Genomic DNA, 72,089 nt, shown 5'->3' with positions numbered 1-72,089 from the left:
GCTAGGTGTGAGGCAGGAGCACCGGCCCATAGGGGAGAACAGTATTCCATTGAGCTGCGGATGAAAGCCTTGTATGTGGTGAGGAGCTCAGGTGTGCCGAGGAAGGACTTCGCACGACGGAGGATGCCCAGTCGGCGACTGGCTTTGGAGGCCAGCTTGGAAATGTGGTTTTCCCAAGAAAGATCATGGCAGATAGTGAGACCCAAAATCTTGAGCGACAGAACTTCTTGGAGAGGATTGTTGAGAAAGTAGATGGGAGGGTTGTCCAGTCGATCTTTTCGGAGAGACATAGTAAGAGTGTGAGATTTGTCAGGATTGAAAGACATGTTCCACTTGTTTGACCAGTCTGTGATTTTGTCCAGGTCTTCAGAGAGTGAGGAGGCAGCAGACTGCCGATCTGAGGGAAGAGGAATGGAGCGGCAGAGAGTGGAGTCATCAGCAAAGAGATAGAGAGGATTTTCGAGAGAGTCAGAGAGATCATTGATGAAGACCAGAAAAAGCACGGGGCCCAGAACACTGCCTTGGGGAACTCCAGCCTGAACAGGAAGAGGAGATGAGAGAAACCCATTCAGGGCCACACGTTGACGACGACTAGAGAGGAAGTCCGCCAGCCATGCGTGGAGATTTCCATGGATACCAAAGGAGGAGAGTTTGGTGAGCAGAGCGGGGTGCCAGACCGTGTCGAAGGCACGTGATATGTCGAGGGAGACAGCTCTAATTTCCTGTTTGGCATTGAGGACCTCCATCCATTGTTGAGACAGCAGAAGCAGCATGTCCAGAGTAGAGTGACCTGGTCTGAAACCAAATTACTGATCAGAGATCAAGCCATTGGAGAAGAGGAAAGATTTCATATCCGAAGCAATGATGGATTCCATGACTTTGCTGATAATTGGGAGAAGGCTGATTGGTCTGTAGTTGCTAGGATCTGTTTTTGCACCTTTTTTGTGCAAAGCGGTGATGTTGGCTGATTTCCAAGCAGATGGCAGTTGACCTTGAGCAAAAGAGAGGGTGAAGAGAACAGAGAGAGGGTGAGATAGAGCAGCAGAGCAGGATTTTAGGACCCGTGGGCTGATGCCGTCGGGTCCAGTTGCAGAATCAGAGTCGAGGGTTGACAGAAACTTTTCCACCTTGTCAGGAGGAAAGGACACGGAGTCCAGGAGCAGCAGGGTACGACTGGGTATGGTGGGTACAGAGAGGGATGGGTTTGGGACACAAGATTTAGAGGCAAACACAGAGTTGAGGCATTCAGCTTTTTCACGTGCGGAGTCAGCTGTGTAGCCATTTGAGGTAAGGGAGGGGATGGAGGGGGAACAAACACCAGAAACGGATTTGACCAGACGCCACCAGGATTTGGAAGAGGGAGACAGATAAGAGAGTTCGGTCTTGAGAACGGAGAGATATTGTTTCCTGGCTCTCCTGAGGGTGGACACACACTTGTTTCGGGCTTTGTGAAAGGAAATGAGATTTCCTTCCGTTGGATTTGCTTTCCAGGAGACGAAGGCAAGTTGTTTCTGGGCAACAGCCTCACCACAAGATTCCGTGTACCATGGACGGGAGGAAGGGTATGACAACTGAAGACGAGATGGGTTAAATCTGTGCATGAGAGAGAGCAATTTACTTTGGAAGAATTCCCAGGATGAGTTGATGTCAGAGGTGGTAGAGATGGGAGACCAGTCCAGATGATTTATGGCTGCTTGAAGACCGTGCCAGTTGGCCTGAGTGAAATGCCAGACTCGTCGACGCTGAGCAGGCTCCCTGAGGATGGTCAGAGAGATGTCCACTTTAACAAGGACATGATCAGATGATCCGATCGGAGCAGAAGAAGAGCAGCAGACATTTTCAGGGAAGTTAGTCATAACCAAGTCCAGAAGAGAAGATGTTCCGTTGACTGAGATCCGGGTCGGGAAATTGACAGATTGTGTCAGTCCCAGTGAGTCGCAGAAGTCCTTTGCTGAGGAGCCATGGCTGGTGAGAGAGGTACCCACACCCAGCCAACTGGCATGATGACAGTTGAAATCACCACATATGAGGAAGAGAGAGTTGGGATGAGTAGATAGAAGTTGGTCCATATCATCAGACAGCGAGATGTAGATGGAGTCATCACTGTTTGGTGGACGGTACAACACACATATGAACAAGAGGTGGGAGCGAAGGGGAAGCCGTAGCCAGAGGTATTCCTGGGGGTGAGGTGGAGAGAGTGCAGTGCAGGGCGAGTGAGGAAGAGAGTTTTTGATAAAGATAGCAACCCCGCCTCCAGGACGAGGCTCAGGTCTATCATACCGGAGGAGGGAGTAGCCCGGGAGAGATACTATGGAATCAGAGACATCATAAAGGAGGAAAGTTTCTGTTAAGCAGATCACGTCTGGTTTGACAGAAGCAACCTGTATGGAGAGATCAGTTAGGTTTGAACGAAGGCCCCGGATGTTTGAGGTCCATACCGTTAATGAAGAGGAAGGGGGAGCATCAGATACAGAACAGGGGGGAGGAGGGGTAGGGTAAGATGTGGAAGAGGTGGAAGAGGTAGGGAGAGCTGTTGAAGGTGTGTCAGAGATTTCAGAATAGTTCGGAGAAAGGGAAGGATGGGGCGGACAAAAGGTTTGATGGTGATTGGGTGAGCCACAATGAGGTGTTATTTGAGGAGGGGGAAGAGCGAGGCAGAAGGTTGGGGGAGATGGAGGTGAGAGTTTGAAGGGGGAAGAAGCGGGGAGGACGCTTTGAGGAGGGGGAGTGAGAGGGGGGAAATTGAGAAGCAATGAGGGTGGGGAGATTTGAAGGGGAGGGGTGAGGGGGGAGTTTGGGAGGGAAGGGACAAGGGGAGGGATTTGAAAGGGATGGGATATGGGCAAGATTTGGAGGGGAGGGGTGAGGCAGGAGTCTAGGAGGGGAGGGGCGAGGGGGCGTCTTGGCGGGGAGGGGTGAGGGGGTAGTTTAGGAGGGAGGGGGCAAGGGGGGAGATTTGAAAGGGATGGGTGATGGGGAAGATTTGGAGGGGAGGGGTGATGGGGAAGATTTGGAGGGGAGGGGTTATGGGGAAGATTTGGAGGGGAGGGGTGAGATTGGATTTTTGAAAGTGTACGATTTATGGGAAACGAACATTTATTGCAAAATGAGTTTCTTGTGACCTTCGAGTTAAAAATACGTTTAAGGACGCTGGATGGAGGATGGAGTGCAGGAGAGTTTAGGGAATGTAGAAAAAAGGCACTATAGGCGATGGATATTTTTTTTGGGATGAATTGATTTGGTGAGCAAGTCGAAAGCAGCCTTTTAAAGAAGAAGAAGAAAAAGGTGTTATAAAATATGACGGAATACATAACTTGAGGGGAAAGTGTAAACATTGAAGGTTAATGAGTGAAAACTATCTGGGGAAATGGGGGAGAAACACGTGGTCGAAGAACGAACGAACGAATAAGAATGAATAAACGAATGAGAACAGAGAAGGAAATGTTTTTTTTTTTTGTTTTTTTTTTAGTTGAGATTTACACAAGGAAGTAGGCTATGGGTGAAAAGACTGGGAATACAGAGAACGAAAGTTATTGGATCACAAACGACGGACCGCTGAGAGAAAAACAAAGCCTCAAGGTTGTACAGTGCACACTGTACAAGGCCTCAAGACACGACACGAATTAACACGATTTTCAATACAGGTATGAAAGATTTGCACCGAAAAATCTTCGTCGGGACACAATATACGTACAACACCATAAATAAATACAGTTTTAACGAAAATACAAATGGGAACAATCACTTAACTTCGATTTCAAATCGTTCGCGACGCGGCAAAGGCCTTGCTCGCGACACGGCAAACAGACGATCAATTTATGAAAGATAAACACCGAGAAACAACCCAAGTTGCACACAATAACTTCACACACCGAAAGATAAATACAGTTTCGACAAAATACAATTGTGAACAGACTTAACTTCGAAAAACGTGGAGACCGTGTGGAGCTTCGAAAATCCCTCCCACCGTCTCCGAGATCTCGCGAGACCTCTAACCCTAACCCTAACAACCCTAACCCTAACCCTAACCCTAATAACAACGTATCTGAGATTTGATATTGTTTTGACTTTGTTATTGTTTTGTTTTTTCCCTATTGCAGATTTGACGTTATGGCTTCTGGAAGTAAAAAAGGAAAGTATCTTGACGAATACATAAAGCTTGGATTCATGTCCATTACCGTGTTTAGCCAAGAGAAACCACAATGTGTGCTGTATCACAAGGTTTTGAGTACTGAATCCATGAGGCCATCCAAGTTGAAGTTGAAATTTAAAGCGACAGAAGTTGGATGAGGGAGGAGCTTTTCAACAACAAAATGCAACAACTTTCCAGGCTTCTTAGGAAGTTTCTCTTGAAATTGCAAAGAAGAAAAAACCCCACTCGATTGGGGAGACACTCATCAAGCCTTGTACCCTCCTCATTGTCAAACGGGTTCTCGGCAAGGCAGAGGCTCGCAAAGTTGAACAGGTGTCTTTATCGAATAACACAGTGCAGCATCATATCCGTGACATGTCAGAAGATGTGAAACAACAGATCATCAATGAGATTAAGGCGGCGCCTTTCAGCTTGTTTTCTTTTCAACTTGATGAATCAACCGATGTTAGTTCCTGCTCAAAGCTACTGGCATTCGTTCGCTATGTCAAGGGAGATGATATCAAAGAAGAATTCTTGTTCTGCAGTGCCCTGGAAACAACGACAAAAGCTAACGACGTCATGGAAAAAATTAAGTTGTTCTTCGATGTGGGAGGAATTCAGTGGGAGAATGTATGAGGTGTCTGTACTGACGGTGCTCCTGCCATGCTTGGTTCCAAATCCGGATTCCAAGCAAAAGTGAAGATGCTGGCGCCACAAGTGAAAGGAACCCACTGTATGATTCATCGTTATGCCCTGGCTTGTAAGACTCTCCCTCTCTCATTGAAGAAAGTTCTTGAAGTCGTAATCAAGATTGTTAACTACATCAAGGCAGGGGCTCTCAACACCCGAATGTTCAATGAGCTTTGCAAAGACATGAACGCGGAACATGAAACGTTGCTGTACTATACTGCTGTCCACTGGCTTTCGAAAGGGAATGTTCTGAACCGCGTCTTTGAACTTCATGCGGAAGTCAAACATTTCTTGAATCTTCAAGGGAAACATGACCTCCTGCAGCATTACGACGAATAATTGTGGAACTAACGACTTGCTTATCTTGCTGACATTTTCAAGCAGCAGAACCAGCTGAACCTCTAGCTCCATGGAAGAGCGAGTAATATTATTCTTTTCCACGATCATCTCAGAGGATTTGTTTTGCCAAGCTCCAAAACTGGCGTCGGAAAGTGAACACAGGAAACATTGCTATGTTCGAAGGAATGTCTGAATTGCAAGACAGCATGGGAAAAGAGCTTGATTCCATACCGAAAAATGACATTCTTGAGCATCGGCCATCACTGGAGCTAGAATTTCATAAGTATTTTCCTGATTTAGATGACAATGAGGCAAAAATTGTGAGGAATCCTTTTTCCATCAACTTTTGTGTGGAGAGCATGCCGGAGGCAATGCAAGATGAATTCCTGGATCTCTGAAACGATTCATTTGCCAAAGGCACATTCGAAGAGAAGAGCTTGACGGAGTTTTGGGTAGGAATGGGTCGCTACCCTAATATCAGCCAGATAGCTATCCGGGTGCTTCTGCCATTCTCGTCCACCTATCTCTGCGAAGCGGGGTTTTCCACGCTGTTGAATATCAAATCGATACAGCATAATCGGCTCCACGTGGAAGATGACCTCCGCTGTGCTCTGACTGTGACTCAACCACGTATACCCCAATTGGTAGTTAAAATGCAATTTCAGCCATCCCACTGAGTTTTTAATTCACCTTTACGGCGCATGCACTGCATCCCTAGTTTTGATTACCTGAGTTGTTGTCAAATTGAGTTTCTTTTTGTGAGATTACAACAAACTGCGTTAAATACAGACACAACAGACATTTTTAGTTTTCACATATTCTTGACTTGGAACATTTTCATACTGTTTTCTTGTGTGACAGTTCTATTTTATGCTGCCCATAGTGTTGCTACTGATAATATTAAAATCTCATATCAAACATGCATCATTCGAGCGACGTTGCTTTGTTGGCTTCTTCCAAAAACGATGTAGTTGGGAGCCAGTAAGGAACAGAAAAAAACTATGGAATTAAATGCTCATGTTGGCTACTTGGAATTCCTCATTTTCTGTGTAATTTACCAATTCTCATACAAACAAAATAGCCAATTAAAGGAAAAAAACACCTCTCAGTCAGGGGGCAGGTTTGAGTGTGTGTGTTGAGTGTGGGGGAAGCTTTGAGTGGGTGGAGTGGGGTTGGATACTTCTCCGGATTCCAGATTCCTGACTTTGACAAACGGAGACAAACGGAGATAAAGAGGATTGGGATTGGAGATAAGATCCTTTGTTGAATGCACAGAGAAATGCTGTGCTGTACATTTGGGGGAAAGATTGGTGGACCAAGTGCCGAGTGGACTTTTGAAAGCCTGGAAAGCACCTGACGCCCTTGTGAAGGAGAAGAAGAAGAAGAAGAAGAAGAAGAGACGTCGTGGTGAAGAAGGAAAACACGTGTCACATTTCTAAAAAATATACAAGGGATGAAATTTATTTTCAAATAGATTGTAAATACTTTTACAGGAGGAAGGAGTGTAAATAGTTAATGTAGATTCAGTTTGGATATTTTGAGAAAACAGGAACAGAGAAAAATGTCAAACCAGAAGCAGAAGGAAATTCAAGTAGAAATGAGAATCGTTATGGAGTGAAAAGTAAAGTTTTTTTTTTGTTTGTTTATTTTGATTTATTTGAAGCAAAGAGAGGAAATAGGATAATGTTGAGGAGGAGTTTGGGAGTCTTTGGGAGAAGCTAGATTCCCAAGAATAAGAAAACAACTGAGAAACAGGGAGACAAATAATTTTCAGACTTTCTATTTGAGAAGAGGACTTGTCAGGCCTTGAACAATACGAAATCAAATGAATAGCAAAAAAACAAACAAATTGACATGAAATATAGTACGGGATACAATAGCAACACCTCGACAAGACACAATACAATAAAACACAACAAATCTGGTTTGAAAAACTCAGCTTTATAAGGTGGAAATGAGAAGTTCAGATTTTCACCACAGATGCAGAAAGCCCCCAAACCGGTAGATTTTCTGAATGGATCGGAAAGTCCTCCAAATCTTTCGTTGTGCAGAGGCACACCGCTTTCTCTCATGTACTTTTCTAAATATTTTCGGATTCTTTTTGAAGCTTTGTGAACAATTTTAGGTCACAATCCTTATTTGTTACATGTGAAATCTATGAGATATGCGTAAGATGTGTAATATAGTTCCCTGCCTCAATGACACATTGTTGCGAGAGGTTTCCGTGCATGCATGGCGACAAGTCTGGGGTGGATTGCGTCATTTCGAAACTCACGTATTTCAGAAGGTTGGACACATCTACCTTCAGTATTTCATAGTTACATCGGCTCTGTTCTGTATACTGTTATAAATTGCAATGTAAGCTTCCAAACAAGGCCCTCACAGGAGCTTTGCATGAAATATTACAATTTTGTACATGTATTGAGTAGAAGGGAATAAAACACAACTGTAAGTTGGAAAAAACTTATTTCGGCCATATAGGCATTCTGTGCTGCGTTTGCGTGCCATGACTTCTGCACAATGCATCATGGATTTCGATAGTACGCCATATGTAGGGATGGAATGGGAAAAACCTGACCAAAATTCAAATGTGTACAAAATGATACGTTTAAAAACGACTATAGAGTGATGTCATAAGTTTTTTAAAGCGATACCTTTTATTCTCGAACATTTTCATAACTAACTAGAATGGCACTCAGTAGAGCGCGTACCTCTGCCAGGCTGAACAGTTTATTGTTTCTATCCCAATGATAGGCTGGATCTGGATTCGGACCTGAACCAAAATCCAATCGGCCTGTTCTTATCACCTAACCAACTCGTCCACTAAGTTTTGTCATAACTCGTCCATAACTTTTTTTAATATGTTACGTATATATCGCTTTTTGCCCGATCTCTCAATGGTAAAGAATCACTTTAAAAAAATTAATAACCCTCACATCCGAATCCATATTCAGATCTTCACCAAAATCGCACCGATTCGTCCTTGTCACACACCCAATCTGTCCAACTAGTTTTGTCCAAATCCTCCCATGACCTTTTGAGACATCCTGCTATATATCGTTTTTGTCTCTATCTCTCAATGGTGAAGAATCACTTAAATTCTTCTATTCAGATCCAGATCTTCACCAAAATTGAATCTATTCTTCCTTGTCAAACAGACAACCTCTCCAAAAGGTTTTGTCCAAATCCGTCCACAACGTTTTGAGATATCCTGCTATATATATTTTTGGCTCTATCTCCCAATGGTGAAGAATCACTTAAAAAGATTAAATAATTCTCACATCCGAATCCATATTCAGATCTTCACCAACATCAAACCGAATCGTCCTTGTCACACACCCAATCAATCCACCAAGTTTCGTCCAAATCCGTCCATAACTTTTTGAGATATTGTGCTATATATCGGTTTGAGTCCAATCACTCAATGGTGAAGACTCACTTAGAAATTAAATAATTCTCATATCTGAATCCATATTCAGATCTTTACCAAAATCGCACCGATTCGTCCTTGTCACAAACACAACCGGTCCACCAGGTTTCGTCCGAATCCGTCCACAACTTTTTTGAGATATCGTGTTATATGTCGGTTTTGGCCCCCATCTCCCAATGGTGAAGAATGAATGAATGAATGATCGTTTTAAGGCCATTTTCCCTGCGAGAGCGGGGGTTAGCCTTGCAGGCCCAATGACAATCATGGTTCCCTGTTTGAGGCAATGTTTTTATGGCCGGATGCCCTTCCTGACGCCAACCCTTGGTCACGCTCTTATGATGCGCAGGGATACGGTGTACCTATTCTAAATCGGGGTACACACCGTGATCATTCATCCCAGCAAGCTGGTACTCAATTTGCCGACCTCGGAAGGATGACAGGCTGAGTCAATCCCCCTGGCGTTAATTCAGCGATCGACCGGGATTCGAACCCAGGATCCTAGGATCCCAAGCCAGCACCCTAACCGCTAAGCCAATGGTGAAGAATCACTTAAAAATTCGACTAGCCGGATCTGGGTCTGGATCTTCACCAAAATCTAATCATTTCATCCTTGTCACATACACTACATCTCCACAACATTTCGTCCAAATTCGTCCACAACTTTTTGAGATATCTTGTTCACAAACAAACAGACAGATAGACAAACAAAAATGAAACAAAACAAAAGTGGTGGAAGTAACAAAAACGAAAAATACACAAAAATACGTCGCTAAAGTACCAAATCAAGAGATCACAAAATCGCCGATTTGTTCATCCACAGATTTGTTGATAAATGTCATCATGCCGAGCACAATAATGGCTGAAGCAATTACATTTATTCCAAGGGAAGGAAGCGACATTCTCTCTAGGGTATTGCACCCATACCCTAATAATTTTAATTGGATTTAAAAAAGAATACACCACAAACGAGCAGCGAAGCGATGAAGTCACGGTTGCCATAACAATGCATGGCCTGTTTTTAAACTCGTAGAATATGGGCACCTAAGTTCTGTACAGTTGATACAGTGTTTCGTTTCAGATTGTAATCACCAATCGGAGAGTCATGCCTGCAGCTTTTATCACTTTCCGAAGAAGCCAAGTCTCTGGATTGAACAAATAAGATGATTTATCATTTTTATTCTTCGTCTTCCTCCTCCCTTTATAAGGGGTGAGGTCCAATGGTCCAAACTTCTGCCCTGCCTTGCCCACAATTGTCCTCCACTTCCCCCTGTCCAGAGCCAACTCTTCACTCTCCAAACACTCCCACCTTATTGATCTTGTTCCTCGCAATCTTTCAATATCAACCACAATCTACCTCATTTCCTCCTACCTTACTCCTTCAACCTATCCACTCTTTTCCATTCTATCTTCCTCCATCCACACAAAGTGACCAGCTGTTTCAACCAGATTTTTTTTTTTTTACCAATCTCTCTGTCAAGCTCATCTCCACCCCAATCTTCTCCCTCTTTTCATTCATTCTCCTTCTATCCACACTCTTCACTCCCGCAATCCACTTGGTCCAGTTGTTCTCGTACACCTGCAACCTTTGTTGTCTTTGTCAGTGTCACCATTTCGACACTGTAAATGTAGGCCAGAGTCACCCGAGTCACCAAAACCTCCCTTTCTATTATCTTTATATCTTTGGGCCTGCTAATTTTATTCTATCAAAACAAATTTAAAATCAGTGTGAGAAGTTTACATCGCAGAAGAAGCATACTCACCCTATCATTCTGTATATTAGGCCAAGGTAATCCCCAAGCTGTTGCCAAGAAAGAGAGTGGCGAATCACCCAGTATATCCCTTGCAAAGAAACTGCTTTGGCAGCACCAACACATCTGTGGAGTATAGTTCATCAAATCAAATCAATGTAGCTGGAAGGAGGTATTTATTCAAGTGCACTCAATTTCATACTCGTACTATAACTAGTTTGACTACCATTTGAAACACAAAATCATCGTAGGTAACCTGCTCACACATGCAATTTACAGTTCACCTCAGTGACTTTACTGACATTTCTGGTTAAATTAAGTCAGTAAAAACAAGTTAAGATATGGCCCTTTTTGGTAATGTACATGTAAATATGCAAAGCGGAAATTACATGGGCACACTTCCAATATGGCCATAAATACTGCCATAAAACAAGAAAGAGCAATCCTCGCCCTGACGTGTTTTTAGTGTTTTTGTTAAGGCTTTTGTGTTAAAACAAATATGGCGGCCGAACCAAGTGACCGATGACGTCATCATTATTTTTTTCCTCCACCAATTTATCCCTAGATGATGCTCAAGAAATTTCATCTTGAACGGATGAAGTTTTGTACTTGTCGAATTATGGCGTCATAATGGAGGCACATATGACATCATCATTAACATATGTTATTCCACATGGAGAGTTCTTTACAATGAGCCATGTCTCAAATTTTTGTTGTATGCAACGCTTTTGGAGATATAGAGGTGCAAAGGTTTTTCGGTTTTTCCAATATGGCAGCCGAACCACGTGACCGATGACATCATCATTAACATATGTTATTCCAACGATTGCAGAGAAAATCATTTTTTTTTGTGCGGACAAACAAACAAACAAACAGATGAAAAATCACTCACAGAGCGACACTTGGCAAAAGAGAACAAAGCAGAATGGCACTCAGTAGAGCATCCTTTTGACCTCTTATATAATTGGTGGTTGAATACAGTTAGCTGACATGAAAATCCAATTCAAATTTCAAGTCAATCGGATGAAAATTGAGGCATTTAGAAATTTGAAAAAAGTGGTTGACCTTTCGCCTATTTTGACCTTTTGGCCGATGCTGATCTCAAAAATAGTTGTTGGGTGAATTCAGTTAACTGATATGTAAATCCCATTCAAATTTCAAGTGAATCGAATGAAAATTGAGGATTTTAGAAATTTGAAATTGTTGTTGACCTTTGACCAATGGTGATCCCAAAAATAGTTGGTGGTTGATTTTAGTTTGCTGATATGTAAACGCCATTCAAATTTCAAGTGAATCGGATGAAAATTGAGGATTTTAGAAATTCAAAAAAAAGTGGTTGACCTTTGGCCTACGTTGACCTCTTGGCCGATGCTGATCTCAAAAATAGTTGGTGGTTGAATTCAGTTAGCTGACATGAAAATCCTATTCAAATTTCAAGTCAATCGGATGAAAATTAAGGATTTTAGAAACGAGAAAAAAGTGGTTGACCTTTGGCCTATGTTGACGTTTTGGCCTATGTTGATCTCAAAATAGTTGGTGGTTGAATTCAGTTCGCCAATATGTAAATCCTTTTCAAAGTTCAAGTCAAATCTAATGAAAATTGAGGATTTTAGAAATTCAAAATTGTTGTTGCCCTTTGGCCTATGTTGACCTTTTGGCCTACAGTGATATCAAAAATAGTTGGTGGTTGAATTCAGTAAGCCGATATGTAAATCCTATTCAAAATTCAAGTCTATCGGATGAAAATTTAGGATTTTAGAAATTTGAAAAAGTGGTTGACCTTGGCCTATGTTGACCTATTGGCCTAAGCTAATCTCAAAAATAGTTGGTGGTTGAATTCAGTTAGCCGATATGTAAATCCTATTCAAAATTCAAGTCTATCGGATGAAAATTGAGGATTTTAGAAATTTGAAAAAGTGGTTGACCTTGGCCTATGTTGACCTTTTGGCCTAAGCTAATCTCAAAAATAGTTGGTGGTTGAATTCAGTTAGCCGATATGTAAATCCTCTTCAAATTTCAAGTCAATCGGATGAAAATTGAGGATTTAAGAAATTCAAAAAAAGTGGTTGACCTTTGGCCTACCTTTCGGCCTACCTTTGGTCAACCTTTTGGCCCACGCTGATCTCAAAAATAGTTGGTGGTTAAATTCAGTAAGCCGACATGTATATCCTATTCAAATTTCAAGGTAATCGGATGAAAATTGAGGATTTTAGAAATTTGAAAAAAAGTGGTTGACCTTTGGCCTATGTTGACCTTTTGGCCTATGCTGATCTCAAAAATAGTTGGTGGTTGAATTCAGTTCGCCGATATGTAAATCCTATTGAAATTTCAAGTCAATCGGATGAAAATTGAGGATTTTAGAAATTTGAAATGGTTTTTGACCTTTGGCCTGTGTTGACCTTTTGGCCTATGCTGATCTCAAAAATAGTTGGTGGTTGAATTCAGTGTGCCGATATGTATATACTATTCAAATTTCAAGTCAATCGGATGAAAATTTAGGATTTTAGAAATTTGAAAAAAGTGGTTGACCTTTGGCCTATGTTGACCTTTTGACCTTTGACCCCAAAAATATAAAGGACTTTGTCGGACCACGAACTCTGTCATTTTGTAAAGTTTCGTGAAGATCAGTTTAAAAATGTGACCTGTAGGTAAGTATAAGTGAGCGGACAGACAAACACACACACACACACACACACACACACACACACACACACACACACACACACACACACACACACACACACACACACACACACACACACACACACACACACACACAAACCGGAGTGATCAACATACCTTGAATTATTTATTTTTTTGCCAACTAACAAATGGACTCAAATGCAATACCCTCTCCTTTGGCGGGGTTAATAAAAGATCAAACTAGAACGGGCACTCGGTAGAGCGCATACCTTCGCCGCAGCTACTGTTCTGTACTTGGCATGGGAGTGTAGGGAACAGAACAGTGAACAGTTTGGTGCTGATTTCATGCAAATCGGATAAGAATTGACCGAGTTATGACAAAAAACGCACATTTTGCAAGGTCGTGACCCCCCTGACCTTTGACCCCCAACCGCTAACAAGGGTAATGTCTTCACTGGGTCATGTCGTATATCACAAGATCGGGCATTGAATTCTGAACATTTTGGCATTAGTTGCATGCCAATTGGATAAAAATTGACCGCGCTATGGTAAAAATACGATTTTGACCTTTTCGTGACCTTGACCTTGACCTTTGACCCGATTGCTCCCAAAATCTAATCAAATGTGTCCCGTATAATAACCAATCATCCCACCAAATTTCATGCAATTCGGTTGAATACTTTTTGAGTTATGCGAATAACATACACACACACACACACACAGACATACAAATAAATACACAGCGATCAAAACATAACCTTCCGCTTTTGCGAAGGTAATGAAATGGTATCTTCTATCTATAATTCCAGTAATCTCTGTGTGTCTGTGTGTATGCGACCGCTGTTTCTCGACAACTACCGGTCCGATATACTTGAAACTTGCCAGGTATATTGCTGGGGACCTGAGGATGTGCCTTTTCAAGGTTTCATATTAATCGGACAAGTAGTTACCGAGCTATGTCCAAAAAACGATTCAACCAATCAGAGAGCAGCGAGCTATCACGTGTGCCGAACGTGGCGAACAGACTCTGCCTCGGACGGCACATTTGAGAGCGTATTCATTTATTTCACGTTGGCAAACTATGTTGCCGCTATGTTGGCGTTAAACTATGTTTTAAAACTAATTAAAACTAATTTGCGATTCTTTCGCTTTCCTGCGCGTTTGTGCACGCTATGGCGATTTCTTTACCAAACTCCGCAAGCCGTTCGCTTTGGACCAAACCATTTCATGTAAATAGAGGGGGGGGATTGTCACCGTACTCGCAAGCCGTTCGCTTTGGACCAAACCATTTCATGTAAATAGAGGGGGGGGGATTGTCACCGTACTCGCAAGCCGTTCGCTTTGGACCAAACCATTTCATGTAAATAGAGGGGGGGGGGGGGGGGGGATATAATTTTAGATATATATATAGTACGGGCATGCCCTAGTATCTTTAATTCCATGAAGTTATCTTTGGTGAATGTAATTTAATATCTTTAGAAGAATAAGAGCTGACATACCTGTAAATGTGGGGAGACATTATTACCCTGCGCTCGCGAAGCGAAAAGCGGGGTTTAACGATCCCCTGCGTTTGTCATACGTACGTGTGTGAATGCATTCTTAAAATTAATTTTCTCAGTAACCATTGGACCGATTGACACAAAATGTTTACCATAGGAGCGCTTCCTCCAATATACATTTGATAAATTGATACACGTGGGAAAATTACCTGCCCAGGCCAGAAATCGAACCCAGGTCCTCTGGAAAACCGTACCGGTGCTCTGCCATCTGAGCGATCTGGGCAACCCTTACCAAACATGCAACCTGTGTGGAGACACCGTGACGTGATACTCATTTCAGTGAGTTCCTTTATGTAAGAAATTTGTGTTAATTATGACGTCATACATCGCGTGGTACGGGCGCTATCTTGGTAAAGATTTGCACCTCTATATCTCCGAAACGTCTCCATAGAAAAAAATGAAACATTGCTCATTGTCAAGTACTCCCCATGTGGAATAAGACATGTTCATGTGATGTCATCGGTGCCTTCATTACGACGTCAAAATTCGACAAGTATAATGCTTGATCCGATAATTATGAATGTTTTTACCTCCGTCACCAAAGATGGATGGAGGTTATGTTTTCACCCCTGTCTGTCTGTCTGTCTGTCTGTTTGTTTGTTTTTGTCTGTCTGTGAACAAAATATCTCAAAGAGTTGTTGACGGATTCGGACGAAATATGGAAGAGATGTAGTGTATGTGACAGAGACGAAATGATTAGATTTGGGTGAAGATCTGGATTCGGATCCGGCTAGTAGAAATTTTTAAAGTGATTCTTCACCACCGGGAGATAGGGCCAAAAACGATACAAAGCAGGATATCTCAAAAAGTTGTGGGTGGATTTGGACGAAACTTGGTGAACCGGTTGTGTGTGTGACAAGGAAGAATCGATTCGATCTTGGTGAAGATCTGAATATGGATTCGGATATAATAATTATTTGATTTTTTAAGTGATTCTTCACCATTGGGAGATTGGGCCAAAAATGATACAAAGCAGGATATCTCAAAAAGTTGTGGACGGATTTGGACAAAACGTTTGGGAGAGGTTGTCTGTGTGACAAGGAAGAATCGATTCAATTTTGGTGAAGATCTGGATCTGGATAGGATAATTTACGTGATTCTTCAACATTGAGTGATAGGGACAAAAACGACATATTGCAGGATGTCTCAAAAAGTTATGGACGAGTTCTGACAAAACTAGTTTTCTCTGCAACTGTTGGTCCGATAGACACAACATTTTCACCATAGTTGTGCCTCCTCCTGTAGAATTTTAAAATAATTGTGACGTCATAAGTCACATGGTACAGGTACCATCATGGAAAAACAAAACAAAAAACTTTGCACCTCTATATCTCCGAAACCACTCCATGGAACATAGTTCATTGTCAAGTACTCCCCATGGGGAATAACATATGTTAATGATGATGTCATCAGTGCCTTCATTATGACATAATAATTCGATATGTACAATGCTTAATCCAATCCGTATGAAAAATTTTGAGGGTCATCTCAGGATAATTTGGTGAACAGAACGAAATTGCTGACATCATAGGTCTTGTTGGATTGAACAAAAACTTTAAAGATCTTCTTCTCCAGAACAGATGTCCAGATCAATGCGAAACTCCATGCACATGAACTACTAGCCTTGGGGAATATACAGTAGGGTGCCCCATTAATAATTCACACTTTACATGGTCTGGCAGCCATATTGGATTTAAAACCATTTAAAAAATCTGCTCCAGAATGGCTGGACAGATCGAGGGGAACCTTCAAACACATGTTCCTCAAGCCTTGGGGATACCATGTTGTTCACGAATAAATCATAGGTCATATGGTCTGGAAACCATGTAGGAGCAAAGAATTTTTTAAAATCTGAAACAGCTGAACATATCGAAGCGAAACTTTCCAAATATCATCGAACACCATTGCTGCATATCGTGTGGAAATGGTTATGTCATAGGTCACATTGTTTGGCAGCCATCTTGGATGAAAAAATGAACCTTATCCGATCAAAACAAAACTTCACACACCTTATCCCCTACCCAATTGGAGCTAGAGTGTAAACTTATGATGTTATTGGTCACGTGATTGGGCAGCCGTATTGGATCTAAGTGAAAATCTTTGAAAAGCTTCTTCTCTGAAACAGCTTAACTCCTCAATGCAAAACTTTACGTATTCGATCAACTACCCATGAGAAGTATAGTTTGATAAAAGTGACATAATCAGTCACTGGTCTGGCAACCATATTGGATTAAAGAAAAAAAACCATTAAAAAAAAAACCAGAAGAGTTGGTTCGCACAAAGTCCTTCAAAAGAATGCATGGGGTAAGTATTCTATGAATACTATGTAGTTACTTCAAGGAAAAATAATTACACTTCACATATCGTTTTGTGTGTACCGTATCCATGAAATAATAATAAATGAAGTACTGTATCTAATTTACAATCAAAGAAGCCAATGTGAGATTATTAATCTGTTGAATGTTGAAATCTCCTCTTTTCCCAACATGACTTTCCAAAACAGCCATAAGAGTGAATATATGGGACAACATTGTGCAAATCCACTTGTACAGAGTGAAAATGAATGAATTAATGATTGTTTTTAGGCCATTTTCCCTGCGAGAGCGGGGGTTAGCCTTGCGGGCCCCATGACAATCATGGTTCCCTGTTTGAGGCAATGTTTTTATGGCCGGATGCCCTTCCTGACGCCAACCCTTGGTCACGCTCTTAGGATGCACAGAGATGCGGTGTACCTATTCTAAATCGGGGTACACACCGTGATCATTCATCCCAGCAAGCTGGTACTCAATTTGCCGACCTCGGAAGGATGACAGGCTGAGTCAACCCCCCTGGCGTTAATTCAGCGATCGATCGGGATTCGAACCCAGGATCCTAGGATCCCAAGCCAGCACCCTAACCGCTAAGCCAACACCAGGCTTCAGAGTGTGAGATGAGATGATAACAGTACAGATACAGTACAGATAGATGTACAGAGTGTGAGATGATAACGAATTCTTAACCACAACTCCAACATTTCTCTTTCGTGTTGGCTTGGAAAATCTCCCTCATTGTCTCCTGGAAAATATGAAAGGTTTCCACATGATCTGATAATGATCATCTCCTCTTTGCAGAGGTTTTGGTTCATCTCAAAAGTAAGTCATGAGTGAGGTGATCGACACGGCAGCCATATTTAGCAATGCTGCAACACGCGAAGCGTGTTTCATCGAAGTGAGTGGGCTTCCAGGTTCTTTTGTTTAGAACCAGTCGAGCGTCGTCATGCCACCGTGACGTCATACTTCAGTGTTCTATACCCCACAACCTTTTGAACGCCATTTACGCATGCGCAGAGTGAGAAACTCTGCCGTAAAACTGACTCTTTCTGTAAAAGTCACACTCTGCTGTAAAGTCTCTGTCGTGGATTGCAAGGCCTTGTGGATGTATGACAAAATTGGTAACTTACGAAGAAAAGGTGCTCGAACGGTCTGCTGATGCTTTGGTTGAGGTTCACAGGGGTCATACCAGTTATTGAGAAGAGCATTTTAAATTCACCTTTCCATATATCGTATGGGTAATATTTTTCAAGCAGATCATGCAGAACCTCCTCCTTATGTAAACAGATGTTATCATGTGACCTCTTTATACTATACATTACACGTGCACAGGCTGGGTCGGGAAGAGACGGTAGGGAAGAAGTTGGAAATGCCAACATTGAGTAAAGGAACAGAAGGGAAGAGATTAGGATTAATGGAGGTATCTCTTTATTGTGAACGTATCGGTGGGGAGTAAATTGAGGAAAATAAGGAATATACGATGGTATGAGAAGGAAAGGAGGTGAGTGGAGTTTGGGATAGAAGGGAAGGAAGATTATCAGGATATAGGAGTATGGGTGTAGAATTGAAGGGAAGGAGCAGAGAAAGGAGAGAGGGTAAAAAAAATTCTGCCATGTTGGTGCACAAAATAAATAGATGACTCAAAAAGTGAAGGACAATAGGATAGCAGAATGTCTAGGTGGAGACAACGGAAGGGAATATTGGATGGGATATTAAGGGAGGTGGGACAGGGGCTTGTATGAGATATATCATTGTGGAGATGGTGTTGGAGGGGGTCTCCATATAAACGCCCATCAAAATAATTACCTCTGCCACCAAAGGTGGACGGAGGTTATGTTTTCACCCCTGTCTGCCCGTTTGTGACCAAAATATCTCAAAAAGTTTGGACAGATTCGGACGAAATTTGGCAGAGATGTAGGGTATGTGACACCGACGAAATTATTAGATTTTGGTGTAGATCAAGATCCGGATCCGGATACTAGAATTTTTAACGTGATTCTTCACCATTGGGCGATAGGGCAAAAACGATACATAGCAGGATATCTCAAAAAGTTGTGGATGGATTTGAACGAAACATGGTGGACAGTTTGGGTGTCTGACAAGGACAAACAGATTCGATTTTGGTGAAGATCTGAATATGGATTCGGATATGAGAATTATTTAATTTTTAAAGTGATTCTGCACCATTGGGAGATGGGGCCAAAACCAACATATAGCAGGATATCTCGAAAAGTTATGGACGGATTTGGGCGAAACTTGTTAGACAGGTTGTGTCTGTGACAAGGAAGAATCCTTTCAATTTTGGTGAAGATCCGGATCCGGATAGTAGAATTTTTAAAGTGTTTCTTCACTATTGAGTGATCGGGCCAAAAACGATACATAGCAGGATATCTCAAAAAGTTATGGACGGATTTGGACGAAACTTGGTGGAGCGGTTGGGGGTCTGACAAGGACGATTCGATTCAATTTTCGTGAAGATCCGGATCCAGTTAGTAGAATTTTTAAAGTGATTCTTCACTATTGAGTGATATGTCTAACCAGGCGGAGGTATGCTCTCTACTGAGTGCCGTTCTACTTTACTATATGATGACGTCATTGGTATCCAGATCAGGAAAAAGAGAGTTAAACAAGTCAGAGAAAACGTAAAAAAAAATTTAAAACTTGAAAAAAAAAAAGGCTGTTTTTAGGGATTCCATCCATCCATATTTTTCCATTTGTAAAATGTTTTTTTCTGTCTTGTATAGTATAGCAACTGTTTGTATTTGTATAGCGACTGCCGTGCATAGTTTTTGTCGTGATATTTTTTACTTGGAAGGCAGGGAAAGATCTGATGGTAAAGTCTGGACCTGACGAGTAAGCAAGTTGCCTCATCCGAATGGTGTGGACCTGACATGGTCCACAGTGGAGAATTGTATGCAAGGTCTTGCGGATTGTGTGACATGATGTGGTCCAGTGTACGTTCAGTACTCGATAAGAGGAAACAAAAATATTTGCTTGCAGTGGTGGGATTAATTATATGGTAACCAAACTCCAAACCATTAAAATCTGAACACTTCTGATCACCTTCCGCTATGGTGCATGTTCTACGATTATTCATAATCATCGATCTTTTCTGAATGATTTCGTCAGTCTTCAGAAACGGAGATATGTAACGTCTCATGTGTGTATGGTACATGCGACGCTGTAGCCATGACGATGCCTCCACCGTGCTCTTCTGCCTCGGTAACTGGACTGACCTGCTCCAAAACGTGACCCAGGTACTCAGAAATGAACCATTGATTTGTATTATTATCGATCAGGGTATGTAACTGGACAAGATCGATATCAAAAGTTTGGCAAAACCATTGTGTTTGTCCGGTATCAAAAACAGGTGGCAGTGGTGACCCAAGGCTGCGTACGAGGCAGGTGTTGTAGGTTGGCTGTGGGTGAGGGAAGGACAGGGGGTGTACGAGGTGTTTACCATCCGCAACCCTCCTCGCCCACCCCGCCCTTCTCCGTGCCAGCGCGCGAGGCGGTGCTTTTATATAAACCGCGCACCGCACGGCCAAACCGGCAAAGAGTGCTCGCTGTGATCACGCACAGAGCGGTATTTGGAACCGGCCATAAGATCAGGGAACTACAGGCAAGACGAGATCCGCACGGAGGAAGAAGATCCAAACCATGCGACACAGCGTGATGTCACCGGCGGATTAAAAGCATAAACCCAATCAAGGATCCAACGCTTGATTTTCCCTCGTGACATTTCCCGCTGGAGGGAACCAAAGTTTAAAGACGAAAGTGGACCTCAAGTGCGTCACTCGAAACCTGGACCCGAGGTTCGGTTCTCGGGATCTGCGGAGCGCGTCATGCGGGGCTCGCGCGTGCTCGTCGCCGTGCTCCTCGTGCTCGGCGCCGCGTTTCCATCGAGCGCCTGCGGCCCAGGGAGGCTCCACGGGCGGCGGCGTTCGCCCCGCCGGCTCACCCCGCTCGCCTTCAAGCAGTACCTGCCCAACGTGGCAGAGAAGACCCTCGGGGCGAGCGGGCGCGCCGAGGGCAAGATAGCACGGGGATCGGAGCACTTTAAGGATCTGACGCCCAACTACAACCCTGACATCATCTTCAAGGACGAGGAGAACACCGGTGCGGACAGACTCATGACGCAGGTGAAACGTCTGTCGGTCGCCGGGTGGGCATCGGCGTGCGGCAATACCTGGTTGTGCACGTGGTTGTGGTTGTGCATGATACGTGGTTGTGAGTGCGCGTGTGCATCACCATTCAGCTTGCAGCAATCGAGTCGGGAGATTGTGGAAATCCTCCCACCCAAATTCGTGAACACCGAAATTACCGACATATCATTTTGGGTAGACTGACAGTTCGGGTCGGGTGCACAATCTACATAAAACGTACATTGGCGCACCTTTCAGACAATTTGATTTTAAAAAACTACATACACTGCTCGAAAATTTTTTATCAGCAAACTATATTTAAAGTATGTCCCAAGACCATGTGAGCTCGTAATGACGAGTGATTTCGAGATGGTCGAATACTGGAGTCCATCGAGACAATTATCGGTATAATTAGAAACTATTATCTATTAGTGCTCGAAACACGAAATCGCAACATAAATCGATATATTAGTTCTTGAAACACAAAGTCAATATATAACTCGATATGTTGGTGCTTGAAACACGAACTCATGATATAACTAGATATATTAGTGCTTGAAACAGAAAGTCATGATATAACTCGATATGTTGGTGCTTGAAACACGAACTCATGATACAACTAGATATATTAGTGCGTGAAACAGAAAGTCATGATATAACTCGATATGTTGGTGCTTGAAACACGAACTCATGATATAACTAGATATATTAGTGCTTGAAACAGAAAGTCATGATATAACTCGATATGTTGGTGCTTGAAACACGAACTCATGATACAACTAGATATATTAGTGCTTGAAACAGAAAGTCATGATATAACTCGATATGTTGGTGCTTGAAACACGAACTCATGATATAACTAGATATATTAGTGCTTGAAACAGAAAGTCATGATATAACTCGATATGTTGGTGCTTGAAACACGAACTCATGATACAACTAGATATATTAGTGCTTGAAACAGAAAGTCATGATATAACTCGATATGTTGGTGCTTGAAACACGAACTCATGATATAACTCGATATATTAGTGCTTGAAACAGAAAGTCATGACACAACTCGATATGCTGGTGCTTGAAACACAAACTCATGATATAACTAGATATATTAGTGCTTGAAACACGAACTCATGATATAACTCGATATGCTGGTGCTTGAAACACGAACTCATGATATAACTAGATATATTAGTGCTTGAAACAGAAAGTCATGACACAACTCGATATGCTGGTGCTTGAAACACAAACTCATGATATAACTCGATATATTAGTGCTTGAAACACGAACTCATGATATAACTAGGTATATTAGTGCTTGAAACAGAAAGTCATGATATAACTCGATATGTTGGTGCTTGAAACACAAACTTATGATATAACTAGATATATTAGTGCTTGAAACAGAAAGTCATGATATAACTCGATATGTTGGTGCTTGAAACACGAACTCACGATATAACCAGACATATTAGTACTCGAAACACGAACTCACGATATAGCTCGATATATTAGTGCTCGAAACACGAACTCACGATATAACTCGATATATTAGTGCTCGAAACACGAACTCACGATATAGCTCGATATATTAGTGCTCGAAACACGAACTCACGATATAACTCGATATATTAGTGCTCAAAACACGAACTCACGATATAACTCGATATATTAGTGCTCGAAACACGAACTCACGATCAAACTCGATATATTAGTGCTTGAAACACAAACTCACGATAATACTCGATATATTAGTACTTGAAACACAAATACACGATATCACTCGATATATTAGTGCTCAAAACACGACATCACGATATACAGTGCATTCAGAAAGTATTCAGACCCCTTCACTTTTTTCACATTTTGTTATGTTGCAGCCTGATGCTGATATCGTTTAAATTCATTTTTTCCCTCATCAATCTACACTCAATACCCCATACTGACAAAGAGAAAACAGGATTTTAGAAAGTTTTGCCAATTTATTAAAAAGAAAAAACTAAAATATCACATTGACATAGTGTATTCATACCCTTTGCTATGACACTTGAAATTTAGCTCAGGTGCCTCCCATGTCTCTTGATCATCTTTAAGATGTTTCTGCACCTTGATTGGAGTCCACCTGTGGTAAATTCAATGGATTGGACATGATTTGGAAAGGCACACACCTGTCTATATAAGGTCTCACAGCTGACAATGCATATCAGAGCAAAAACCAAGCCATGAGGTCGAAGTAACTGCCCGCAGAGCTCAGAGACAGGATTGTGCTGAGGCACAGATCTGGGGAAGCCTACAAAAAAATCTCTGCTGCATTGAAGGTTCCCAAGAGCACAGTGGCCTCCATAATTCTTAAATGGAAGAAGTTTGGAACAACCAGGACTCTTCCTAGAGCTGGCTGCCCGGCCAAACTGAGCAATCAGGGGAGAAGGGCCTTGTTAAGAGAGGTGACCAAGAACCCGGTGGTCACTCTGGCTGAGCTCCAGAGATCCTGTGTGGAGATGGGAGAAACTTCCAGAAGGACAACCATCACTGCAACACTCCACCGATCTGGGCTTTATGGCAGTGAGCCCAGATCAGTGATGGTTGTCCTTCTGGAAGTTTCTCCCATCTCCACACAGGATCTCTAGAGCTCAGCCAGAGTGACCATCGGGTTCTTGGTCACCTCTCTGAACAAGGCCCTTCTCTCCTGATTGCTCAGTTTGGCCGGGCAGCCAGCTCTAGGAAGAGTCCTGGTTGTTCCAAACTTCTTCCATTTAAGAATTATGGAGGCCACTGTGCTCTTGGGAACCTTCAAGCAGCAGAATTTTTTTTCAGGCTTCCCCAGTTCTGGGCCACGACACAATCCTGTCTCTGAGCTCACAGGGAGTTCCTTCGACCTCATGGCTTGGTTTTTGCTCTGACATGCATTGTCAGCTGTGAGACCTTATACAGGCAGGTGTGTGGCTTTCCAAATCATGTCCAATCAATTGAATTTACCACAGGTGGACTCCAATCAAGGTGTAGACACATCTCAAAGATGGTCAAGAGAAATTGGAGGCACCTGAGCTAAATTTCAAGTGTCATAGCAAAGGGTATGATTACTTATGTCAATGTGGTATTTCAGTTTTTTCTTTTTAATAAATTTGCAACACTTTCTAAAATCTTGTTTTCTCTTTGTCATTATGGGGTATTGAGTGGAGTGTAATGATGCAAAAAATGCATTTAAACGATTTCAGCAGAAGGCTGCAACATAACAAAATGTGAAAAAAGTGAAGGGGTCTGAATACTTTCTGAATGCACTGTAACTCGATGTATTAGTGCTTGAAACACAAACTCTTGATCAAACTCGATATATTACTGCTGGAAACACGAACTCACGATATAACTCGATATATTAGTGCTCGAAACAACGAACTCACGATATAACTCGATATATTAGTGCTCGAAACAACGAACTCATGATATAACTAGTAATATTAATGCTCGAAAAATGAATTCACGATATAACTCGATATATTAGTGTTCAAAATACGAACTCACGATCTAACTCGACATATTATTATTGCTCGAAAACACGAACGCACGATATACCTCGATATATTAGTGCTCGAAACACGAACTCTCGATATAACTAGATATATTAATGCTCGAAACACGATCTCACTTGATATATTGGTGCTTAAAACACGAACTCACGATATAACTAGATATATTAGTGCTCGAAACACGAACTCACGATGTAACTCGATATATTAGTGCTCGAAACAAGAACTCATGATCTAACTCGATATATGAGTGCGCGAAACACGAACTCACAATATAACTCGATATATTAGTGCTCGAAACAACGAACTCATGATATAACTAGTAATATTAATGCTCGAAACACGAACTCACGATAAAACTCGACATATTAGTGCTCAAAACACAAACTCCTGATATAATTCGATATGTTAATGCTCGAAACACGAACTCGCAATATAACTCGATATATTAATGCTCAAAACACGAACTCACGATATAACGAGATATATTGGTGCTCTAAACACAGAACTCACGATATAACTAGATATATTAATGCTCGAAACACGAACTCACGATATAACTGGATATATCACTGCTCAAAACACGTACTCACGATATAACTCAATATATTAGTGCTCGAAAAACCGAACTCACGATATTAACTAGATATATTAGTGCTCGAAACAAGAACTCACGATATAACTCGATATGTTAGTGCTCGAAACACGAACTCATGATATAACTGGATACATTTGTCGTCGAAACATGAACTCACGATATAACTCGATACATTCGTGCTCGAAACACGAACTCACGATATAACTTGGTACATTTGTGCCCGAAACACGAACTCACGATATAACTCGATATATTATTGCTCGAAACAACGAACTCATGATATAACTAGTAATATTAATGCTCGAAACACGAACTCACGATATAACTCGATATATTAGTGCTCAAAACACAAACTCCCGATATAATTCGATATATTAATGCTCGAAACACGAACTCACAATATAACTCGATATATTAATGCTCAAAACAAAAACTCACGACATAACTCGATATATTAATGCTCGAAACATGAACTCACAATATTACTCGATATATTAATGCTCAAAACACGTACTCACGATATAACTCAATATATTAGTGCTCGAAACACGAAATAACGATCTAACTCGATATATTAGTGCTCAAAACACGAACTCATTATATAACTCGATATATTAGTGCTCAAAACACGAACTCACGATCTAACTCGATATATAAGTGCTGGAAACACGAAATCATGATCTAACTCGATATATTAGTGCGTGAAACACGAACTCACAATATAACTCGATATAGTAGTGCTCAAAACACAAACTCACAATATAACCTGATATATAGTGCTCGAAACACGAACTCACGATATAATTGGATACATTAGTGCTCAAAACAGGGACTCACGATATAACTTGATACATCCATGCTCGAAACACGAACTCATGATATAACTCGATATGTTAGTGCTCGAAATAATGAACTCACGATATAACTCGATATATTAGTGCTTGAAACATCAACTCACGATCTAACTTGATATATTAGTACTCGAAACACGAACTCATGATACAACTTGATATATTAGTGCTCGAAACACGAACTCACGATATAACTCAATATATTAGTGCTCAAAACACCAACTCACGATATAACTCAACATATTGGTGCTCGAAATACGAACTCACGATACAACTAGATATATTAGTGCTCAAAACATAAAACTCACGATATAACGAGATATATTAGTGCTCGAAACAACAAACTCACGATATAACTCGATATACTAATGCTCGAAACACAAACTCATGATATAACTAGATATATTAGTGCGCGAAACACAGAACTCATGATATAACTAGATATAATAATGCTCGAAACACGAACTCACAATATAACTCGATTTATTAGTGCTCGAAACACCAACTCACGATATAATGGGATATATCACTGCTCGAAACACAAACTCAGGATATAACTCGATATATTAGTGCTCGAAACACGAACTCATGATATAACTCTATATATTCGTCCTCGAAACATGAACTCACGATGTAACCCTATAAATTCGTGCTTGAAACATGAACTCACGATATAACTCGATATATTAGTGCTCGATACACAAACTCCCGATATATTTGGATATATTAATGCTCGAAACACGAACTCGCAATATAACTCGATATATTAATGCTCAAAACACGAACTCACCATATAACTCGATATATTTGTACTCAAAACACAGAACTCACGATATAACTAGATATATTAATGCTCGAAACATGAACTCACGATATACCTAGATATATCACTGCTCCAAACACACACTCATTATATAACTCAATATATTAGTGCTCAAATCACGAACTCACAATCTAACTCAATATATTAGTGGGCAAAACAAGAACTCACAATATCACTCGATATATTCGTGCTCAAAACACGAACTCATGATATAACTGGATCCATTAGTGCTCGAAACACGAACTCACGATATAACTCGATATGTTAGTGCTCGAAACAACGAACTCACGATACAACTCGATATATTAATGCTCGAAACACGAACTCACGATATAACTCGATATATTAGTGCTCGGAACAAGAACTCACGGTATAACTCGATATATTGGTGCTCGAAACACAAACTCATGATATAACAATACATTAGTGCTCAACACACGAACTCATGATATAACTCGATAGTTTTGTGCTCGAAACACGAACTCACGATATAACTCGATATGTTAGTGCTCGAAATAATGAACTCATGATATAACTCGATATATTAGTGCTCGAAACATTAACTCATGACCTAACTCGATATATTCGTGCTCAAAACACGAACTCACGATCTAACTCGATATATGAGTGCACGAAACACGAACTCACGATATAACTCGATATATTAGTGTTCAAAACACAAACTCACGATATAACTCGATATATTATTGCTTAAAACACGAACTCACGATATAACTCGATATATTATTGCTTAAAACACGAACTCACGATATAACTCGATATATTATTGCTTAAAACACGAACTCACGATATAACTCCAAATATTATTGCTTAAAACACGAACTCACGATATAACTCGATATATTATTGCTTAAAACACGAACTCACGATGTAACGCGATATATTAGTGTTCTACATACAAACTCATGATGTATTTCGATATTTTAGTGCTTGAAACATAAACTCATGATATATCTCAAATATATTCGTGCTCGACACACAAACTCATGATATAACTCGATATATTCGTGCACGACACACAAACTCATGAAAAAACTATATATATTCGTGCTCGAAACACATACTCACGACATAACTCGATCTATTTGTGCTAAAAACACAAACTCGCGATATAAATCGATATACTCGTATATTAGTGCTTGAAAGACAAACTCACGATATAACTCGATATATTCGACCTGAACCAAAATCGAATTGGATTGTTATTGTTGCCTAAGCAACTCATCCACCATGTTTTGTCATCACTCATCCATAACTTTTCAGATATCGTGCCATATATCGTTTTTTGCCCTACCTGAACTCAACGGTGAAGAATCATTAAAAAAAAACTTGTATCTGGATCCATATTCACACCTTCACCAAAGTCGAATCAATCCTTCCTTGTCACACACCCAACCTGTCCACCAAATTTCGCCCGAATCCGTCAACAACGTTTTGAGATATCGTGTTTACAAACAGACAGACAGTCAGACAGACAGTCAGACAGACAGACAGACAGACAGACTGACTGACTGGGGTGAAAAGATAACCTCCATCCACCTTGGTGGCGAAGGTAAAAATAGAACCTACACGATATTACCTGTATTGATTTGTCTACGTATGACATTATCACCCTTGTCCCTTCTCCCCGCTAATGGAAACCAACCTAAGTAGCCGCTACGAGGAGTGATGGCCTGACATAAAAAGTCCATTAACGAAATTGACGAAACTCTTGTTATTATATCGTTGTTTTATTAATGTTGTTATCGTTATTATTTCACGTAGTCGCAACAGTTTTAACAGAATTTTTCTGTAATTATTTTAAAAATAAATGTAAACCGTTCAAATGAGTAATAACTAATTTTACTTTTCACTTCTGTGTTAGGACACGTATTTACCGATCAAAGCTCCTATCCCTCTGGTGCTGCGATTGAGCCGTGCCTGCGAAAATGCGATGATGAGCAAACTGCGATCCTGGTCTGTCTAATTTATTGGTGCGGATCTCCTTATGCTGCTGCTGCTGCTACTGCGGCTGCTGTATATCATGCTGCTGCTGCTTATCATGCGGATAATCATGCTGCTGCTGCTGCTACTGCGGCTGCTGTATATCGTGCTGCTGCTGCTACTGCGGCTGCTGTATATCATGCTGCTGCTGTTACTTATCATGCTGCTGCTACTTATCATGCTGCTAATCATGCTGCTGCTGCTGTATATCATGCTGCTGCTGCTACTTATCAGGCTGCTGCTGCTGCTTATCATGAGGCGAATCATGCTGCTGCTGCTGCTTATCCTGCGTATCCTGCTGCTGCGTATCCTGCTGCTACTGCCTATTATGTTGCTGCGGCTGCTTATCATGTGATTATGATCGAACTGTGTTCCTAGTCTGTTTAGTTATTAGTCCGAATCTCCCTAGCATGCTGCTGCAGCCTCTTATCGTGTTAGTATTGCTGCTGCTGCTGCATCGACAAGTTAAGGCAACAATGCAGCCACAGCAACAGTAGCACTGTTGCCTTTACTTGTCTATATTGCCTTGAATTACACGATCATTTGCACACCAGACGATGCACTTGGAGTATGTAATAAACATCCACAATATGTAGAACTTACACAATGATTCACGAATGTAACCTGATATCGGTATATGATGGCTTGTCTTAAATGACATCCCTCATGCATTGGTCGTTTCTCTATTAGCGGTGCTCTGTATTTAAACTTGCTGATTTCATCACAGAAATTTCTGAGAGCTGCATCACATGAGCTGGTGTTTTGTCAACCCCGAGTACAAGCAAGCCATGCAAGCTTTTACATTACCGCTTGTATTCACATTAAATATTTATATTTCTTCCATTAACTCGATCTTTGAGGACTCCGGACTCCTTGTTTGTGTATGGAGGAATTTAAATCACATGACGGAAGAGGAAGCACATTGAGGGTCTATTATATATATATATATATATATATATATATATATATATATATATATATATATATATATAACTGTGAGAAATAGTAGAAACTCCACAGTACGAGCAGGGCGTCTCATTTGCATTGAATAAATAATCGGGAGATTGAATAAGACGCGGACGTAGCTTCAGGGCTTCGATCTTTAATTCGACAAGCTTTCGACCAACAAAGGTCTTCTTCTGACCGTTGAACTTGGGGCCGACTCAGAAGAAGACCTTTGTTGGTCGAAAGCTTGTCGAATTAAAGATCGAAGCCCTGAAGCTACGTCCGCGTCTTATTCAATCTCCCGATTATATATATATATATATATATATATATATATATATATATATATATATATATATATATATATATATATATATATATATATATATATATATACACACACAAGGTGTTTCAAAAAGAGTGATACAACTTTAAACGTATATTTACAAAGAAACAGAAACCTCAGGAACGTGAGCCAAACATTTATTGAAAGCTTATGACATGGTATTTTCTATCACTGATTGTTATTGCACTAAGTCACTGTAGACTAGACGGATTTCTGAGAAATGTGAATGTTAGGTGCATTTTTGAGTAAAAGTTGTGAACCTCACTTTTTAACATAAATGGGGTATGCTGAATTCAATTAACCCGGTTCACAAGCCGAATTTTGAGTTTGTGACCTTCTAATTAGCATAAACAAAATGGCTGACAAGTTGCCATTTTGGGGCAATTTCTTTGAACAAGCATTTATATATCATGTATATACTGTACATGCAGCTCTTTTACTATAACTTTACAACTTTTACCCCAAAATGCACCGAGAAGCTTAAACATCGCCTTTTTTTCATAAATCCGTCTAGTGTATATTATATTTGGCGACATATTGAAAGAAACATTCCAACTCATATTGAAATTTGACTCTATAAAATGGGAAATGGTTTTAATAAGACAATGTTTCATACAACCATTTATTCTAAAATTAAGTATACATGGCAATGAAGCACAAACATTCAGGAATGTCACACATATTGTTTTGCCAAACTACATCAAATTCATACAAGGGGTTTGATCATCATTCTGTTGCTGCCAGGCACACATTGATGTGCACCTCAACTCTGAATAGCGACATTTGCAGCGTCGAGTCTTGCATTGCTGCTGGCATGCACAACAAATCATCTCTTGGCAACTTTCTGGGATTGGAATCAGTGACATCAGAATAGGCTCTAGTCCTGAATCACCACGTTTCCATCCCATTTCCACAGGTGCAGGAAGGTCAGGTATGGCACAATGAGCATTTCTCCATACCATGGCTTGATAGTGTACTCACATCAAATGGAAATGAAGAGCATCACTTGTCGGTGACATTGCTTCTGGTTTACCAGTCTTGGAGAACAACATATGTCGTGCTGAATCAACAGAGGTTGTGCTGTGCACATTATATATTCTGCAGACGAACGCTCCTGCAGATTTGATTGTCTCCTTTGTGAGTTCACCAATGCCCAATTTCTTCAGCAGTTTATTCAAAACTCAAACAACAACAACTCAAAATTCGGCTTGGGAACCGGGTTAATCGAATTCAGCGTACCCCATTTATGTTAAAAAGTGAGGTTCACAACTTTTACTCAAACATGCACCTAGAAGCTTATGCACGGCCTTTTTCTATAATTCCATCTAGTCTTCTGCAAGAGTTAGTGAGAGACCAAGTTCTGAAATTGGCATTTACACAAAACCCTTGTAATTGACGTTCTCGATGTGTGCCCCTCCACGGTTCAGACAGGCATTGATCCTGACTCCAAAGTTGTGTCCAACTTTCCTGTGGGTCTCATGCGGCATTGCCTGGAGGTAGTCTGACACCTCCTGCTTCAGATCATCCAGTGTCGCAGGGCGGTTGAGGTAGACAGAGTGGTACCCACGGCAATGAGGCAGTTTCTGAAGATCTGCTGCAGGAAAGTGATGGTGCCATCAGCTGCGTGCGGGGGTGTACCATCCTGCATAAACCAGGTCATGCTGAGCTGGTTTGGGGAGACCCTTTTTGCTAGATCATTATGGAACTTCTGGAGAACGGCCCGGTAGTGCTCACCGTTGATCGTCACCGTCCTGCTGTTGTCATTCTCAAACCAGTAAGGCAATAGCATTCCCCATCTGGCATTGAAGGCACAGAAGCATGTGACCTTTAGCCCTTTCAGGTACCTCTCCGTGATCTCCTCAGGTGGTTCTGCCCCCCAGAAAATGTTTTTGTGGTCATTGATTTAGTCTCATACCACAGAGCCACAACTTTTGTCTTCTGCTCCACTGTCAATGGCATAGTTGAGCTACGGAGCTAGAAATCTCAGGGAACAAATACCACGATAACACCAAAACCTGAAAAGGAAAACTGTACAGGTCAAAAAACAACGAAATGGCAGGAGGCTCAATACGCTCGCCTCACCACGTGTCGTTAAAGAGGAACGGGCTTATTTTAGATGAGGATAATGACTGTTCCTGAGTTGCTGTTTTGTCATGATTTACACCAATCATAATACAAACAATTATTTTGCACAAATTTATTTGTAATGTTTGTGATATCACATTTTTATAAGAAATTTAGGTTGAAGATTTAGATTGAAAAAATTCAAAACAATAAAAAAAAAGAACCCCTCAGCACATGCATAGGTGCCGAGGGGTAGGTACAGACTGGAAGTTTGGGACGATTACACCTCACCAACACGTAATTCAAAACACCTCACCACCATGTAATTCAAAACACCTCACCACCACGTAATTCAAAACACCTCATCACCATGTAATTGAAAACCCCTCACCACCACAAAATTCAAAACACCTCACCACCATGTAATTCAAAACACCTCACCACCACGTATTTGAAAAACCCACACCACCACATAATTCAAAACACCTCACCACCACCTAATTCAAAACACTTCACCATCATGTAATTCAAAACACCTCAGCACCACATTATTAAAAACACCTCACAGCCACGTTATTAAACACACTTCACAACCACGGAAACAAAAGTTTGAGGGAGTAGTACAGTGACAACAGTATGACTGTAGCTGAGGTGCTGTTTTGTCATGGTTTACACCAATCATAATACAATTATTTTGTACAAATGTATATATAATATATGGGATATTACATTTTATAAACAATTGAAGTTTAAGATTTAAGTTGAAAAAGAATTCGAAAAACAAATTAAACATTTTCAAAAATACCCTTCGGACATACACACGGGAGAGATAGGTGCAAACCAGAAGTTTGATACGATTTCACAAATGATTGAGGGAGTAGTTCAGTAATAAGACAAGCCAGACACTGAACACACACACACACATATATATATATATATAATTATATATATATATATATATATATATATATATATATATATATATATATATATATATATATATATATATATATATATATATACGTATATATATATTTTTAAAAATGTATATATATATATATATATATATATATATATATATATATATATATATATATACATATATATATATATATATATTAATATATTATATATATATATATACATAAATAAATTATATGTATATATATTGTTACAGACACGACTTTGATGTTATGGTGGGCCGAGCGGAATGGCCGCCGTGTCCACACAAGTTACCCGATTATACTCGAACCTTGGCCGAGTCGCGCTACGCTAGATCAATGAAGGAAAAGGACACAACGGCTGGGATTAAAATGACACGACACCAGGGATACGGTTCTCAAGACCTCCGGAGGAGGTTATAATATGGCGGAAGGTTAGATTACAGGAATGAGAGGGACAGCATAGTAAGATAGGCACTTAATTACGGTCTTATAGTAGCCCCGACAGACGACAGATAAACAGGACAAAACTGACTCACACGGGGATTGATGGCAAGGAAAGCGGGTAGTCGATGGCTCAAGGTGCACCTTGGCTCAGGGGCAAAATCGACCCGGTCCGGCCCAAAGATGCGGGGAGGTCGCTCAGCGCTCGGAGGTCGTGACTTGTCTTTCCAAGCTGGGGGCGCATCTGATCTCACATCCGGTAAGTCGCTGCGCATATCCGGCGGGGAGTGACACGCCCTCGGCTCGTTAGCTCCGCCCCAGATGGAATCGGCCTGCCGCTTCTCACTGGCTGCGGGGGGTTACCGGGCTCCGCCCCTGACGAGGAGCTGACAGCCAGCCCCATCGTGGTAACCCCGTGGAGCGCATGGGCAATGGTGGCTAACCGAGCCGGAGTGAGGACGCACACTCCCCGCGCCGCGCCGCGCCCCTCTGTTGTTGTAGTTGTTGTTGTAGTTGTTGTTGTAGTTGTTGTGGTTGTTGTTGCATGGGGAAGATGGGAGGAGGTATGGGGAGGTCCTAAACTCACTACTGGTGCCATACAATCACATTCTGGTGCAACGAAGAGTCAGAATTAATGGAAACGAGTCCTTAACTAACATAGACTAAGAATAACTAGCAAGATGTCCGAAAGTTGTCTACGTGAGATGCGGTGGACCTGGGCACGACATTTAATGGGGGAAAAAGGGGAAGGTCGGTTCTACAGAGTGTTGTTTACAGACAATGGGACTAGGGAATGGGGGATTGGGGATAGTTGGGGAGTATTGGGGAAATAGGGGAATATTTACAAGCGGATATGGAGGCCAAATGCCATATCCGCAACATTGCACCCTTCTCTACCCTCGGGGCGTCCCGACCCGATAAATTTTTACCTATTTTAGTGTGGCACTCAGATGTAGTTCCCTCTACTATTAACTCTACCCTGAGTGCGACAGTTTTACAGATGTTCACAAATGAGTAAATATGTCCCCCTGCGACGTTGCACCCTTCTCCTCACAGAAGCACACCCACAGGATAACCGAATCGCGGAAAGAATTCGCAAACTAAACATACAGCCGGTAGGGAGCATTATTTACAAGACTACGCTGCTATTTACACTACGATCCAGGACCTGTTTTTGGAGGAACACATGCAGATGTTATGCATAGAGAGAGCACGCATGCCAGCATCGATACACCAACCCACGAGTGCTCTGTGGCCTTACGGCCTTTAATAATGTGCAGAGCACCCCTTCCAAGCACCAAAAGCACCACCCCATCACACAGTCAGCACCATCCGGTGCAGTCACCAATAAAATGTTTAATGATCATGGTGTGGTGTCGCAGCCGGCCGATGTTCTGCCGCTGGTCTTGCCTTCGTGTGGTGCACTTGGCCTTCGTACTTCTTTCAAAATAAAGAAAGGCGCCAACCGCGTCCATTTCTGTATTGTGGCCGTCAGGGGGCCAACTAAAAGTGGTTCACCTGTATGGCATAGGTGCCACGTTGACCCATAGGTCCATCCACGGGTGGTGCTTGGCCGCAAAAGAACTGCGGTCCATTGTGGGTGGCCACAACATTGCGGTCCATATGGTGTATCGATCCAGGCAGCAAGCAGCGAAAGTGCAGGCCCACAACTGCGGAGCCAGCACCTCTCTCTCCTCTCTCTCTGCCCCAAAACCAGATCCTCGGAGATGGGAGACAAAAGAAGCAGACAAGTGAGTAAGGTGGTAAGGGCGCAAAAGTGCACGCAATGCAAGGTGATGCACACTGGGGGCACATGGGAACCAGGTGAGACAGGTACGTTCCTACCGTACGCCCCCCCCCCCCCACCAGGTAACCTACATGGCCCCTCCCTTACCCCTTACTGTATCCACAAAACACAACACTACCCATAAACATCTACTTTACAAATCAACAAACGTCCCTACTGTCTTCCCCGTTCCTCCCATAAACCAAATTCGTCTTCTCTCCCCCCTAACCAATCAAATTTGCCATTTTCAACTCTCATCAAAATTTGCCATCTCCAACTCAACATCATAATTTGCTATCACCAATTCATCATCAGTCCCTCCTAGGGAGGGAGAGATGGAATCACCCCAATGTCTCATCCACATCGTGATGCGTCTCACAAATCCAACAGCAGTCCTTACTTCCTGCAACAGAACAAAGAAAACACAGGTGTGGAGTCATCATCATCACCTCAGGTAAGTGGCTGCGTATGGTGCGACAGGTTCATCAATCCTAACTATTTCCTAAATGACTTTAACAACTTTACACTACCCGGGGTCTTTCTCCGGCCAAACCATTGGCCCTCTTACACTATGGGTTCTAAAAACCAATTCCCATTGACCAAACTGTGGTGCTTTTCAATTTGGGGTCTCACTCCCCCGATTCATCTCCCGGTGCCCTCGCACAATTTCTGGGCCGCGACGTGTACCTCTCCCAGCGGGTCTACCCACCTGCACACCCCCACCACTGCAGTTGCCTCCGAGCTTACCTGCTCCTTACCCTAACCTAACTACCTGGGGAAGGCCCTCTGGTGCTCTCCCCACTCGGTGCCCACTCTGGCACTGGGCTGCCCGATCCACACCCGGGATCCTCAGGCACCCACTCACAACTACCGGCTCCCAGAGCCCACCTGCGGCCTCACCTGGCCGACATCCTCACAGTGGTGGAGTGCCCAACCAACTACACACACTAACAGGCTACACGCCCAGCCATTTCCACAACACTAATGCACCCATCCACAATACCATTCTGCAACCGCACCACAAATGCCAATATCCAACCACAATTTACCTATACCCTCTACCTAACACTTACACTACCCGCCCCGGGTACTCGTGAAAGGGGTCCACTCTTCCCCCATCCACACCTTCGCACCATGCACACCACTCCGTACCACTTACTCCAACTCTCTCCACACACCTGTACTTGCACACCTGTGCTCTCACACCTGGTGCCACCTGCACCCTTCTCTCCCCAAGCGCATTCGCGCTGATCCACACACTCACTACTCATACACTGCTCCACACTGCTCCACACACCTGTCCAGTTCTCACCCACACAGCATCATCTCAGCTAACTACTCCCCTCTGAAACTTGCGCTTCCCAGTCGTCCCTTTAAACTATTGCGCTCCCACGTCATTATCATCCACACTAATCTACCTGCGTCCCCACTACAGGTATCAGTCACTAACTAATCTTAACGTCACCTAATGTCCTCTTCGCTAGATCTCTAACAATATAACCTAACCCACCCGGGCTAGTTTTCACTGCCATACACCCCATAAGCTATAGCGCATTTGCCCCACTATATGGGAAGGGTGGCAGGGATGCCAGCCTTACCCACCGGGCCCATCGCTCACTACCAATTTTGCACATCAAATTTCAACAAATTAAAAATTTGCCAATCCTACTCATCATCTGCCAATCATTACTGCCAATCCTTTGCCAATCATCAAATTTTGTTTTTCTCTAATTTTGGGGCCAAAACACTATCCTCATAACCCGTCTACTTACTAATGCCTCTCGGTGCGCCAATTTACTTCTAAAGCTCGGCTTCGTACAGCCAAGCCATGAATGCGGGTTGTTCTGTGCCAGCGGCTGGATGCGTCCGGCACTCGGTGCAGGGACGGGGGCTTACCCGGGCCGAGATCCCACGCACCATCTCGGCGTGGAGCCATCCAATGTCCCGATCTCGACCTGCCGGACTGCCTCAACAAAAAGTGGTCGCCATGACGACCCTTTCTATCGGGCTGCCCGCTCCGCCTAGTGGAGCACGGACGCGGCCGTTCAAAGCGAGGCCCAGCACGCACCGAGGGCCCGATTCGGCTAAAAGTCGACCTAACCGCTGCTCCGTTTAACGTCGATGCTTCACCTGGACGCTTACACCCCGCAGCCCGTTCCTTGCTCACACATCCAGCCGTTTCCATGCTCCTCGTATCTTTCCTTACACACCCAGGTCCCCTCATTCCACTCACAGCCTTGGTCACACACCTGACCACCGAACACTTTGGCACACATTCGTTGGTAGCACACCTCACCAACACACCTCTTCGCGCCCCCTCCTCGGTCACCTCCTCTGTGACAATCACAGGTGTGCTCTCATTCGCACACCCAACCACGTGCCTCACCACCAACTCCAGCGTGCATTCCCACTCACGCTCTACCATTCCAGGTGTGCATCCTTCCATCCCAGGTGTACATCCTCGCTCACCTGTCACAACCAACTCACTCTCCTTGTCACTCTCACTACTCTCACCTCCATTCTTGACAGCGCACTCACCCTTACTCTTGACAGCGCACTCTTTCCTCATGCACCTGTCCGTCACACACCTTTCTCGCGCACACTCTCCCGTTACACCCTCTGTAACACTCACCACAGGTGTGCATTCTTCCTTGCCGTTGACAGCGCACTCTTTCCCCATGCACCTGTCCGTCACACACCTTTCTCGCGCACACTCTTGCGCACACTCTCCCATCACACCCTCTGTAACACTTACCACACCACGCTTCCATGTGCTCCCTCGCACACGCGCTACGACCGACTCACTCTTGCCAGCACCCTCACTCCTTGGCACACACTTTTTCCTCACACACCCCAGAGTCGGACTTTCTCGCACACCTCCTCTTTCGCACACCAGACCTGTCGCACACTTCACCAACGGCCTCTCACGAACACCCGGGTCTATCTCGACCCCCAAGCTTCTTAAATCACCTGGCGCATCATACGCACGACCATATTGGTCACCACTTACACCGGGTCCTCTTTCTCTTCGCTTCTCCTCCATCACCTGCGAATCCCTCATCCGGTTAATGAGCACATCATCACGATCCAGACACAGACTTTGGACCAATTCTTTTATCTCCTCTTTTATCTCTTTCTTATCCTCTCTCCGTCGCTTCTTAATTTCGCTCACCCCTTCTTCCACTTCTTCTAATTTCTGCTTCACCTCTTTTATTCCCCGGTACGTCTCCTCAAGCTCGTCCTCCAAGGCTACCTTGACCGTTTCCATGTGCGTCCTCACCTGCCGGTCCTTCGTCTCCATTACCTCTACCACCTCGTCCAACCTCGTTGTCAGTCCCTCACGTACCATCTGACATTCCCTCTTTGTCGCTACCAAGTCATCTTTTAGTTCTTTCTGTGTCGCTTTTAAACTTCCTAATACCGCAGTGTTCCTTTGAACCTGCTCCACTAACTCCGTCTGTCCCACCGTCAGCTGCTCCACCTCCTGCGTCAGGTCCTCTATGCCCCCTTGTAACTTTACAGTCCCCTTTCTCACCTCCTTCTCCATGCGCTCCTTACAGTGCCTCACCTCCTCGCGCACTCCTCTGACCTCCTCACTCACACCTCTTCTGATCTCCTCTCCCATCACTTGCATCTCCTGCCCAGATGCCACCCTCATCTGCTCCATTTCCTCCCTGTGAGCATCCAGTTTGGTTTCTACCCCCATTCTGACCCCCTCTATCTGCTGCCCCATTTGTTTAACTTCCCTTTCCGCTTGGTCCCTCATGTCCCTCAATTTGCCTTCCATACTGTTTTCTAACCCCTCTAACCCCTTTTGCATCCCTTCCATTTGATTCTCTTGAGCGGCCATTCTGTTTTCTACCCCCATTAACCCCTCCTGTATTTCCCCTAATCTATTGTCTAATTTCCCAAATTTCTTGTCTAATCCCTTAAAATTATTGTCTAATCCCTTAAAATTATTGTCTAATCCCTTAAAATTATTGTCTAATCCCTCACCAGTACCCCTCGCTTCGTCCCTCATTACCCCCATTTGGTTTCCCATTACCCCCAATTGCTCACTCTGAGCATCCATCCGGTTCCCCAACCGCTCACTATCAGCCCTCATTCCCACAATTTGGTCTCCCATTCGTTCCATAAGGGCCCTCATTTGCAACATAAAAAGGTTCGAATCCACCAGGGGCGCTGCCACGGTCGCGGGCGCGGTCGCCGTGACCAGCGAGGCGCCATTTTGCGCGCCCGCAACGTCGGGCGCAACGACGCTATTTTGTGCGTCTGCTACCCTCACTGCTTCGCTCTCCCCTTGTCCCTCATTTTGGTCCTGGATCGACCCTGCCTCACTCTCCTCTACCGGACCCCAGCCGACTTGGTCTGCCATAGCGCGACTTTCAAAATTCGGGTTTTTATATTTTGTAAAACAAAATCAAATTTCGCCGTTATAATTTCGAGCGCGGGAAACGCGCTCCGGATCGAATTCTACTTCCCAACACCAAAATGTTACCATAATGGTACACTTGGTGTTCTAAAATTTGGGCTAAATGAATTTAGTCCCAGGTCCGAATCCGACACTCCTGACACCAATTGTTACAGACACGACTTTGATGTTATGGTGGGCCGAGCGGAATGGCCGCCGTGTCCGCACAAGTTACCCGATTATACTCGAACCTTGGCCGAGTCGCGCTACGCTAGATCAATGAAGGAAAAGGACACAACGGCTGGGATTAAAATGACACGACACCAGGGATACGGTTCTCAAGACCTCCGGAGGAGGTTATAATATGGCGGAAGGTTAGATTACAGGAATGAGAGGGACAGCATAGTAAGATAGGCACTTAATTACGGTCTTATAGTAGCCCCGACAGACGACAGATAAACAGGACAAAACTGACTCACACGGGGATTGATGGCAAGGAAAGCGGGTAGTCGATGGCTCAAGGTGCACCTTGGCTCAGGGGCAAAATCGACCCGGTCCGGCCCAAAGATGCGGGGAGGTCGCTCAGCGCTCGGAGGTCGTGACTTGTCTTTCCAAGCTGGGGGCGCATCTGATCTCACATCCGGTAAGTCGCTGCGCATATCCGGCGGGGAGTGACACGCCCTCGGCTCGTTAGCTCCGCCCCAGATGGAATCGGCCCGCCGCTTCTCACTGGCTGCGGGGGGTTACCGGGCTCCGCCCCTGACGAGGAGCTGACAGCCAGCCCCTTCGTGGTAACCCCGTGGAGCGCATGGGCAATGGCGGCTAACCGAGCCGGAGTGAGGACGCACACTCCCCGCGCCGCGCCGCGCCCCTCTGTTGTTGTAGTTGTTGTTGTAGTTGTTGTTGTAGTTGTTGTGGTTGTTGTTGCATGGGGAAGATGGGAGGAGGTATGGGGAGGTCCTAAACTCACTACTGGTGCCATACAATCACATTCTGGTGCAACGAAGAGTCAGAATTAATGGAAACGAGTCCTTAACTAACATAGACTAAGAATAACTAGCAAGATGTCCGAAAGTTGTCTACGTGAGATGCGGTGGACCTGGGCACGACATTTAATGGGGGAAAAAGGGGAAGGTCGGTTCTACAGAGTGTTGTTTACAGACAATGGGACTAGGGAATGGGGGATTGGGGATAGTTGGGGAGTATTGGGGAAATAGGGGAATATTTACAAGCGGATATGGAGGCCAAATGCCATATCCGCAACAATATATACACATAAACGAGACAGACACTGCACAGAACAAGCCAAAATCCTTCTGCGAGAATGTCCTGTGGACAGATGAGACCAAATTAGAGCTTTTTGGGAAAGCACATCATCTCTATGTTTGCAGAAAACAAAATGAAGCCTTCAAAGAAAAGAACACATTCCCTGCAGTCAAACATGCAGGAGGTTCAGTGATGATTTGGGAGATGCTATGCCGCCTCTGGCACCAGGTGCCTTGAATGTGTGTATGGCATCATGAATTCAGGATATTACCAAGCCGTTTTAGAGCAAAATGTTGAACACAGTGTCAGAAAGCTTGGTCTCCGTCGAAGGTCATGGATCTTGCAGCAGGACAATGACCCCAAACACACTTCAAAAAGCACCCAGGAATAGTTCAAGACAAAATGCTGGACTGTTTTGAAGTGGCCAGCAATGAGTCCAGATCGACATCACATTGAACACCTGAAAACTGAAATATACAGTCACGTGAAAAAGTAAGTACACCCCATGTAAACTTTTGACTTTTTCAACATATTTCAACATACAGCTATTTGATCTTCATTTCAACAATATTGATAGACAAAGGTGATATAATCTATCTATAATTCCAGTAATCTCTGTGTGTATGTATGTATGTATGTATGTCTGTGACCGCTGTTTCTCGACAACCACGGGTCCGATATACTTGAAACTTGCCAGGTATATTGCTGGGGACCCGAGGATGTGCCTTTTCAAGGTTTCATATTAATCGGACAAGTAGTTACCGAGCTATGTCCAAAAAACGATTCAACCAATCAGAGAGCAGCGAGCTATCACGTGTGCCGAACGTGGCGAACAGACTCTGCCTCGGACGGCACATTTGAGAGCGTATTCATTTATTTCACGTTGGCAAACTATGTTGCCGCTATGTTGGCGTTAAACGATGTTTTAAAACTAATTAAAACTAATTTGCGATTCTTTCGCTTTCCTGCGCGTTTGTGCATGCTATGGCGATTTCTTTACCAAACTCCGCAAGCCGTTCGCTTTGGACCAAACCATTTCATGTAAATAGAGGGGGGGGGGGGGGATTGTCACCGTACTCGCAAGCCGTTCGCTTTGGACCAAACCATTTCATGTAAATAGAGGGGGGGGATATAATTTTAGATATAGATATAGTACGGGCATGCCCTAGTATAACAAATGTCATGAAACATTTACATTTTGTAGTTCATTGCATAATTTAAATAAACATAAATGCAAATTTCGCATGTCGAAAAAGTAAGTACACCCCTACATTTATCACGACTTCAAATACATAAAATTGGAATCAGGTGCACCATCTCAGGTGCAAATGATTAGAACATCGTTAGAGAGGATCTTGGAGGAACCTGTCTTATTTAAGGCCTTCAGAAAGAAGGTTATAGATGCCTACGAGTCTGGGAAGGGATTTAAAAAGACCTCCAAACAATTTGAAATCAATCATTCGACTGTCCGGAAGATCATCTACAAGTGCAGAAGAGTCCAAACAACTGCCAACTTGTTCAGGCCAAGCCGCCCCAGCAAGTTCAGCCCGAGAGCAGACTGCAAGATGCTGAAAGATGTCTCTAAGAACCCCAGAATGTCATCATGGGACCTACAGGTAGCTCTTGCCACTGTTGATGTCAAAGTGCACGAGTCTACCATTAGAAAGAGGCTGCACAAATTTGAACTACATGGGAGGTGTGCCAGGAGGAAACATTTGCTGTCCAGAAAGAACATCAGGGCAAGACTAAATTTTGCCAATGAACACCTAGGCAAAGACCAGCACTTGTAGAATAATGTGCTCTGGACAGATGAGTCAAAGGTAGAGCTATTTGGCCACAGTACCAGAAGACATGTTTGGCGAAAACCAAAGACAGCATTTGACCACAAGAAGCTGATACCAACTGTATAGCATGGTGGTGGAAATATTATGGTTTGAGGCAGCTTTGCTGCATCAGGGCCTGGGCAGGTCACCATCATAGAATCCACTATGAATTCTTCATTGTACCAGAGGGTGCTTGAGGATAATGTGAGGCCATCTGTCGGAAGTTGAAGCTCAACCAAAGGTGGACCTTGCAACATGACAATGACCCTAAACATACCAGTAAATCCACCAAGGTATGGCTGAAAATAAAGAAATGGAGGGTTCTGGAATGGTCAAGTCAAAGCCCGGATCTAAATCCCATCGAGATGTTGTGGGGGAATTTGAAACGAGCTGTAAATGCAAGAAACCCCTCAAACATCGCACAGCTGAAATAATTCTGCATGGAGGAGTGGGCAAAAATTTCTCCCAGTCGATGTCAGAGACTGGTAGACAGTTATAACAAACGCCTACTTGAGGTTGTTTCTGCCAAAGGGGGCAATACCACCTATTCGAGCCAAGGGTGTACTTACTTTTTCCACATGCGAAATTTGCATTTATGTTTACTTAAATTATACAATGGACTACAAAATGTAAATGTGTCATGATATTTGTTGTATTATATCACCTTTATCTATCAATATTTTTGAAATGAAGATCAAATAGCTGTATGTTGAAATATGTTGAAAAAGTCAAAACTTTACATGGGGTGTACTTACTTTTTCACATGACTGTACATACATATATGTATATATATATATATATATATATATATATATATATATATATATATATATATATATATATATAGATATATATTGTTACGGATCTCTACGTCGGCCTTCTTCCCCTTAAGAAGGGGGGATTAGTCCCCTTGTTCGTGACTGACCGACGTGAGTCCTGACGCTGCACAGCTCCCTCCGAAGAGGCAGGGGCGCAACCCCGTTCGTGACCGCAGACAGATGTTAATTGCCGAGCGGTTTAGCAACCGCGGCACGAACTATTAACAAGTAACTAGACCCGATTCTTGTACGTTGGCCAAATCGTGCCACAGGTTTTCAATGGGGAAATCACTAAAGCGACCAGACGAGCATGAAGAAGAAGGACAAAGGTAGGAAATACAAATATAATTTATTACCAATATTTACAAGTCAAAAGAAACCAAGGAAGGAGGAAGAATACGAAAATATAGACAGAAAGGAGTAAGGAGACACAGTGCAAATATTAACGTATACAGACTTACTTAATAAACCCCAAGACAACATGAAGGACGGACAAACGGGCAGACTCACACGATGGATGAAGGCAGGAACGAATGGCAGGAACGAATGGCAGGAGGTGGATGGCTGGACGGATGAGGTGGGATCTCCGGGCGGGAAGGATGCGGGTCCGGTCGGTGTGTGCGCGATGTGAGCAGCCGCCGTTAAAGCTCAACGCTGCGGCTTTCAAACTGCTGTGCTCCAAGCTCCGATCGTTCAAGCTGCTGTGCTCCAAGCTCCGATCGTTCAAGCTGCTGTATCCGACGCATCCCTCTCACCACCTCCCGTCGGGGCGTTGCGGGACGGATTATATAGGCCACACCCTCGAGCCTACGCGATCGTTCTCTCCACACCCTCTCAAAGCCAAACCCCTCGTTCTTGGTTGGTCGGCAAGGGCTCTCCAGGCTCCATCCTTCGATGACGAGGTGGAGACACGCCTTTCTTCCTCGACTCGACCGCGTGCTCAATGGAGGCAAATGCAGCAAACCTGCCACTTTGAAGGTGCCATGGGGGCGTCGGAGGGACCTATCTTATTTAATTGATGCAAAGCAATGAATTTAGTGGACCACAGAGCCTTATACTGACATATATTAAGGACATAACTACCGAGGGGAAATCTATGATTGGCTACGTGTGTGCGATGGATTAACTAAGGGCGACCTCTGATCTTTACAATTGGAGGGTGATATTTACAGGGAATATTTACAACACACAAAAGGGTATATTTTACAACAAATTACACACAGGATTCTCAAATCCTCAACAATATATATATATGTATATGTATATATATACATATATATATATATATATATATATATATATATATATATATATATATATGTATATATGTATATATGTATATGTATATATGTATATGTATATATGTATATATGTATATGTATATATGTATATATGTATATATATATATATATGTATATATATATATGTATGTATATATATATATATATATATATATATATATATATATATATATATATATAATACGTCCATTTTCCCTTTGGCTTCGGCGGCAGATCTGAAAACAGCAGTTGGGAGAAGGCTCCCTTCCTATCTGGGAGAACTGGAGCAGTTTTGCACAAGAAGAGTGGGTCAAACTGCCAGTCAGTCGAGAGGTGTAGGAAGCTGATTCATGGTTATAGGAAGCGCTGGATTGCAGTTATTTTGTCCAAAGATTGTGCTACCATATATTAAGTCTCAGGTGTTTATATTTTCAAAAATGCCATTTTTTTTATTTTCTGATTTAAAAGGATATATTAAGTTTTGAATCAAAAACAAATGTTCTGTAATATGAACAGTGAAATAAAGAATTGTGGAGACCAAATACTTTTGTCAAGTTCAACTTATTTTTCGAGAAAATTGTGAGGTATTTGAATAAAGCGCAAGGGTCCCAATATTTTTGGCCACGACTGTATGTATATATAAACTGAACATCAAAATAAACATCAGTTTCATTTTTTGAAATGTGCAGCTTTACAAACACATTTCTTCAACTGTAATGGCTGATTATGTAACGTGAACTTCACTGCAATCACCTGGTTGATCAACAATGGCATGCTTGAGTGGTTCTGTATAGGGATCTTTCCCTTTAAATAATGACCCTCATCATGAAATCCTTCAGTTCTCATGGTGAGACATTCATTTACTGCTGTCTATAGTGACTCTAGAGGCTTCTGACGGGGAAAACAACAAGAAAATTCAGATGCCACGCCTGACATCTGAACAAAGTTTAAGGGCAATTGGGATGCTTGAGGCCAGCGAACAATTGCCCAGTCTTGGTTGCTCACAGCCTGAAATTTCCAACCTGGCCAGGCGTTATGGTGAAACTGGAACTGTGAATGATGGTCCACGAAGAGGAAGACCATGGGTAACCACCCCAAACCAAGACCGCTGGATTGTGCTGCAGCATCTTCGTGATCAATTCCGCCCTGCGACCCAAACAGCTGCAGTAGTACAGCGGATAAGCTCTCATATTTTAACAAATTGTGCATTTTTTGAGAAAAGCATGAAATTTCTAGCATAGTTAGTATATACCATCAGGTTTATTTTCAGATGTGGAGGGAAGTCAGATTTGACCTCTGAGGACCGTGAGAGGTCAAATCCAAAATGGCCGCCAGTCCACCGGGTCTAATGTTCAAACGCGCTTATAGGTGTCATTTCCAACTAAATTGGGGATGCCCATTCATTTGGTGATACTTTTGAGATCGCCAGAACTCAATGACATTCATTTAGGTCACGGTCAAGGTCAAATTACGTTAAATATCTATTTTTATGATACTGCAGTTGGAACTGCTATTGGAAAAAGTTCATTTGAACTTTTAAAACTTAATTTTTTCAGGTACAGGGATAGGTACAGAACACCCAAAGACCAGAAATGATGAAAAAAAAGTGTTTACACTGCAAGGAATGATGCAATAATCTCTGAAAAAATAACTGTAGTTAACCAAGTATGTCCACCAAAGCTTACAATAAATCAAGTGCAATGATGAAAATTGGTAATGATCTAAATCTAACAGTCTCCAGAACAGAAGCACAGTGCAGTGCACTTGAATGCAGCTTTGGCACACTTGCAGCGTCCAGTGCACCCTTTCTTGCAGCCACAGTCGATCAATTCATGGCATGATTTTGATGCTTCAGGAAGAGTGGTCCAAAGAGGCTGCCACCCACTTGTCTCCTTTGTCCAGCCCCAGTCAGGTGGGTCTGGCATCTCTGGATCCATGACCAATGCCTGGTTACAACAGTTGGCCTGGTAGCAAGTGCGCTTGCTGTGCTGCTTGAGTGTTGCCTGGGTTAGAGGAATGTTCTCTAGAGTTCTACACTTCTGTGTGAAGAGCTGTTTCCTGGCATCATTCACTTCCATGCTCTCACTGCTTCTATCGTACATCAGCACCACAAATCGCTCTAGCAGTAACATTGAGCCTTCACTGACCTCACTTGGCATGCCTAGGAGTTCATTGAAAGCATCATTCACCTCTGGGCATCCCCAATTTAGTTGGAAATGACACCTATCATGTTTTTCTACACTATTTGGTTCCAAAATTAAGCGCGTTTGAACATTAGACTCGGTGGACTGGCGGCCATTTTGGATTTGACCTCTCACGGTTCTCAGAGGTCAAATCTGACTTCCCTCCGCATCTGAAAATAAACCTCATGGTATGCACCAACTTTGTAAAAAAATTCATGCTTTTCTCATAAAATGCACAATTTTTGTGTTTATCTGCTGCACTACAGTGACAAAAGGTCGCCACAACAACCGCATCAGTGCCTCTACTGTGCGATGGCGCTTGAGAAGTCGGGGCCAGGTGGCAATACGTCCTTGCAGAGGTCCAGGGTTGAACGCAGTGCATCGGCGGAACAGACCAAGATGGTTTCTGCAGCAGTGGACTGCAGTCTTGTTCAGCGATGAGTCCAGATTTTTCCTACATGCTGCTGATGGGTGTCAACGGATATGGCGCAGAGGTGGGGAAAGATATGCATCATGCTGTATTCGCCAGATCAATCGTTGGGGAGGACCCAGTGTGATGGTATGGGCTGGCATTTCCACAAATTTCAGGAGGCCTCTGGTCGTCATCAAAGGCAATCTCACGAGTCAGCGTTATGTCAATGAAGTTTTGAGACCTCATCTGCTGCCATTTCTCCAGGCTCATCCTGACATCGCAGTTTTCCAGCAGGACAACGCCCGACCCCATGCTGCTCGCTTGACCACCAACTTCCTCCAGGAACAGGGTGTTGAAGTGATGCCTTGGATGCCTTATTCCCCTGACCTCAATGCCATTGAGTATTTATGGGATGAGCATGGTCGACGTCTTGCATCGAGGAGATTAACGGCTGTCAATCAGCAAATGTTCATTCAAGACTTGCAGGAGGAGTGGGACAGACTTCCCCAGGACCGCATCAGACGCATGGTACAGAGAATGCCTCGGAGGGTGTACAGCCTGCATCACAGCTCAGGGAGGACACACACGATATTGCGGACTGCTGTCATTCTGTCCTTGACTGTTCGGAGTGTTGTGTCCATTCCTGTGTCATTTTGTTTTGACTGTATTCAGGTGCGTGCCTTTGTGTTGCAGTGCTGTGACTTTTGTTGCACCACTCCTTGTGATGTTCATGCTTTTTGCTTTTTTGTGATTGAGGCAACCTCTTGTTTATTGACATATGTTTAGTAAAGATAGCTGAACTTTACCTGTGTTCAAATATTTTTCATTTTTGCGTGGAGGATTTGAATGTGTCCTTCTAAAGATTTGATAAGTTTATTTTGATGTTGAATATATATATATATATATATATATATATATATGTATGTATATGTATATATATATATATATATATATATATATATATATATATACATATATATATATCCACGGCATCGAAGTTTGAGTGTTTTCCCATTCTTGTCTTTGTCAAATTTCCACTGGTTATTTTGCTGTGTACGTGTTATTGTGTGTTTCTAGTTGGTGTTGGTTTGTGGTTCGTGCAAACTTGTGTGTAGTTAATCGTTTTCTGAGTCGTACCTCGTGCGCGGCCTGGTAACTTGGGGCTTCCCTCCCCCCGTCGGTGTTTTGTCGGTTTGGGTTATTTCCTTCGCTGTATTGCTTGTTTCTTTTATTTTGTTTTCTCCCCCTCACCTCACCTCCCGAGACAAAGAATTATATATTGATTCTTTCTCTCCTCCCGGACACGTGCTTGTTCGCTCTCCTCCTCATCTCGGCTTGTGCCCCGCCCCCTGTATCTCGTTTTCTTCCGCCTCTGCTCCTTCCTTCTCAAATCCACGTTCTTGCTTGGAGACTTTTCCCGGATTGTTTTTTTTTTTCATGGTTCTGTTTGGATATTGTTGGAATATGTTTAAACCGCAGCCGTGATGCTGACGCCCCCCCCCCCCCCCGAATTTACATGTTTTAAACGTTTCCCAGTGTGTACCCTGGTCAGAATAGGTACACCGTATCCCTGCGTGTCGTAAGAGACGACTAAGAGGGTTGGCGTCAGGAAGGGCATCCGGCCATAAAAACATTGCCTCAAAAAAGAGAACCATGACAATCACAAGTACATATGGGCAGGGTACAGCCCGAAGTGGAGATCGGTTTCTGAGGTTTGGGACATGGAATGTAGGGACAATGACAGGGAGATCAGGAGAAGTGGTGGAAGTATTGGTCAGAAGAAGAGTGGACATATGTTGTGTGCAAGAGACGAGATGGAAGGAAAGTGGTGTGAGAATGGTGAAGGGTAGGCAGGGACAGAAATACAAGTTTGTGTGGCAAGGGTGCCCGGAGGGCGTGAATGGTGTTGGTGCCCTGTTTTCTGAGGAGTTTGTAGACAGTGTGGTGAGTGTGACTAGAGTGAGTGATAGGTTGATGATGGTGAAAATGATGATTGGAAAGCTCTTGGTGAACGTCATCTCGGGATATGCTCCTCAGGTTGGTCGAAGCGATGAAGAGAAGGACAAGTTCTGGTGTGCGATAGAGAAGCTGATGGAAAACGTGAAAGATGAGGAAGTTGTTGTGGTGGGAGGAGACCTAAATGGACATGTGGGAAGGAGTATGGACGGTTTTGAGGGAGTTCATGGGGGTTACGGATATGGTGTGAGAAATGGAGAAGGTGAAAGGATTTTGGAGTTTGCTGATGGAGCTGATTTGTTGATTTGTAATACTCAGTTCCAGAAAGAGGACAATAAGCTTGTTACATACACGTCAGGTGGGTCGACGACAACCGTTGACTACCTGATGGTGCGTAGGCGAGATAGGGGGCACCTCCGGGACACAAAGGTGATCCCGGGGGAGGAGGCTGTTTCACAGCACCACTTGGTTGTCTGCGACATAAGGGTGAAAGGTGCGAGGAGAGCTCGGCGGTGAAGTACCAACCGAGAATGAAGGTGTGGAGGTTGAAAGAGGTGACAGTAAGGGAGGCATTAAAAGAGAGGCTGAGTAGGGTAGAGGATGATGTGGTTGAGCTTGAAAGTGGTTGGATGTCAATGAAAGCTAGTCTGTTGGGAGCCGTTGGTGAGGTATGTGGATGGACAAAAGGACCACCGAGGCACTCGGAAACATGGTGGTGGGATGTTGAAGTTGGAAAGAGGATTGACGAGAAGAGGAAGAAGTTCAAAGAGTGGCAGAAGGCGAAGGGTACGGGAGCAGAAACAGCAGAGCATGAAAGTTATAAGGCAGCCAGGAAGGCTGCAAAGAAAGAGGTAGCAAAGGCGCAGGAGGCATGTAGGAAAATGTTCGGAGAACGCTTGGATTCGGAAGAGGGTCAGAAAGCAGTATTCAGGATTGCAAAGCACATAGCGAAAGAGAGGTGTGATGTGATGGGGGTGAGTTGCTTGAAGGATGAAGTGGGACAAATCGTTGTCGACCCAGATGGAATTAAAGGAAGATGGAAAAGATATATGGAAATGCTGTTGAATACAGCGAATGAATGGGATGGCAACATAGAGTGTAACCCAGTTTTAGGACCGGCAGAGAAGATAACTGAGAAGGAAGTTGAGGAAGCGATAAAAGCAATGAAGAGTGGAAAAGCGGGAGGGCCGACGGGAGTTGTGGGAGATATGTTGAAGGCAGCAGGAAGTTGGGGTGTGAAGAGAATGACAGAGATCTGTAATCTGGTGGTGAAAGAAGGCCGCATTCCAGTGGATTGGGAACTGAGTACCCTCGTCCCTCTATACAAGGGGAAAGGTGACCCTCTGGAGTGTGGCTCGTACCGAGCGATAAAGTTATTGGAGCATGGAATGAAGGTATTGGAAAGGGTGTTGGAAAGGAGGATAAGGAAGAAAGTGAAGATCGACGAAATGCAGTTTGGATTTATGCCAGGAAGAGGAACGACAGAAGCGCTTTTCATTGTGAGGCAGTTGCAGGAGAAGTACATGGATAAGAGGAAGAATTTGTTTTTTGGGTTTGTTGATCTGGAGAAAGCATTCGATAGGGTTCAACGCAAAGTATTGACATGAGCATTGAGGAAGTTAGGAGTGGAGGAATGGTTGATCAGAGTAGTGATGGCAATGTACAAAAGAGCACACACAGCTGTAAGGACGAAGGACGGGAACAGTGGTGAGTTTGAGGTGAAGGTGGGAGTGCATCAGGGGTCGGTACTAAGTCCACTACTATTTGTAGCTGTGATGGAGGTGCTGGCTCAGAACGTAAAGGAGGGTTTACCGTGGGAGTTGTTGTATGCAGATGATCTGGTGTTGATTGCGGAAAGTATGGATGGACTGAAGGAAAAGATGAACAAGTGGAAGGAATGTATGGAGACAAAAGGTCTGAAGGTGAATATCAGAAAGACAAAGGTGATGGCAAGTGGTAAAGCATGTGGTGAGGTGGAAAGAACTGGGAAGTGGCCGTGTGCTGTGTGCAGGAAGGGTGTCGGAGTGAACTCCATTCAGTGTACAATGTGCGCTGAGTGGGTTCATCAAAAATGTAGTGGTCTGAGAGGGTCATTAACCAGTGTGGCAGCTACATTCAAATGTAAGGTGTGCGCAGAGGGAGCTGCAGATGGAGGAAATGTTGAGTTGGATCTTGGAGATGGCGTGAAGCTGGAAGGTGTGAAAACATTTTGCTACCTCGGAGACATGCTGAATGGAGAAGGTGGATCAGACTCGGCAACGGTTGCTCGAGTGAGATGTGCATGGAAGAAGTTTCGGGAACTGAGTGGCGTGCTGATGAGGAGGAGAGTGTCGCTGAAGCTGAAGGGAAAGGTGTATGCTGCATGTGTGAGAAGTGTTATGATTTATGGGAGCGAGACATGGGTAATGAACGTAGAGCAGCAACGAAGGCTGGAAAGGGTGGAAATGCGAATGGTTCGATGGATGTGCGGAGTATCGTTGAGAGAGAGGAGGACAAATGATGAATTGCGAAAGATGATGGGAATATTGCCTGTGATTGATGCTGTGAAGCGGAACAGGTTGAGATGGTTTGGTCATGTATTGAGGAAGGATGAAAGTGACTGGTTGAGAAGAGTGATGGAAGTTAATGTAGAAGGAAGTAGAGGACGGGGAAGACCGAGAAAGACTTGGCTAAAGATGGTGGAAGAAGAAATGCGGGCAAGGGGGTTAACAAGGAGAGATGCAGAAAATAGGGCAAAATGGAGAAGATTGTCATGGGGACCGCAAGGCTAACCCCCGCTCTAGCAGGGAAAATTGCCTTAAAATGCATGTTGTTGTTGTTGTTGTATATATATATATATATATATATATATATATATATATATATATATATATATATATATATATATATTGTTGCGGATCTGCCGCCGGCCTTCTCCCCTTATCAAGGGGGGATTAGTCCACTTGTCTTTGACTGACCTGGCGTGACCCGGGACCTATTACGTCCCTTCCGGACAGCGCTAAATACGGTATCAGGACCAAATTCGCTGTTACCTAAGTACTAGCATTGCCCTGGAAGCGGGGAAATAAGCCCCGCACGAACCATGTGTATTGGTGATACGCCGAGCGGTTGCGTACACGTGATCCGCGCCGTTATTGATGGTGGAACCCGATTGGAGCGATCTTATTCATACCACACTTAGCCAATGGAGAAATCACATGTACAATCGAATCAGGAAAGAAAGAACACAGCTTTATTTACACTATACAATGGCAGAAGAAGCAGAGACACAGAGCAATCCTTAAAAACAGTCTTACACTTAATATCCCAGGACTACGGGCCGGTCTCACACACACACTTACACGGGGATCGCAGATGACAGGATGATGTTCAGCGCGTCCAGGGATGGCTCTCATGCAGCTTTCTCCGGTCCCCGGCACGTCCCGTGTAGATGGATGCAGGAGAAGGCAGGAGCGCGTAGCGCGTCGCCTGAACGGAACGGTTAACCTGGGCGAGCGATAGGGAGCGGACTTTGGGGTGGCTGGCTGCTATTCACTCGCCGCTATGGCAGCGCTTACTCGCGTGGCTGAAAAGCGCTATATGCGTTACCGGCGCGTCTGGCTGCGCCCGCGTACTTGTATGGTTCAACGCCTCTTCTTCTATCTCCTGGTGCGCACGTTCTAATGCGAGGTCAAATTTCAACAACGGCAAGTGATGCACGTTCTCTTCTCTCTCTCTCTCTCTCTCTCTCTCTCTCTCTCTCTCTCTCTCTCGATCTCTCTCGATCTCTCTCGATCTCTCTCGATCTCTCTCGATCTCTCTCGATCTCTCTCGATCTCTCTCGATCTCTCTCGATCTCTCTCTCTCTCTTACATTCGATCTCTCTCTCTCTTACATTCGATCTCTCTCTCTCTCTCTTACATTCGATCTCTCTCTCTCTCTTACATTCGATCTCTCTCTCTCTCTCTTACATTCGATCTCTCTCTCTCTCTCTTACATTCGATCTCTCTCTCTCTCTCTCTTACATTCGATCTCTCTCTCTCTCTCTCTCTTACATTCGATCTCTCTCTCTCTCTCTTACATTCGATCTCTCTCTCTCTCTCTCTCTTACATTCGATCTCTCTCTCTCTCTTACATTCGATCTCTCTCTCTCTCTCTTACATTCGATCTCTCTCTCTCTCTCTTACATTCGATCTCTCTCTCTCTCTTACATTCGATCTCTCTCTCTCTCTCTTACATTCGATCTCTCTCTCTCTCTCTCTCTTACATTCGATCTCTCTCTCTCTCTCTTACATTCGATCTCTCTCTCTCTCTTACATTCGATCTCTCTCTCTCTCTCTCTTACATTCGATCTCTCTCTCTCTCTCTCTCTTACATTCGATCTCTCTCTCTCTCTCTCTCTCTTACATTCGATCTCTCTCTCTCTCTCTCTCTTACATTCGATATCTCTCTCTCTCTCTCTCTTACATTTGATCTCTCTCTCTCTCTCTTAAATTCGATCTCTCTCTCTCTCTCTCTTACATTCGATCTCTCTCTCTCTCTCTCTCTTACATTCGATCTCACTCTCTCTCTCTCTTACATTCGATCTCTCTCTCTCTCTCTCTCTCTTACATTCAATCTCTCTCTCTCTCTCTTACATTCGATCTCTCTCTCTCTCTTACATTCGATCTCTCTCTCTCTCTCTCTCTCTTACATTCGATCTCTCTCTCTCTCTTACATTCGATCTCTCTCTCTCTCTTACATTCGATCTCTCTCTCTCTCTCTTACATTCGATCTCTCTCTCTCTCTCTTACATTCGATCTCTCTCTCTCTCTCTTACATTCGATCTCTCTCTCTCTCTCTTACATTCGATATCTCTCTCTCTCTCTCTCTCTCTCTCTCTCTCTCTCCAAGTTCTCAAACAAGTCCTTTTTACGAGCAGGTCCTTTGCCACTGCCGTATGCACGCGAGTCCTTTTATCAAGCTCCCTCTCTGGAAGTCCCTTTTTGTAAGTCCTTTTATCAAGCTCCCTCTCTGCAAGTCCTGCTTGTAAATCCTTTTATCAAGCTCCCTCTCTGCAAGTCCTTCAAGTCCTTTTCCACTGATGCAAGTCAATCCTTTCGAGGGCTTTTCATATGGGCTTATGTAGACCCACCCCGCGAACCTTCTGGAACTCACCAGACGCGCTTCACCACGCCCTCTCACGCCATTCCGCTCGAGCTCTGATTGGCTGGTGGCTCTTACCGTCATCGCGTCTGCCGCTCCCGACCTCAACGCCGCCCCCACCTTTTTAGGCCTTCCTCGTGTTACTCGACTTGTGGGCAGCCAAATGGGGCGTGGGATGGATTACGCCCATAGAGGTAGAATTGGAGGGTGGATGCAAAATGAATGGGATGGCCTACTCTCCGGTCTTTACGCAACGCAGGTTCTAAGAGGGGAAATGGCCTATTCTTACACATACTAAGACATAACGATACTACAAATGGGCCTATATGTTGCTCGTGTGACTAACTATGGGGCGCAACCGTTAACCTTTAATGCCTTCAATGTGCCAATCTCAAAACCGCAGCACTGCCCCACTCCCTTGCCAGACTCGTCCCCGAGTCGCACCCACACAAGTGAGAACGACCGGTTTTGAGAAAGGTTTGGGACTAGTTTTTAAATTACTTGTGACACTTCGATGTGGTTCCCCTCTAACATTTAATCTAACTCCCTGTATGTGACAGTTTTACAACACTAGATATGTCCCACCTACTGCGTTGTGTAACTAACTCTAACCGACTCACACCCACAGCTAACCAAATTGCGGAATTGTTTTGAAACTAAATATAAAGCCGGTGGGTGGCATCTTATTTACAACACTAAACCTAATTATTTACATTTCTATAACCCAGGACCTGTTCTTTTTGTGGAAAGAAGTTTGGAGGAGAGAAAACACAGCAATGCACCAATGCACCGATACACATTTCACAAAAAGTTCACATTTCAAATGTCATATTTGCTGCTTGGCTGCATCTTCTTGCTTCCTGCTTCATCTTCGGTGTGCAATAATAAAAAAAAACTTAAAAGGTCTTCTTTCCTGGCACACCAGAATACAATGTACAAACCGTGTCCGTTTTTATTGCCAGCAGGGCCGATCTCATGTGGTCCGACTGCGTGACATCGACGCCACTTAAAACCAGTGGTCCGCAGGTGCAAGGTAAGTTTGCAGCAAATAACTGCTCAGCAAAAAGGCAAGGCCACAGAACGTGTGGTCCATAAGGTGTATTGTGGTGCAGCAAAATGCAGCAGGGGTGCTGCACAGGTGTAGCCAGGTGCAGCTGCACAGTTCAGTGTTCCTGCACACTTCCCCTCCAAAATGGGTCCATGGGTGGGGAAGAGAGACACAGCACAGTTAGCAAAGGAAAGGACGCAAAGGTACACACAATACAAGGTAATGCAACGCGAGGGGCACGGAGGAGCGAGCAGAGCAGACTCGTCCCTACTGTCCGAACCCCCCCCAACGTCGGCTACACTACAGTACCTTTACCCCTCCCTGTATTTACACTTTACAAATTCGTCTCTATGTCTTGTCTCCCATATCCCCCTCTAATCCAAATTCGTCTTCCAATCTCTCCCAGGAAGGAAGAGATGGAATTACACACAATGTCACACTTCCACGTCATGATGCGTCTCACTTACTCAACAGTTTACAAAATCCGGTGTGGAGTTCCGTCTCCTTGGTGAGTGGATGTGGATGGTGCGAAGAGATTTCTCATCCTACCTATCCTCTAATAACATTAACTCGGTTACACTACCCGAGGTCATGCCCTGCCAATTGGTATCTTTAAACTATGTGGTTCTAAAAACCAATTCCCATTGACCATCCTGTGATGCCATCCAATTTGGGTCTCACTCCCCAATTTTTCACTACTGTGCCTTTGCACAATTTCGGGGCTGGGTCGTGTGGCTCCACTAGCAGGTCCAACTACCTGCGCACCTCCGCCACTGAAGTCGCCACCCGAGCTTACCTTGCTCCTTGCGACTACCCTAAATTGGGGAAGGCCGCTCCTGGCTCTCTCACCCCTCTGATGCCCTCTCTGGCATTGGGCAACCCAGGTCCTTTCCTACAATCATCGGGCCCCACTGAACACTACCCTGACTGGCTCCCAGAGCCTACCTGCGGCCTCACCTGGCCGACAGACTACCAGTGGCGGAGTGCTCCAATAACCATATGCACCAACAAAGCCCACATGCCCAGCCATTCCACGGACTCATGCACGCATCCAAGCACTTCTTTGCCACTACCTGCACCACAGGTGTCAATATCCAGCAATTTACCTAAGCCCTCTACCTAACTTTAAACTACCCTCCCTGGGTATCCGTGAAGGGGTCCATCTCCCCCCCCCCATTCACTCCTTCGCACCATGCATTCCACACCTTCTATCCCGCACCAACCATTCCACACCACTTATTCCACACACCAAGCTCTCTTGCACACCTCTTGTGCTCTCATTCCTTTTTCCCTACACTCCAATACAACTCCATCTGTCCTCAATACACCACTCATACACCACCTCTGGTTATCCCCATTCAATTCCTCATTTGCTCAAGCTCATCCACACAGTGATTCCCATTCAATTCCTCATTTGCTCAAGCTCATCCACACACACAATTTCTCCACACTACTACACACACACAGCATCATCTAACTAACTACTTCTCCCCCTAATACTCGTGCTTCCCCGTTTTCCCTTACACTAAGCACACGTCATTATCAACCATCTAATCTAACTACGTCCCCTCTACCTGTACCAATGTCCCTACTTAAATCCTGTCCCTAATGTCATTTCTAAATCCCTATCAATATCCTAGCCCACCCTCGGTTAGTTTACACCACCACCCCATAATCTAGTGCTCATGTGCCCTAATGATACGTGAGGAATGGTGAAACTTCCATTCCTACACGCAGGGTACCATTCGCCAACACTATTACTATTCCAGTCCTCTTAACTATGAGCCTCTCCGTGCGGCAATACATTTTCGTCACAGCTCGACTTCGAAAAGCCGAGCAATGCATGCGGGTGGTTGGTCTCCTGTTGGTTGAGTCCGTCCAGAATTTTCGATTCAGGGGAGGAGGCATGCTTGGGCCAAGGCTCCAGGCGCCATCTCTGTGTGGAGCCTTTCGGTCCCTGGCAAGATGGCCCCAACCACCCATGGTCGGAGCACCGCTCCCGCCAGGGGGCGAAGCTCTGACCTCTCCTACCTTTCCTCGAACCATGCCGATCACCTTTCCCGCCAAGGCGCGGCACCGATCATACAGGGCGGGGCCCAGCACGAATCGTGCATGCCGCCGCGGCAACGATCCCCGCCGATTCCCGCTGCACACCAAGCACACCACACACCGAGGGCTCGCGTCGGCTATCCGTCGCACTACGCGCTAACCCCCAGGTCTGGGTCGATGCCCGTGTCGCATTCTCACACCCACACATGACCCACTCCTTTCTCGCACACCGAGGCGCCCCCATACACTCCATTACTGCACTCTCCTGTGCACACTTTTCTCTTGCACACTCAGGTGCACACCACTCAGGCGCACTCACGCCGTTCGCACACTCCATCATCACACACCCTCGCGCACATCCTGGCGCACTCATACTACTCACGCACTCCGTTACACACTTGGCCATCCCACACCCTCATGCACACTCTCTTGTTACACCCTCAGTAACAACCATGGGTGTGCACTCTCCCGGTACACACCCCATCACGTGTTCTGGTGTGCATTCTCGCACACTCTCTTCGGCCATCGCACACTCGATTTCACACTCTTCCCACATACACTCCACTATACACTCGCGCTTCGGTGCCGTTCACACACGCGCGTGCCATTCACCCTCACACATCGCACCACAGACCTTCCACGAGCGCCCGGGTTACGTCGCGATCCCAAGCCCGCCAAAAATGTTTTCGCGCCAAACATTTTCGTGCCATACACGCTCCTACTCACCTTAAGGACCCTCTTCTCCGCCAGCACCTGCAAACCTTTATTGGGATTAGCAAGCACGGCATCACAATGCGAACACGGACTTTGCACATATTCCATCACCTCCCTTGATTTAATCTCTAACTCTGCCATCTCTTCGGCCCCAATTTCAATTATAATCATTTCATTGTCCTCGACGACCGCCGGCACCAATAACATTTCGTCTTCCAATTCGACCTTCCCCGGCGCTCACGACATTCCTTTAATCAATTCGATGGCCGTCGGCTCTTCTACACCCCGAGTCGCGATCTCTACCCCCTCGGTCAATGTAGCCACGCTCTGCTCTACCCGGCTCTCCCCGCGTTCCTCGCACCATGTTGCCTCATTGCGTCCCCTTGCGACCTCTTCGCTCAACATGCGCCTTATGTCCTTCCCCATCTCTTTCGTTTCCTTTTTCGACGCCACCCTCATTTTTTTCAATTCGTTCTTTCGGGTGTCCATTTTGCTTTCCAATCCGTTTTTCACCTCTTCCAATTGTTCACCCATTTTTTTTATGTCCCTGGTTGATTTGTCCCCCATTTCCTTCAATTGGCCCCCCATTTCTTTCAATTGGCCACCCGCTTTGCTTCCCAATTCATTTTTCGCCTCCTCCAATTCCCGGGTGGATTTGTCGCTCTGAGCATCCATCTTTTTCTCCTGGACATCCATTCTCCCATTTATTCGATCCCCCTCCATTTTTATGGATGCCTGTATCTGCGCCATGAATTGCGCCATGGAGGCTTGTTTGTCTATCACCCCCACTTGCGCAGCGGGCGCGGCCCTCGTCATCATGTGCGAGGCGCCGCCATTTTCTTCCCCGACGGCCGGCCCCTCTTCAATGTTCTCCCCTTCTTCACATTCTTCCTTGGGGTCTTGGGTTATCGATTCTAACTCCTCATCATATACCTCCTCTTCTACCCCCACCGGCATCTGATCGCTTTGGCTAGCCATGGCACAAATAAAATTTAAACCTTAAAAACTAAATTTTGGTCGCTCGTAATTTGGAGTGCGTTAAGTGCACTTCAGGTCCTGTCCAAACTCCTGACACCAATTGTTGCGGCCAATATGCAAATTTGGTGTCCAAAATTTTGTCTAACAAATATTGTCCCAGGTTCCAAATCCCACTCCTGACACCAATTGTTGTGGATCCGTCGCCGGCCTTCTCCACTTATCAAGGGGGGATTAGTCCCCTTGTCTTTGACTGACCTGGCATGACCCGGGACCTATTACGTCCCTCCCAGACAGTGCTAAATAGGGTTTCAGGACCAAATTTGCTGTTACCTAAGTACTAGCACTGCCCTGGAAGTGAGTAAATAGGCCCGCACGAACCACGTGTGTTGGTGATACGCCGAGCGGTTGCGTACACGCGATCCACGCCGTTATTGATGGTGGAACCCGATTGGAGCGATCTTATTCGTACCACGCTTAGCCAATGGAGAAATCACAGGTACGATTGAATCAGGAAAAAAGAACACAGATTTATTTACACTATACAATGGCAGAAGAAGCAGAGACACAGAGCAATCCTTAAAAACAGTCTTACACTTAATACCCCAGGACTACGGGCCCGTCTCACACACACACTCACACGGGGATTGCAGATGACAGGATGATGTTCAGCGCATCCAGGGATGGCTCTCGTGCAGCTTCCTCCGGTCCCCGGCACGTCCCTTGTAGATGGATGCAGGAGAAGGCAGGAGTGCGTAGCGTGTCGCCTGAACGGAACGGTTACCCTGGGCGAGCGGTAGGGAGCGGACTTTGGCGCGGCTGGCTGCTATTCACTCGCGGCTATGGCCGCGCTTACTCGCGTGGCTGAAAAGCGCTATATGCGTTACCGGCGCGTCTGGCTGCGCCCGCGTACTTGTATGGTTCAATGCCTCTTCTTCTATCTCCTGGCGCGCACGTTCTAATGCGAGGTCAAAGTTCAACAACGGCGAGTGATGCACGTTCTCTTCTCTTCTCTCTCTCTCTCTCTCTCTCTCTCTCCCTCTCTCCCTCTCTCCCTCTCTCCCTCTCTCCCTCTCTCCCTCTCTCCCTCTCTCCCTCTCTCCCTCTCCGCAAGTTCTCAAACAAGTCCTTTACAAGCAGGTCCTTTGCCACTGCCGTATGCACGCGAGTCCTTTTATCAAGCTCCCTCTCTGCAAGTCCTGCTTGTAAGTCCTTTTATCAAGCTCCCTCTCTGCAAGTCCTGCTTGTAAGTCCTTTTATCAAGCTCCCTCTCTGCAAGTCCTTCAAGTCCTTTGCCACTGATGCAAGTAAGTCCTTTCGAGGGCTTTTTGTATGGGCTTATATAGACCCGCCCTACGAACCTTCTGGAACTCACCAGATGCGCTTCACCACGCCCTCTCACGCCATGCTGCTCGAGCTGTGATTGGCTGGTGGCTCTTACCGTCATCGCCTCCTCCGCTTCTGACCTCAACGCCGCCCCCACCTTTTTAGGCCTACCTCGTGTTACTCGACTAGTGGGCAGCCAAATGGGGCGTGGGATGGATTACGCCCATAGAGGTAGAATTGGAGGGTGGACGCAAAATGAATGGGATGGCCTACTCTCCGGTCTTTACACAACCCAGGTACTAAGAGGGGAAATGGCCTATTCTTACACATACTAAGACATAACTATACTACAAATGGGCCTATGTGTTACTCGTGTGACTAACTATGGGGTGCAAACCTTTAACATTTAATGCCTTCAATGTGCCTATCTCAAAACCGCAGCAATATATATATATATATATATATATATATATATATATATATATATATATATAGATATATATATATAGATATATATATATATATATATATATATATATATATATATATATATATATATATATATATATATATTTATCTATATCTGTGCAGTGTCTGTCTTGTCTTGTCCTGTGTTGTCACTGAACTACTTCCTCAAACTTTTGTGAAATCGTACCAATCTTCTGGTATGCACATATCTCTCCCGTCGGTATGTCCTAATGGTAATTTTTTTGAAAATCTTTTGCGAATATTTTATTTTAATTTTTTTGGAATTGTTTTGGGGAATTTTTTTTTTTTAACTTAACTTTTCAACTTCAACTGTTTTCAAAAAACTTCAATTGCACGTATATTACAAATCGATTTGTGCGAAATAATTGTTTGAATTATGATTAGTGTAAACCATGACAAAACGGCAACTCGGGTACAGTCATTTATCTATATATCTACACATCTTGGCAGTGTGTGTCTGTATTGTCACTTAAAGACTCCCTCAAACTTTTGTTTCCGTGGTTGTGAAGTGTTTTTAATAACGTGGTGGTGGTTTTGAATCACGTGGTGGTGAGGTGTTTTTAAATGACGTGGTGGTGAGGTGTTTTTAAATGACGTGGTGGTGAGGTGTTTTGAATTACGTGATGGTGAGGTGGTTTGAATTAGTTGGTGATGAGGTGTTTTGAATTACTTGGTGGTGAGGTTTTTTAAATTATGTGGTTGTGAGGTGTTTTAAATTACGTGGGGGTGAGGTGTTTTGAATGACGTGGTGGTGAGGTGTACCGTAATCGTCCTAAACTTCCAGTCTGCACCTACCCCTCCCGTATATATGTGCTGAGGGGTTCTTTTTTTAATTGTTATTTTTTCAACCTAAATCTTCAACCTAAATTGCTTATAAAAATGTAATATCACAAATACTACAAATAAATTTGTGCAAAATAATTGTTTGTATTATGATTGGTGTAAATCATGACAACACAGCAACTCAGGTACAGTCATCCTCAGCTAAAATAAGCCCGTTCCTCAGTAAGGACGCTTGGTGAGGTGAGCGCAGCGAGCCGAGCCAAGCTAGTATGTATATATTTATATGTGTATATATATATAAATACGTCCATTTTACTGTTCTCCAACCTGTAGTTTTGTCTTAAAAACTCAACGTTTCGGCCAGCAACCCGGCGTGCACTGGGCCGCCATTAGCCTTTATCAAGGGTAATTCCCTTGTTTACCTCCTCTCCTCCCAGATATACCTGGGGGAAGGGGATGGGCCTATTCTGTCAACCAATCACAAAGCTGTGTTGCGAGACCTCGTGACCATTGACCTGTGACAAGCTTATGTTGCAAGCGTTTTGTGCGTGTTTGAGCGGTGTAATGTGTTTGTGTTATCCTTGTCGCCTGTGTCGGTTATATCCCACTTTGTCCTTGTCCTCCTCCCATCAACGGTGTCTCTCTAGTGTGTTTATGAATGAGAGGTCCGTACGCCTGTGATAATGCCACAGTCTCCTTTGTCAACGATGCCCTCGTTTCGCTAGTGTGCCATGCTTCCAGTATTCCCCTTCTGGCCCGGTTTGGGGATGCTGTGTGTGTGTACAGAGGAACACGGTCCGCTATTATTCCATGCTTGGCGATAGCAGATCTTTCCGGGTGATGACACCGGGTAGTAACCAGGTAGTAACCTGGGACACATACAAACACACACACACACACACACACACACACACACACACACACGGCGACACACAGACACACACACAGACACACACACACACACACACACACACACACCGTTCAGACTTATAGAAATCTACGAGTTGTTAGTGCACGCACACTCACACTCACAGAGGGGTCACCCAGTTTAACATCCACTTGAGCAATGGCACACACAATGATGTTTTACCCTGTCTGCGAAACACCAGGTTTATGGGGATTCCCCCCCGGGGGGGGGGGGGGGGTTGACTCTGCGTGTATGTGCTTTTTTAAAGTCCTTTTTATGTTTTTATTAATGTATTTTATTTTTTATGTACCCTGCTTTTTATGATTTCGAATGTGCCCGTAATTGCATTTTTTGGTATTTCACATTTTGACCCTGCCCCAGTGCCCCATGGAGTAAAGTCAAAAATCATACTGAACTCGCACCTTCGTGCCATGTGTCGATCATAATCATAACTACCAAGTTCGGTGAATTTAGGCACAACCGTTTAGGAGGAGATAACGTGACGGACAGGCAGATGGAGCCGATTACCGCATCCGCCCTTAAAAAAAAGTGTGGACATAATGAAAACCATTATCTGTGTATAATTTTTCTTGTATGTAAATGTTCATTGAGAAAAGCACTTTAATGTCATGTGACGTTGTTAATGCTGTGTGTATACAGAGCGTGTACGAAGCATTATCATGATTATTTTTCTGCCCATGTTTTTATTTAATTTCCTTATTCATTTTCTGTACACCTTCTGCCCTCCCCCTTCTCGTTCACATTTACCAACCTGTCCAGCGTTGCAAGGATCGCGTGAATGCGCTCGCCATCTCGGTCATGAACCAATGGTCTGGGATCAAATTGCGGGTCACAGAGGGTTGGGACGAGGACGGACACCACTCGGATGAGTCCTTACACTATGAGGGACGCGCTGTTGATGTGACGACGTCGGACCGGGACCATGCCAAGTATGGAATGTTGGCGCGCCTTGCTGTCGAGGCTGGATTCGATTGGGTCTTCTACGAGTCTCGAGCGCATGTGCACTGTTCAGTGCGCGCGGGTAAGCCAAACATCCACATGATTTAGCCTCAGGGCCTCTTATAGTTTTTCGCATTGTGTTGTGTTCCAGCCTGAATTTAAAATGGATTTATTTGAGATTTATTTGTCACTGATCTACACATAATACCCCATAATATCGAAGTGGAATTTTGTTATTTTTTAGAAATTTTTACAAAATAATTAAAATGAAATATAGAAATATCTAATTTACACAAGTAGTATTCAACCCCCTGAGTCAATACTCCTTTGGCAGTGATTGCAGCTTGGAGTCTTATTGGATATGTCTGTATCAGCTTTGCACATCTGGATTTGGGGGAGTTTCTCCCATTCGTCCTTGCAGATTTGCTCAAGCTCTGTCTGTTTTGCTCAAGGGTATAGAGAGGTATTGCATCAGCGGCAGATGTGCCCACAGAAAAATGATGCAATCAGCAGCCGGGTGTTCCCCACATTCTTGTTCTGAAGTTATTGCAGTGTTGTTTTGGCTGTGTGCTTGGGGTCATTGTCCTGTGGGAATGTAAATCTTTGCCACAGTCGAAGGTCTTTTGCATTCTGAAGCAGGTTCTCCTCAAGGATCTGCCTGGATTTGGCTCCATTCATTGTTCCCTCTATCCATGCAAGTCTACCAGTCCCTACCACTGAAAAGCATCCCCATAGCATGATGCTTTCACCACCATGTTTCACCATAGGAATGGTGTTAGATGGTGATGAGCTGTGCTCAGTTTCCATCAGAAGTAGCACTTTGCATTCAGGCCAAAGACTTAAAATTTGGTCTCATCAGACAAAATGTGAAAAAGTCAAGGGTGTGAATACTTTCTGAAGGCACTGTACAAGTCCGTGTTATATATACTGTATATATATATACAGCTATTTGATCTTCATTTCAACAATATTGATAGATAACGGTGATATAATATAACAAATATCATGAAACATTTACATTTTGTAGTCCATTGTATAATTTAAATAAACATAAATGCAAATTTCGCATGTGGAAAAAGTAAGTACACCCCTACATTTATCACCACTTCAAATACCTAAAATTAGAATCAGGTGCACCAGCTCAGGTACAAATGATTAGAACATCGTTAGAGAGGATCTTGGAGGAACCTGTCTAATTTAAACCTCAGACATTTAGTTTGGTTTGCTCATTGATGTTGAAGTGTGTGGCATCACCATGCCTAGTTCAAAAGAGCTCTCTGAGGCCTTCAGAAAGAAGGTTATAGATCCCTACGAGTCTGGGAAGGGATTTAAAAAGATCTCCAAACAATTTGAAATCAATTATAAAACTGTCCGGAAGATCATCTACAAGTAGAGAGGATTCCAAACAACTGCCAACTTGTTCAGGCCAGGCCGCCCCAGCAAGTTCAGCCCAAGAGCAGACCCCAAGGTGCTGAAAGAAGTCTCGAAGAACCCCCAGAATGTCATCACGGGACCTACAGGTATCTCTTGCCACTGTTGATGTCAAAGTGTACGAGTCTACCATTAGAAAGAGGCTGCACAAATTTGATCTCCATGGGAGGTGTGCCAGGAAGAAACCTTTGCTGTCCAGAAAGAACATCAGGGCAAGACTAAAGTTTGCCAATGAACTCCTAGGCAAAGACCAGCACTTCTGGAACAATGTGCTCTGGACAGATGAGTCAAAGGTAGAGCTATTTGGCCACAGTACCAGAAGAAATGTTTGGTGAAAATCAAAGACAGAATTTGACCACAAGAACCTGATACCAACTGTAAAGCATGGTGGTGGAAATATTATGGTTTAGGGCAGCTTTGCTGCATCAGGGCCTGGGCAGCTCACCATCATAGAATCCACTATGAATTCTTCATTGTACCAGAGGGTGCTTGCGGATAATGTGAGGCCATCTGTCGGTAAGTTGAAGCTCAACCGAATGTGGACCTTGCAACATGACAATGACCCTAAACATACCAGTAAATCCACCAAGGAATGGCTGAAAAGAAAGAAATGGAGGGTTCTGGAATGGCCAAGTCAAAGCCTGGATCTAAATCCCATGGAGATGTTGTGGGGGGATTTGAAACGAGCTATGCATGCAAGAAACCCCTCAAACATCGCACAGCTGAAAGAATTCTGCATGGAGGAGTGGGCAAAAATTTCTCCCAGTCAATGTCAAAGACTGGTAGACAGTTATAAGAAACGCCTACTTGAGGTTGTTTCTACCAAAGGGGGCAAAACCACCTATTAGAGCCAAGGGTGTACTTACTTTTTCCACATGCGAAATTTGCATTTATGTTTATTTAAATTATACAATGGACTACAAAATGTAAATGTTTCATGATATTTGTTATATTATATCACCTTTACCTGTCAATATTGTTGAAATGAAGATCAAATAGCTGTATGTTGAAATATGTTGAAAAAGTCAAAACTTTACATGGGGTGTACTTACTTTTTCACGTGATTGTATATAGGTAAGTGTGTGTATATATATATATATATATATATATATATATATATATACTAGCTTGCTTGGCTCTAGTTTGGTTATATACTAGCTTGGCTCGGCTCGCTGCGCTCGCCTCACCACGCGTCATTACTGAGGAACGGGCTTATTTTAGCTGAGGATAATGACTGTACCTGAGTTGCTGTGTTGTCATGATTTACACCAATCATAATACAAACAATTATTTTGCACAAATTTATTTGTAGTGTTTGTGATATTACATTATACTAGCAACGGTACATGCCCTACGGGCGGGGCTTCAATTGGGAAGCCCAAATTAAAAGGCAAAATATCAGAAATTGAAGGGTTTTTTTTATTTTTATAAATGTTTCATATAAACATCCATTGAATCATATCACACGCAAATCATCAAAATCTAAACAGTATCTTTAGAATTTCAATAAAAGCCATATCACTGTTCATATCGGTAAATATTATTCCATTGTGTTTCAAATCGTGATCGATACACTATGATCGTGATGATCGTGATCGTGAATCGTGATCGATAATCGTGTTCACAATCGCTATGTCGTATGTACTCCCGATACGTGTGCCAAATTCCCGATACGTGTAACTGTACCAATTCAACAGTTAAAAGGATTTTGAGCCGATAGCTGTTACGGCCTTGGCAAGATCAATGGAGACAGCGATCTGTTAGCGTATTCACCGCCCAAATAGCTATGTGGAATTCTCTCATGTAGGGATTAAACGGCGTTTGAACTTTACGATTATCACGATTCACGATTATCGATTATCGATTTATCGATTTATCGATTCACGATTATCGATCACGATTCATGATCATGATCAGGATCATGGTGTGTCGATCACGATTTTCTGGGAGAGCAGCCAAAACAGTACACACACTGAGAGCAGTATACACACTCACCTGTTTCTTCATACTGCAAATCGTGATCGATACACTATGATCGTGATGATCGTGATCGTGAATCGTGATCGATAATTGTGTTCACAATCGCCATATCGTATGTACTCCCGATACGTGTTCTAAATTCCCGATACGTGTAACTGTACCAAATCAACAGGTAAAAGGATTTTGAGCCGATAGCTGTTATGGCCTTGGTAAGATCGATGGAGACAGCGATCTGTTAGCGTATTCACCGCCCAAATAGCTATGTGGAATTCTTTCATGTGGAGATTAAACGGCGTTTAAACTTTGGCCGAGGTCATTATTTACTTTTAATGATGTTTATATATGAATGATGTTTCATGATGTTTATATTGGTTTTGGGTCGTCCTTTCTGCATATCTCGTGGGATTGTAAGTTGGAGAGACGGCCGTGATGGCGGGGAGCGAGGGGGTGGAATTCTCTCAAGCAGGGATTCAACCCATGTCCTTATAAAAGGTCTTTGTCCGAGGTCACCGAGTTCGATCGGTGCAGCTGTGCAGCGATTGGTGCAGCCGTTTGTGTGGCACCTGGAAAAACAACATCGTCACAATGAAAACATCATCACAATGAACGTTATGCGAACGTGAATGTTATGCGGGAGTCCAAACCTGAGAATGCTGGAGACCAAAGCTGAAATTGGAAAAACTAAATAGCCTATTTTACTCCTAGAGATCCCAGGATTACCCACCCAAAATATCGTTGCGATCGGTTCAGCAGTTTTTACGGTACCTTCGAACGGACAGACAGACAGACAGACAGACAGACAGATGGACGGACATTTGGTGAATTATAGTAAGATATGTATTGGGACATTTTTATATTACAGCAATTTAGGTTGAAGAGATGGGTTGAAAAAATATATAAAATTCAAAAAAGAACCCCTCGGCACATACATAGGGGAGGGGTAGGTGCAGACTGGAAGTTTGGGACGATTACACCTCACCACCACATAATTTAAAACACCTCACCACCACGTAATTCAAAACACCTCACCACCACGTAATTCAGAACACCTCACCCCCACGTAATTTAAAACACCTCACCCCACCTAATGTAAAACACCTCACCACCAAGTAATTTAAAACACCTCACCCCGCGTAATTTAAAACACCTCACCCTCACCAAATTTAAAAACACCTCACCACCAAATAATTCAAAATACCTCACCACCACCTGATTCAAAACCACCACCACGTTATTAAAAACACTTCACAACCACGAAAACCAAAGTTTGAGGAAGTAGTTCAGTGATAACAGACACTGCCCAGATATGTAGATATACAGTATGGATAAATGACTGTACCTGAGTTGCTGTTTTGTCATGGTTTACAGTTTACACCAATCATAATTCAAACAACCATAATGTACAAATGTATTTGTAATATACATGATATTACATTTTATAAACAATTGAAGTTGAAAACTTAAGTTGGAAAAAAAAAGTGGCCAGACGGAAGCCTCTCCTCGGTGAAAGACACATGAAAGCCTGCTTGGAGTTTGCAAAAAAGCACCTAAAGGACTCTCAGACTGTGAGAAACAAGATTCTGTGGTCTGATAAAACCAAGATTGAACTGGTTGGCCTCAATTCTAAGCATAATGTCTGGAGGAAACCAGGCACCGCTGATCACCTGCCCAATACCATCCCAACGGTGAAGCATGGTGGTCGCAGCGTCATGCTGTGGGGGTGTTTTTCAGCAGCAGGGACTGTTCAGGGTTGAGGGAACAATGAACGGAGCAAAGTACAGAGATATCCTTAATGAAAACCTGAAACAGAGCGCTCAGGACCTCAGACTGCGCCGAAGTCTGAGGACAATGCAACAGGACAATGACCCCAAGCACAGAGCCAAGAAAATGCAGGAGAGGCTTCGGGACAACTCTGTGAAGGTTCTTGAGTGGCCCGGCCTGAGCCCTGACTTGAACCCAATCAAACATCTCTGGAGGGACCTGAAAATGGCTGTCCACCGACTGTACCCATCCAACGTGACAGAGCTTGAGAGGATCTGCAGAGAAGAATGGCAGAAAATCCCCAAATCCAGGTGTGCAAAGCTTGTCACATCATACCCAAGAAGACTCGAGGCTGTAATCGCTGCCAAAGGTGCTTCAACTAAGTACTTCAACTAAGTCTGGCCATTCTGCCATAAAGCCCAGATTGGTGGAGTGTTGCAGTGATGGTTGTCCTTCTGGAAGTTTCTCCCATCTCCACACAGGATCTCTGGAGCTCAGCCAGAGTGACCATCGGGTTCTTGGTCACCTCTCTTACCAAGGCCCTTCTCCCCCGATTGCTCAGTTTGGCCGGGCGGCCAGCTCTTGGAAGAAGCCTGGTTGTTCCAAACTTCTTTCATTTAAGAATTATGGAGGCCACTGTGCTCTTGGGAACCTTCAATGCAGCAGAGATTTTTTTTTGTAGACTTCCCCAGATCTGTGCCTCGACACAATCCTGTCTCTGAGCTCTGCAAGCAGTTCCTTCGACCCCATGGCTTGGTTTTTGCTCTGATATGCTTTGTCAGCTGTGAGACCTTATATAGACAGGTGTGTGCCTTTCCAAATCATGTCCAATCAATTGAATTTACCACAGGTGGACTCCAATCAAGGTGTAGAAACATCTTAAAGATGATCAAGAGAAATGGGAGGCACCTGAGCTAAATTTCAAGTGTCATAGCAAAGGGTCTGAATACTTACTGTATGTAAATGTGATATTTCAGGTTAAAAAAAAAAAAAAATTTGCAAAACTTTCTAAAATCCTGTTTTCTCTTTATCATTATGGGGTATTGAGTGTAGATTGATGAGGTAAAAAATGAATATAAACGATTTCAGCATAAGGCTGCAACATAACAAAATGTGAAAAAGTTAAGGGGTCTGAATACTTTCTGAATGCACTGTATGCTTCATCCACCCCAAACCATGCTTCCCGTGCTGTACCATCCCCACGACCTCCTCCTGTTGCATCCGCTCCTCCATCTCATCCACCTCTGCTCTTGCATTCCACTTCCGACTTCCCTTCTTCTCTGGGAGAGCATTCTTTACCACTGAATCACTCGAATCCCGCAATATCATGAACTCCCGCACCCTCACCACCTTAAACTCATCGGTTAATGATGTCAAGGGAAACCGGAGTTTTCCATCCTGACCATGAAAGGCAATGTTCGTCAAACAGCGTGGCACTCCCAACCACCTCCTCACAAACCCACTCACCACAACCTCCATCCTCTCTCCATGCCCAATCACAATATCATACATCATCAATGGCCACAATACTTGTGGCATCAATCCAAACTTCAAACACCATACCTTCAACTTACCTGGCAAACCACATCCATCACACCTCTCAAAAGCTTGTTCCTCACTTCCTCCACCCTTTCCCCATCATTCAGCTCCACTGTATACCATCTTCCCAAACTCTTCACAGGGGCCTCTGTCAATAATGGAACCACCTCGCTTCCCAGCTCAAACCTGTGCATGTTATCCACCACTCCTCGCCTCACTACCACACTCCTCGACTTTCTTGCTTTAAAGCCCATTCTTACCCACCGCATCGACCTTTCCAGTCGTCCCAATACCTCTACTGCTGCATCAGCCGACTGTTGGACAACTGTCAGGTCATCCATGAATGCAAAATTTGGCTTGCAAACTCTGACCAGGGGCTAAGCCCCACTTCATTCCCATGTCCACTCACCGCACGTATCAACAAATCCATAACCAGCACAAACACAATAGGGGAGATGGTACATCTCATCGGGATCCCCACTTCCAACTTCTGCCACTCAGTATAGAGTCGTAGCTTCCACTAAGTACAGAAGGGAAGTCATGTCATCACCACAGCAATATGTATATATACAGTCACGTGAAAAAGTAAGTACACCCCATGTAAAGTTTTGACTTTTTCAACATTTTTCAACATACAGCTATTTGATCTTCATTTCAACAATATTGATAGATAAAGGTGATATAATATAACAAATATCATGAAACATTTACATGTTGTAGTCCATTGTATAATTTAAATAAACATAAATGAAAATTTCGCATGTGGATAAAGTAAGTACACCCCTACATTTATCACTACTTCAAATACGTAAAATTAGAATCAGGTGCACCAGCTCAGGTGCAAATAATTAGAACATCGTTGGAGAGGATCTTGGAGGAACCTGTCTTATTTAAACCTCAGACATTTAGTTTGGTTTGCTCTTTGTTGTTGAAGTGTGCGGCATCACCATGCCTAGATCAAAAGAGCTCTCTAAGACCTTCATGAAGAAGGTTATAGAAGCCTACGAGTCTGGGAAGGGATTTAAAAAGATCTCCAAACAATTTGAACTCAATCATTCGACTTTCCGGAAAATCATCTACAAGTGGAGAAGATTCCAAACAACTGCCAACTTGTTCAGGCCAGGCCGCCCCAGCAAGTTCAGCCTGAGAACAGACCGCAAGATGCTGAAAGAAGTCTCTAAGAACCCCCAGAATGTCATCAGGGGACCTGCAGGTAGCTCTTGCCACTGTTGATGTCAAAGTGCACGAGTCTACCATTAGAAAGAGGCTGCACAAATTTGATCTACAATCACGTGAAAAAGTAAGTACACCCCATGTAAAGTTTTGACTTTTTCAACATATTTCAACATACAGGTATTTGATCTTCATTTCAACAATATTGATAGATAAAGGTGGTATAATATAACAAATATCATGAAACATTTACATTTTGTAGTCCATTGTATAATTTAAATAAACATAAATGCAAATTTCGCATGTGGAAAAAGTAAGTGCACCCTTGGCTCTAAAAGGTGGTATTGCCCCCTTTGGCAGAAA

At 43.8% G+C, this 72,089-nt stretch overlaps 1 protein-coding gene across 1 annotated transcript; it reads left to right on the top strand.

The window, feature by feature from the left end:
• Positions 1-20,452: 20,452 nt before the first annotated feature.
• Positions 20,453-63,950, top strand: LOC137436731 (sonic hedgehog protein-like). The gene is made up of 2 exons (XM_078776138.1): positions 20,453-20,992; positions 63,663-63,950. The coding sequence occupies exons 1-2, from the start codon at positions 20,696-20,698 to the stop codon at positions 63,948-63,950; spliced, it is 585 nt and encodes a 194-aa protein (XP_078632264.1). The 5' UTR covers positions 20,453-20,695.
• The last annotated feature ends 8,139 nt before the right edge of the window (positions 63,951-72,089 follow it).

This window comes from Myxine glutinosa, chromosome 1, assembly GCF_964187855.1.
Source record: "Myxine glutinosa chromosome 1, kmMyxGlut1.1, whole genome shotgun sequence".
Lineage (NCBI taxonomy): Eukaryota > Metazoa > Chordata > Myxini > Myxiniformes > Myxinidae > Myxine > Myxine glutinosa.
Note: the sequence above shows the minus strand (reverse complement) of the source record. Positions and strands in the feature narration are given on the sequence as shown.

Excerpts from the sequence above, each read along its gene's own strand:
- LOC137436731 (XM_078776138.1), top strand. The coding sequence starts at position 20,696 with ATGCGGGGCTCGCGCGTGCTCGTCGCCGTGCTCCTCGTGCTCGGCGCC. Across the intron at positions 20,993-63,662 it reads CGGACAGACTCATGACGCAG|CGTTGCAAGGATCGCGTGAA; the intron begins GTGAAACGTCTG and ends CAACCTGTCCAG.